The sequence below is a fragment of the Amphiprion ocellaris genome, chromosome 7, assembly GCF_022539595.1.
Source record: "Amphiprion ocellaris isolate individual 3 ecotype Okinawa chromosome 7, ASM2253959v1, whole genome shotgun sequence".
Classification (NCBI taxonomy): Eukaryota; Metazoa; Chordata; class Actinopteri; family Pomacentridae; genus Amphiprion; species Amphiprion ocellaris.
Genome location: NC_072772.1, coordinates 18,306,684 through 18,378,772, shown reverse-complemented (window position 1 = coordinate 18,378,772; position 72,089 = coordinate 18,306,684). Strand labels below are relative to the sequence as shown.

Sequence of the window (72,089 nt, the reverse complement as noted above, 5' to 3'; positions counted from 1 at the left end):
ACTTGTACAACATGCCTGACTTGACATCACTTGTGTTCTTTGAGACAGATGCGCTTGACACCACTTCTCAGGATACCAAAAGATTACTGGAGAAACAATTAGCATATTAATAGGGTATTCATCTTCATTATTCTACTCTGCTCACCTTTACTACACTGATTCAACTGTTCCCTCCCGTTGCTTGTCAGACTGTTATTGAGTTCATAGCGATTCAGAGCATTCAGGCAGCAATCGACCACACTAGTAGAAAACGCTCACAATTACGAGCAGATAATTTTAGCAGACTCTTGTCAGATGCTCATCTGGCAAGAGTGGGCTAAAATTGCTCATTGCTCATCACTGTAGCAATTTTATTTCTCTTTTGCAGCAGGAGGCAGAGCTACTTCCACAATTTTGTTTGCAGATGAAATCTGAGGTTTCCTAATGGCTGCCCCCCGTGGTTCCCCACTTTTTACTGAGTTGCAGTAAGTGATGGCCCTGTGGGAAAGCCATTAGCCACTGGTTGTCTTTCTCGTTCTGTCTCTGCCTCCACCTCTTTTCTCTGTCTCTGCCTTTATGTACTAAAGACACACATACACACATACACAAACCGCTACAGCATTTTCGAGACTGTTAGTGGCTGTCAGGGTTGTTTTGTTTTGACCAGCTCCCATAAGGCCAGCAGAGTCTGTAAATCTCTACAGTCTTGGCAGGAAAACCATTAGCGGACGGTCATACTGGGCCACATGCTTAATGCTCACACTGAGGGACAGTCACTGGCAGGGCGACTAGAGGGCAGAGAGGGCGCAAATGACTGAATCAGTGCTCAAAATTCAGATAAACAACCCTATTTTGACTTCATATTTGTGCAGATGTTCTGTACGCTGGCTTCAAATCTAATTGAACAGATAGCGTGATATCAAATTTGCATGATTTAATTGGATTAATAGGTACAGTGTTGTCACGGATGAACCAGTTTTCCTTTCCTGAAGCTTAGGTTACTCACAATATACCCTAATTGGCTAATCCACATACACACATCTTCTGTAATTAAGTGTGCCTACCATCGCTGTGCTATTAATGTGATGTATATCCTCTTATCTTTTGTACATTCACTCATCATTCAAACACCTTTGTGTACTGTGTGTATGTGTGTGCAGTTGCATTTGTGCCTGCACAACAGCCCATAATCATCCCCTTGTTATCTCCCATTTTCACACATTTATACAAATTTCCATTGACAGAATTAATTACCATGGTGACGTACAGGCGGAACCCACAGTCATACACGGCGCACAATTATGCACAGCACCATTATCTTGTCAGGAGATGTCACTCGGAATAGCACAACAGCCAAAAATAGCATAAGCTGAGCGGAGCATGTCATTGGATCGAGGCAGTGGTGACTGGAAAATGCTGATACACCTTAAATCATGGCTATTCACTCAGATCTTTGAGAGGTGTTGAGCACGCACGCACGCACGCACGCACGCACGCACGCACGCACGCACGCACGCACGCACGCACGCACGCACGCACGCACGCACACACACACACACACACGTACTTTACAGATACAAAATCGGGCCCATGCAGGCACAGATGCAAACATGAAATTCTGCAGTTTGGGGATCAGGTCTCAGTGGGGTGCACGGCCCTGAGTGAGCAGCTCCAGCGTGGATGTGAACTATTAAAAAACTGGAGCGAGGTTAGGCTTAGATTTTCCTCTGAGTATTCACACCAGAACTAAAAGTAACTACTTTCTTCTCCTAATCCTTTGAACATGCTGACTCACAGGCGAATAGAACATCCTGTGAATTGTGCTGCGTGGTAAATTTGTGGAATTAACACGGATTCATTACTACATGTTAATCCTGCACTGGTGTCATGTAAAAAGAGCCTTCTATACATTTCCCAGCATCTCTCATCTCTCTGTTAAACAGTGACTGTACATACTGTATGAGTAATCCCATTAGGTTGTAGATAGTTTTCAAAGAGTCGGCTACATAGCAGAATGTGAATAATGCAAAGAGAATAAAGGGCTTTTTTCTGCACGGCTGCTACATGAGCTGTGATACGTCAGATGTAACTAGTAAACTGGTGCTAACCTTAAAACTTCTGCTTGACTTGCCATCACTCTGTTTGACTTTTGAATGGCTTCTTGCTTCCACAAGTGTCATTTTGAATTTACTGTACATAGGTTATCTGCTGTGTGTGTTGCCTGTTGTCTCGGTGAGTCATTTTGCTTTACGGAAGCAAATATAAGTCAGTGTTTATGAGAGACAGGCCTTTGAAAATGTATACATTTCAGTGTGCTCTTCCGTACTTTCATTCACTGCATTTCTGACAATGCCATATGGGGGAATGAACAGCCTTGGCTCGTGTTTGAAATGTCTGTAAAATTGTTACTTTTGCCTAATCTGTACTGTAAATTAGAGAATGGATAACAGCCTTATGACAGTGAGTCATTGACAATGGTGTTCTAAAAATTTAAGTACATATTCTGTAAAATTTCATGCAACAGCTCATCAAATGCATTGTTCATATTAGTCGCAGTATTACTAGACAGCTTTTTTAATGAATGTACCACACTTGACAATGGTTTGCATTTTAATGACAGACAAATCCTGCTCTCTGTACAGGAACTTCCAAGGTGGAAGGGTTAACGTCTCTTACATTAAGGCTATAAATAGAGTACGGCTAAATTAGGGAGAGGGAGAATGTATATTACATTTCAGTCACTTGGGATCACACTTATAGATTCCACTTCTTCTCCCATTTTCTTTCTCTTCCCACATCTTATTTTTTTACTTGCTCTCCATTTGTTCCTCTCGCACAAAGCCATTTTTTTACTCCCTCTACTCTTTGTGAAACAGGTCATGCAAGTCAGGTTTTTTTTGAATGTATAAACTCATGCGTTATCCTTCCCGTTCCCGTTCTTCCCTTATCTTTTCTTCTCTCTTTGTCAGCAGAATATTGAGTTCAGGCCGTGAGGCGTAATAAGCACACCTACGCTACAGCTCAGCAGCAGGTACACACATACATACATATAAATACATGTCAGAGTAGAGAAAGAGAGAAAGGAGAGATGAAGATTTGAAATTACTCCAAGATTGAGCTGCAAACCATGAATAACTAATAGCATGTTCATATTCTGCCTGTTCCTTCTTGGTGTCATCAATCACAGTCCTGTCTTTTTACTCCACTATAGCTTCATTAAGCTGATAATGGACTCTGGGCTGCATGTCAACGAAGCAATATCTGTTTCTATTCAAATTATGATTAAATAACCTGCCTCAGCAGCCAAACTCACTTCGAACTGTCTGTCTCCATATAATCCAGCTGATAAATGCTTTTCATTGTTACTGGTGGGCTTACTGTGCACTACTTACAGGTTCAAAATTCTTAGGCTTCACATCAGAAGTATCCCAGATATCAATAGCTGCTATGTCACACTTCACAATTACAATTTTTATAATTAATGATTCTTTTTCTATCATTTGATATAATATTTTAATAAATGACCTACAGCTACAAAATCATTGTGTAAAGACAGCATCATATCAATCCCTGGCTGCTGATTTTACTGTGAAACATTCAAACCACAACTGTAATAGAGGCTATATAAAGTGCACTTACCCACCTCTCAAAATTCAAAATAGTGACTTTACAGCTTTTAGACACAAGGTTTGTAGTATTTTTAAGGTGAAGTGAAGTTTGAACCAACCTTTGTCTATAACCCCACTCTAAAGATTTGGAATCAAAGGTCTATCATCCTCTTAATGCACTAAACCAGGCTCTGTCTTCGACTTTCTTTTAACAATTCGAGGATCCTCTGTTACATTTGCAGCGGAAACATTGCATCCCCATGTCATCATCACTCTATCCCATTTAACACAAAGCGATCCCATATCCATCATCCACGCATGCAATGCACAACTGCAAACAAAAGCACCTTTCATTCTTTATTTTTCAGACAGGCGGCTGTTTTCTTGAGGCTCAGATCAGAGTTCAGTGATAAAAGAAAAACCTTGAATGATTTTTTAATCATATAAATCACTTTTGCTGCTGCTTTATAGCAGAAGTTAGCTTGCAGGTAACATCACATCTCATTACCTGGTTTCACACCACATAAAGCTGTTAATCCACAATGCAAGACTGAGTCCTGCTTGATGCACAGGAGTTTTTTACAGAGGCAACAGACAACTCTTCCCCCCTTGTGTTTACTGTTGCAGCCAAATCACTCTTTGTTTTGCTCAGGTCCAACCAAATACCAACAGCAGGGTGCAAACCGGTCAACATTCCTGAAGGAAAGCATCTGGTTACTCTTACAAATGCAAAACAAGAAAAGTACCCACGAGCATGGTACTCCGCCAAAGCTGCTCTGTCTATGTATCATTTCCGATGGATGAAATCTTTAATAAAAATGACTTTATGCTGAGCACAAGCGTGTGTTATGAATGTGTACGTTATGTACGGATACCGCATCGCGTGACCTAAATATGTAGCGGGCGGCAGGAACTGATGGGACTCAGAAACACCCCCACAATTTCATCAATTGTTCCTTGTATCATTTCCCTGGTGGATAATTCCCGATAGCATTCCATTTGTAGTAGGATCACAATCATGTGATCATCAGCAGGCAGCTGATGTAGTGTTCATTTGTTGTCATGGTTACAGTGACGCCGTGCCGCTATCTTGCAATGACACAGAAATCTTTAACAAATCCATGGATCCAGACTATAAGCCGCATCACAGCCAAAATCTAATCACTTGGTCCTTGTGTCATTTCAGACTTTCCCTGAACATTTCTAAAACTGCAGGATTTGGTCCTTTAGTTCATTTTTGAGTAATGTTGCTAACAGACAGACAAACAGATGGACAAATGTACGCAGATCATCACATAACTCTGACATGTTCCTTGGCGGAGTAAAAACTTGCAGCTAATGTGTGGCAAGTTTCAGGTTTATCTGCAGCGAAGAAATTAATGTTTCAGATAATGTTGCCTCAAGTTTTGCAGTGGTGGCCACTAGTGTCAAACTTATAGCAACATTCTGACATTAATAACATTTGTCACCACTAGTTTGTTATTAGTGGCACACATGTCATTTTATGTTTTCTATAGTTATTCTAAAAACCGCAGTCCGTTGTAGTTAACCTTCTGTGATGCTGCCACAAATTCGCAGCAAGGTCATGTTTTCATATATTGTTTAGATTTGTAGTGAACTTGAGGTGGACTTCTGGCTAATTTTATTGTTTACTGTTGCAGCAGGTTTGCAACAATTTCAGATTTCATGCATTATTGATACTATCACTCTTGTCACAGTGGCATTATGGTTTGTACTGTCACTAGCATTAACCAAGAGACCACTGCAGGTTTTCCACAAACCTAAGTTGTGTATGAAAATTTGATAGATTTGCAGAAAGTTAACCACAGCTGTTTGCAAAAAAAAAAAAAAGTTTTCTAGTGGCTCGTGGAAGCCTTAGCAACATTGCTACTGCTAACAGCCTGACTGTCCACAGGAAGAAACAACCCTAAGAATCTAATTTGGAGTAGAAACCCTGACCTCAGTGCTATGATATAGACAGAGTTCAACCTCCGGTGGTATTAACAAGTAGGCAGGTTTTGTTATTTTATTGATTAGGTAAAAATAATGCCAAGTAAATATTGATTTTGAACCCTTTGAAGTCTTGCAGCTCTCTCCATTGAGTCAATGCCCATCCAAGTTTCATTCCAGCTGTTCTTTGTGCCATAAAACGAGCCTTCATTTTCCCCCTAAGACTTCTTACCCGATGGAGGACAGAATTGCATCCTGATAATAAGGCTTATAGTAAACGAAACTACACATGGATGGTGTCATTATTCTATAGCTATCACATTGTGCAATTAACATTGATTTCATAATGATGAGTTAAATCAAAAAGCTGAGGCCTTTTGTATTTCCTAAAAGTGAATGGATGGGGAAAAAAAGAAGAGACTGGAGAGAAGGAGAAAGATATGTGGTTACAGTAAAGAGGGTTGAAATGATCTAATATTTTAGATGGAGGATGACGAAAAAGAAAGAGAACCAGCCCAGGAGTCTGGTGAAACATGTTCAATATTGTATTGATCCTTCTGGGCCTGCTGAGGGTTTAATGCCTATACTTTAATCTCATTTGTATTTAAAATAAAAATAAAAAATCCATCTAGTTTTTAGATTAATCACAGTACTCAATAATGTCATTCATGTTACTTTATTATTATTCATAGTGCTTACCTTAAGTGCAGGGTTTGATGTGAGGGACCACTTAATTCTTTTAGACAGAATTTCCATTCTGATTAGGCTTTCTGTTTTTCATTAAATCTAATCTTATTAAGCATGGATGAATGCTCATCTAAAAGCTATAAAATAAATTATGATGTTCCTCAAGGTCTAATTTTAGATCCTTAATTTTTTAGCATTCATTTGCTTCCGGTTGGACGTGCAAAAGGCATCGATTTCCAGAGCTATGCTGATGCAATACAGCTATACACTGGTGCTTCTCCTGATGACCCAGGACCAATCAATGTTTTTTTAAAACTGTATTTTAGATTTCAAGTCATGGATGGCAGAGAATTAGTCAGGACAAAACTGAAGTACTGGTCCTTGGTTGTGAAAATAAAAGAGAGAAACTCAACATAAAACTGCAAGTACTGGAATTTAACTGAAATCAACAAGTAAAAAACCCAGGAGGCACCTTTGATTTGGATCTCAGTCTCACATTAATAACATGTTAATACATTTGTCATTTAGAGAACATTGGCAGAGTACAAGAGTTCATCTCTGAAGAGACAATACTGTACGCTTCTATTAACTGGACAATTTGCTATTGTAATCCTCTGCCGTCTGGTCTCCCGAGAAGAATATATCTCAGCTAATTCAGCAGCATGTGTTGAGTAAGACCAGGACAGCACACATTACTCTGATTTCAAAGACTCTGCATTCGCTACCTGTCTGCCTTACAATTGATCTTAAGATCCTTTTATTGGTTTATACAACTCTTAATAGTGTTTAGCCTGCCTATTAATCGGATTTGCTTTTACCTATTAACCTTGTAAAACCTTATAGGCCTTTAAGTTACTGTCAAAGTCAGAACAAAAGGTTTTTGTGATCCAGGTCCTGGGACAGCCTCACTGAAGACCTGAGGGCAGCAAAGAGTGATGGTATTTTTTAAAAGCAAATTCAAAACCTACCTTGTTGCCTGGCATTTTGTTTTGTTTTGTTTTATTCATTTGTTTATTTATACTATACATTTTAGTCTAATTCATCTGTCTGTAACACTTCATTTTTGTATTATTGTCTTATTGTTCTATTCTGAATTTTTCACTTATCCTGCCTTTGTGTTTCCGCAGTGCAGTTATTTATAATAGAGAGGTGTAATTGGGGGCAGTAGTAATATTTTATTGTGTTTTTCCTCTTTGTGTTTTGTAAAGCAACTTGTGAGACATTCTATTTGGTGCTGTATAAATAACATTGGATTGACTGAATAACCACTTTTTATTTTACCCCTACAGCCCTGCTTCAAATATATCTTTGCTGTCAGTGCCATGCATGTAAAATATTAAAACTGCCATCGACAAACGCATCAGATCTGTCATTGGTTGACTGTGAGCTATTATATAACCTAACAATCTATCTGTCTCCTTCTGTACCTCCACCCCTCATCTAAATCAGGACCCTCTTCCAGGTGATAAGCTGATTACTGAGACGACAAGCTCCTGTCACAGACAGACACTCAGCGGGAGGTCTGATGAAGCTGAGCCAAACCCATCTAAAATACGGATTGATGCCATTGTCTACCGTACACAAGTCTGACAGTTCAGGTGAAGATTATCCTGCTAACAGCTTTCCCAAAAATCACTTAAATAATTAGATACTCTTGGACATAAAAGTAGATCTTTTTGGAAAGCACATGCTCTAACCCCAAATCTCCGGAATGATTTTCACTAAGCACTTTTTGCATGTAATAATATAAAGACCTCTATTCTCTCCAGTTGCTGCTTTTATAAAGATACAGTGAATACATTAAATGACATGACGTCACCCAGTCCATCCTGTATCAATTTACCTCATATAAACCGAAAATTGATGCACATTTGATGAAGCACATCGTTGTTGTTTGATGTCCAGAACACTTTGGCAATAACAGCTTTAATGTTTCTCATCACTAACGTCCATCACTGATACGTGACTGTCACATTGGCTCCCTTGAAAATTCCCAAAATAAACTGTAAAAAGCAGTGAGACTGCTCACTCAGTGGAAGTGACATCAGTAAAAACCCTCTGAGACAGACCTGTGATTTAGGGTTTTATAAATAACACTGACTTGGTTTGTCAGTATACTTCTGTAGTGCCGGGAGGCTTATGTGTTGTTTCCCTCGGTATACTGGGTCTGGACATTGAAATGTAATTTGAGTGTTGGCCACTTTTCAGCCTCCTAAGTGCAGGCTGTCGAAATTAAATCAATGAATGTATTTACATGAGAAAATAAATGTACTTTTACAGTAAGTCAACAGAATTCATCCATCCATCCATTATCTACAGACCACTCAATCCTCATTAGGGTCGTGGGGGGCTTGAGTCTATCGCAGTTCACTTAGGGCAAAGCCAGGGGACATTCTGGCCAGGTTGCCAGTCCATCACAGGGCTACATATACAGACAAACAATCCCACTCGCGTCCACACCTACGGACAAGTTTTAGAATTACCAATTAACCTGAGCATGTTTTTGGACAGTGGGAGGAAGTCAACACAAAACCAACACAATTCAGACATCACATAAGTATGTTAGTGGTACCAGGACAAGAGCTTAAATCAAAAATAATAAACTATTATTAACTCTTAGCAGGCAATAAAACTTGTGTAACTGTAGCAAAAAGAAAACTAACTGCATCAATGGGTCTTTCTGAAGTTTATATAGGCAGCAAGAATCACACCATTAGCATGTACAGCAAGCAAAATGTTGTCACAGTACTTGGTACTTCTATGTCTGGCAGCACAATATAAAAGTTGAGTAGGTGACAGCTTTTGTCTTGTTTTATCAAGATACTTGCAGGAGGCAACTCATGGCTGTGTATTTTCAGTGTGTTTAGAACCATCAAAAAATACCAGAAAATTTGATTTCACTTTTTGTCCGCTACATTTCGGTTTCTCCCCTGGACTGTATTTCTAAACTAGATATAGTCTCCTTCTATGAAAAATGAAGTCAATGTGGAGCCTTAAACCTGTATTCTTTCTAACAGCTAGCAGGGAGGCGAGATTCTGGTTGCAACAGAAGTCAGATTGTATAGAAATCTATGAGAAAATGACACTAATTATTCATTGATGTGTTACCTCAGAAAACATACGCCTAAAGAGTTTATGTTCTCAATCACTAGTTTCAAGACTGCTTGACAACAACACGGTGTTTATCTTGTAAATTATGGTCCTATAGAGAGTAAAACGGATGATTAAGCAGAGTAGGTTTTAGGGCGGGGTTACCTTGTGATTGACGTGTTGCAACTGTATGGGCACAGTCCTCATGTTCTCAGCCAGATCAATTCCTTGTCATAGTCTATGTGGGTGTATCACTGCAGTCAATACTTTTAACATGCCAGTTCATTCATTGTTAATAAAAAAAATAAATTTTAAAAACTAAAAAAAAAAAAAAAACAACAAAAAACTAAAGAAGCTTTACTGAGTCACCATAAAATAGTAAAAATTTTTGCGCATTTTTTTAGTGTCAGGAAGTTTGAGTGTTTTTTTCCTTTCTGATCCAGTATACCAAACAATGCAGGTTTTAATTAAAACCTGTGCTGACAGTGGTATATGTGTGTCCTCACTAGCATTTGTATGGTGTGTATGCTTCATTAAGGAAAGAGCCATACTGCCGTCCAAAAAAAAGTTGCACACACTAATATTTCATTGGACTGCCTTTAGCTCTGAGAACGACACACTGTGGCATCATTTCAATAAGCGTCTGCAATGTCACAGCATTTATTTCTGTCCAGAGTTGCATTTATTTTCTACCAAGATCTTATATTGATGATGGGAGAGTCGGACCACTGTGCAAAGTCTTCTCCAGAACATCCCAAAGATTCTCAGTGGGGTTGAGGTCTGGACTCTGTGGAGGCCAATCCATGTGTGAAAATGATGTCTCATGCTCCTTGAACCACTCATTCTCAATGTGAGCCCCATGAATCCTGGCATCGTCATCTCGGAATATGCTCATACCATCAGAGAAGAATAACTCCACTGATGGAAAGACCTGGTCATTCAGTATATTCAGGTAGTCAGCTCACCTCATTCTTTGGGAACATATCGTTGCTGAATCTGACCAACCCCAGATCATAACTCTAACCCCCACAGGCTGGTAGGAACTAGCCATGATGATTGCATCACTTCATCCACCTCTCTTCTTTCCCTGTTGATTTGGAGCAGGGTGTAAATGTCTGATAAATTGTATTATTATTCTCCTGCACAGTATTGTTTATGTATTAACCCGTTTAATCCCAAATTTTTTCCTGCAAAATAAGTGCATGTATTTTACTCCTTAGACCTCCCTAACACATATTATGTATACATTGTTTCATTTCATTTGTTTGTGAAAATGTAGGTTTTATACTCGGCAACAATTGTTGTCGATGGGAAACCGCATAGTCTAAATTTACACAAATTCTTCAGTTTGACCTATTTACACATTTTTTTTTTAAAAAGTAAGAATAACACTAATAAGTGTATTATATTATAACTAGGCATGGTTATAAGTGTGTTCACAACTTTGTAAGATACATAAAGATACCATGGCAATGCATACTGAAGAGAACTAAAATTGACAACATTGCAATTACTGCATTTCACAATCTCATAAAACAGTTAAATAACCGTAGAGCTAAGAGTGTTTGATCTTACAAAATAAGAACTGACCATAATTTACTAAAATAAAATCAATTCACATTGTGGCAGTAGCTTAAATTGACTGTTTACTGACCACTAACATCATGGCCAGAGGATGAGTGTACATAATGCGTTCATGCAATTGAAAGCTGTTTTGTGTATGGCATCATCTTGTGAGCACCCTTAGAGTTAGAGGATACATCAGCAGGAACAAATCAACAGGGTCTGCTTTTGTTTGTTTCATGCAGTCTGCTGCAGTTCCTCCATAGGCACAAAATCTGGTTTATTTGATGGACTATGTATTGACTATGTATGTATGTATTGGACTATGTATTATGCTAGTGGCAACAAATGTTGCCATGCTTACGTTTACTCTTCTTATGATCAAAAGATGTATGCAGGCATACAATTCTCATTATATATCAGTAGTAGACCCTTTTAAAAATTTATGTACAAAATATCTCAGTTATATCTGTTAATTAAGATATTTAAATAAATTCTTGTACAAGTTTGAGGCAGACGTCTCTTTCCATCGGCACAGGCAGGAAGTAAAGAGGCCTAGTCATGTGACCATTCACACTAGTTACATGACATTGATGCAATTTACAGGAGACAACCTATTCTTTGATTCTAAAACTTGCATTAGCTGTCCAAAGTCAAAACAATACTTTGAGAGAGTAAAAATTAAAAGAAAAATGAGTGGCAGCAATTGTTCCCAGTGGGATCAACACCCGTTTGAAACTCTCTGCATCTTTCTGAATGAATCCAAGGGGACGCTACACACGGTAAATCTGGACTCATCAGACCACATGACCTTTCATTGCTCCAGAGTCCAATCTTTATGCTAACTAGAAAACTGAAGCCTTTTTTTTTCAGATTAGCCTTTCTTAGGGCTACACAACTTTCAATAGTAAACATAGCCATGAGTTCTAGTATTAATTTCCTATGATCATGGAGTTTGTTCCAACCACATTTGTTCCTGGAAGATGATGGTTCACCACTATCCTTCAGGTTTTAATAATGCGTTGTACGGATCTTAACCTGATTTTAGTAGTTTCAGAAATCTCCTTAGTTGTTTTCTTTGCTTGATGCAGGCCAATAATTTGACCCTTCTGAGACAGATTAACATCCTTTCCATGACCACAGGATATGTCTTCCAAAATGGTTGTTTAACAAATGAGAAGCTCCTCACTGCATCAGCTAGAGTTAAATAAGTTGTTGCAGCTGAAACGTATCCATCACTGCAGTAATTATCCAATGCAAGGCTCTTACCTATTTGCTTAGTTAAATCCAAGTGGGTGACCACATTGCAAGACGGTGCGTCATACATTTGAGTGACAGGTGCTCAGTGGAGCATATGCTGAAAATGATAGCTAAGCTTCCACCATGAAATACCCAGATGTTCCATGCGCTTCTGCAAATTTGGGCCTATAGGGTCCCTCTCTCTGGTGAACAGGTTCCATATTAGAGTGCACTTTTCGATTTGATTGTTTCAGTCATAATGTGGTGCATTTTAATGCGCTGATTGTGTTGAATTTTACCAAGCTGAATTGCACTACTAAGACTTTCCCATGTGAAGCACTTTGCAAAGAGACTTACAAATAAAGATTATTAGTAGTAGTATTGTGCATGTTATGAATCAAAATTAAGTGTTTCTTAATTGATTCCTCAAGCCATGCTACATGTTATTTCTATGATTCACTGATTCTTGCTTGAACTCCACACAAAACATAATATATCACATTAATCTTTTAAGATCGTGTAGCCTACTTCATGCATTGTGACACCAAAAACAGCTCTGCACACAGCATTACTCATTATGATGGTTGTGGGATATGATTGGCCTCATGCAAACAGATAGCGATGTAAACAAAGTCAGTGCTCATCTACAGCACACACTCTCACACACTGTCTCCTCCAGCTTCCACTATCGCTATCTATCCATCTGTCTTTGTCCTTCAGCCCCTCTCAGTTTTATCATCGGCCTTTCCTCCTCTTCCTCTGCTCGTTTATTTCCTCTGACATACCCACAATGTCTCTTCAATTTCCTTTTTCACCCTTCACCCATCTGCGCACTCATCCATCCACGCAGCTCAACCTTACTCATCTCCCTCACCCTCGTCTTCATCACTCTTCTTTGCTTTTATATCATTGAAGTTGGATTCATTTGACATTCAGCAGTTTTATATAGCGGGACAATTTTTAGTAATAACACAAAAATTGGCCCGCGCTTTCAAATTCAGCATCACTCATCGGCTTCTCTTCCTCCCCTCTCCACAGCACGCTCTTTCTCTCTCTCTCATCATCATCATCATCCCAGCCCTGCTCTACCCAAGCATGCCATCAGTGGCTCCTTTATCATGTTGAAGCACAGAGGTTGAAAGCTAATTAATGAGGCTCATATTTAATACGTGCTCAGCCATGATTTTCATGTCATGCGAGCATCAGCCGGGAATTGGACAGCGGAATAGAAGAAGTACGTATTGCAGCAATCAGCTTTCCTGCTCATCTTTCTCATCTTCCTCTTCTGTGCCTCGTGATCTGTCACCTCCAACTGTCCTTCCTGAGTTTTCTGTCTCTTGAAGTTGTATTAGTCTTGTACTTTGTCTTTTCTTCTACTCATGCTGCTTTCCATAAATTTCAAGAAACAGCTGAACTTAGCCACTTGCTTTTTGGTGAATTTGAGAGTGGACAAAATTCTGGGGTGACATTACTTCGTACATTTGAGTATGTGATCTTTATGGACTTTCCTCTCTGGTCTTTGCTGATGATGTGGTTCTGTTGGCTTGATCAGACCAAGATCTTCAGTATGCACTGTGATAGTTTGCAATCAGCTGTGAAGCGTCAGCGCCTCTGAATCTGTGTTGTCATGGTTCTCTTCCTAAATATGTTGACTTGCTTCAAGTCTTATTCACAAGACTGTGTAAAAGGAAGCAGCAGTGGATTGATGTGGTATCAGCAATAACGCAGGCCTTGTAATGGTCAAAATGGAGCTGGGAGTGAAGGTGAGGCTTTCTCTTTACCATTCTTTCTGTGTTCCAGACCACTGATCTTGAACTTTTGAACTTAATGGAATGTAGTTCATCAATACAAGCAGTTCAAATGAGCGTCCTCTGTGGCTTCAGCCTTGATGATGCTCCCTTGCAGACATGCATGAGGACACCATAGATGCATAGTTGTTATTAGACTACTTTCAAGTGTACTACGTGGAGACTACATTCCATTCTTGTGCAACAGATCAGCATCTACATGCTGCATACATATAAACTACTGCTGTTGTTGTCCAGTCAGAGAGGGAAATTTTGGACTGCACACAGACATCCATGGAAGAGCTTGTGGAAAATCTGGGACAGAAGACAGAGTCTATGTCATGAAGATCCTAGCTGAGCCATGCCTGTTCATGGACATGGAATGTATAATAGTCGCTTTAAAAACAAGGGCAAGGGTGGTAAGGGTCTCTGTAAGGAGACATCCAGAGAGAGTTGGAACTAGAGCAGCTGCTCTTTCGATTCAAAAGGAGCAATTTGAGTTAGTTCAGGCATCTGATAAGGATAGTCCCTGGGGAGCGTCCAGTGGAGGATTCCCATTGTTGGAGGCCCTAAGGAAGACCCAGAACAAGCTGGCGAGATTGCACTAGTATATCTCATCTAAACTGGTAATGTCCTCAGGAGGAAATGGAAAATGTTTCTGGGCAGGAGGACATCAGAAGTAACATACTTAGTCTGCTGCCACTGGATATGGACGAGCAGCAGAAAATGGGTGAATGGGCATTTGAAACCAGACCCACATTTACATTGTGAATGAATAGTCATCATCTAGGTGAAAATTGAAAATGCATCTCTGACAATGTAGCTACTCCTGAGGTCATCTACCTCACAAAGGTCAGAGAGAGTCAGAATTTAAATGATTTTTTTCATAGACTTAATGGAACAAATACAGTGCGTAAGTACAACATAGCACATCAAAAGACAAATAATAAAACTTGTGTACATGTATTATTTTGCTATAGATTAAATCTATTCTTTGATATATACATTTTTTTTCAAACTTACTAAGCAAAACTGAATTACTGTCATATCAATAAATCTAACCTTGAAATATATAAGCAATAATTACTCACAGACTGTTACTTGTGAGTATCTTAGAATTAAGGTATGCATTTCCTCTTGTGTCTGTGAATAGAATGACTACAGAAGTCCTATGAAACACTGTAAAGGATATTTTCTCTCTAATGGAATGTTACGTCAGAAAGACCTTATGATGAATCAACCTTATCTCAACAAATATGATATGAAGGTGTCCTTCTGTGTCCTTCTGGTGAACTGCCTTATTTTTTTCTTTAAGATACCCAACTACAGGTCAAAGGTTTATTTAATAATCACATTTCCCCATCACTTCCTTTTAATCTTCCATTTCGGCCTCCCCCTGCAGAGTGAAACTCACAGTTTATTGGGTTGTTTGGGAGATAAGAATGAGCTGATTTATTATTTGTTCTGTGTGCAGTCTTCTTAGATGCGAAGCAAAAACTTCTACGAGCAAATCGTGTATTTCACATTTTACGGAACTGGCCCATCGTTCATCTTGCTCACCTTTCCCTGTTTCTTGATAACCTATCTCAAAGGTTCATATCTACTCTACAGCAGCTACCCACGGAGTTCCATTTTGACCTTTTAATTTTCATCTGTTATCTCTTCATCCTCAATGGTAAATTATGTCACCGGGATTCAGACTGTAAATATAATGTAAAGCAGTTAAAGCTGACTGATTTCCAGGGCTAAACTGTAAATTTTTTACGGTTGCCATTCATAAAACTATGTCATTGTACTGAAATAGTGAATGGGCAGAGAATAAAAAGAGAAAAGAGACTCTCCCACTGATTCCAATTGGTGCTTCTAAATGCATTGTGGTTTGATGTAAATTTACATAATAGAGGCTTTTTGTCAGCTCTAGCTTTTGTTATTGACTGAATTTAAATGGGTTTAAAATTACACCGCAATGAAGGACCACATAGTACGAGTCCTGTTCCCTTTCCTGTTTCTCCCTGGTGCTTTTAAACATGTTTTTACTGGTTCATTTTTACTTTTGTTGTTCTCTAACTTCCTGTTACTTTCCATAACCCTTGCTTCCACACTCATCTTGGTGGCCTACGTCACAGAAAGTATGACTATTCCTCTTAACATTTCAAACTTCACTGACAAAGTTAATCCATTACATTATTACCAGAAATGTCATTTTTCCAGATATGTTGGCCAAGTAAAATGGAGGAGATTAAAGAACGTTCGCAGGCTGAACTGCTTGAAGATTTTTTTCCTTTGCGTTTATCCAAAGGATGTTTGTTCATCTTAAGCTCAGCCTGTCATTATTAAATAGACAGTGAGTGGGAGGAAGGTGACTGACGCTGTTTTGGCTGATATGAACACAACAAGGAAGAACCGGCCAGCAGAAATTACATAATTTCACCCAGAAACACAAACCAAATACTGCTGCGAAGTAGAGCTTCCATTTGTTTAGTGTGAACTTGTTAAATGCAGGGATTGACAACATATCTGCTTGGCCCACTGTCATATTTGATATTCAGCATTTTTCAGATTTTTTTTAAAACCAGGATCCTGATAAAACAAATTATTTCAAAAATGTACTACTTGTCTCTGATGCAGTCACAGGGCTTAATAGGTAGTCAACACTCAGTGGTTAGGAGCAATTTCAACACACAGCTCATTATCAGGATTTTTATGATTGGGACAAAGTATATCGGTTCCAAACACCTGCTATTAGTCCTTGATTGCTATAAAGCAGTAAAGCTATTGGTCCTAAAATCAACATCTCTGTCAAAACCTAATTAAATGTTTAGATTGCATAGAAGAATGCAGCAGTGTTATGAATACTTAAAGTGAAATTATACATTCTCTAGTTTGGTAGATGCTGGTAAGTGGGGTTTGCAGTGGATTATGAGTTGTTTAGTGTAAAATTATTTTACCGAATAGCATGCACATTTGTGTTTATTTGCTGTGCTTGAACTTCACAGTACATTCAGACACAGCCAGCTAATGACACAGTTGTGCATTTGTTATGGGCGAATTGTATTTCTGTCCACCGTTTCTAGAGAACGTGTAATTTTATGGGCTTTGCTGCTTATTTGTCCTTTGCCAATCACACACCTGCTGACACTACAACGTGTTTCTGTTATCACAGTAGCATAAATACAGAGCTGAATATTACTGCAGGGCTTCATTTCCCCCTTATTCTTATCCTCACACATTTCATACAGTCTAAACAATCACAATAGCTTCAGCCCAGATGGTCTGTGCTGCCCACTCACCCTACAAATTATTTATTCACCCTCATCTGTTTTGTATATCTTTTGGTGTCAAATAAAACCACGCACACAAGATACAGTGACTTCAAAATGAACCTGACGGAATCCTAACAAAGTCACCTCTGTTAATAATGCATGGGGAGGGCACATTTGATGTTGAAATCTGATGTAAATGCATAAAATATTCATGATAAAACAATCATATAATGAGGAGGAGCAACGCCAGCTCACATACACACACCCAGACAGACAGCACATGTTCGTGTACGCATCCATGCATATAAACCCATATCTCCTGCGCCTTCCACACCCATACATGCACCATCTGCTGTGTGAGCAGACCCTGGCTAAAGGTGTACACCAGCACATAGTCAAACCGCACTGTCCTGTCCTTGCTGAGTGTCCGCGGTGATTCAGAGAAGGCTAGAAGGCTTGCATATGTTGGATCAGACTGCAGAGTGGAAGTCAGTCGTTTAATCCTGCTACACATTATACTGTTTACATTTATGTAATACACAGATTTAATGCAATGCAATTAACTCCCAATTAACTTGCCCAGAGGATTGACAAACATTTGGAAATGACTGTGTTTGAATGTATAATTTATGTGGAGCGTATAGAGATTGAAGATTAGCGAGATCTACGTGTACTCATCTCACCTTCACCTCAGAGTTCAGGTCAATCCCATGCAAATCGCATTAACAGTTCTCTGAGTTCTTCCTGACATTCAGCTTTTTCCTGTTGAAGAGACAGCTGACTCATCAGTCCATCTGTGTGCCTATCCAACCTCCATTGCCCTAAAGGGGAGGAATTATTGATGGCCCTTGGGCTTATAGCTACTCCCATCGTCGGATGACTAACTGCTGAAGCCGACAGACTTGCAGTGAAATGACAGAAAGGGAAAGTGACAGCTCACACTTACCTCGTTACTATTTCAGATTTTTAGCACATAACATTTGTTCTTTGAGAGACACACCATCACTACCAGCCTCTAACATTTGAATGAGTCACATCCAAACCTCTGCAAATGTTGATTAGAGTAGTTGGACTTCATAACAGTTTAGACTGGCTATAATCAAGTGCAGTCTCTGCTTTGACATTAGCAACAATGTGGCACCTGTTCATGTGAGTACACATAGCAGCCACTTGAAAATTATATTCAGGAGATAGTTCTGTGTTTGAGAAATACGTACTTTCTTAGCCAGGGTTTAAAGAGAGGACAGACACAACCTGCACATTCCGTTTGCTATCTGTTGTTTAAAAGGTTGTGAGGGCGTCTGGAGTCAGTCCCAGCTGACTCTAGCCAAGATGTCACCAGTGAGTCACAGGGAGTAGACATTCACGCCTTCGAGCAAAGTTGTCAGTTAACTAACCTGCTTGTCTTTGGACTGGGGGAGCAAGTTCAAGCACCAGGAGAAAATCTACGCAAGCATCGGGAAAACATGCAAACTCCACACAGAAACCTCCTGATGTCAGAGCCTTTATCCTAGGAGGTGACAGTAGTAACCACTGCACCACCCTACTGCCCCTGAAAAATTAAATATGTGGCAGGATATGGGGTCTGTGTGAGGTTGCCAGGCAACCAACAGAGACTTGTGGAAACCACTGTGCCTGGACAAGAAATAGTCCAATGCATAATCCCCATAAAACCACAAATTGTCATTAAACTACAGAGGTCCTCTACTTACGGCAGAGTTTCGTTCCTACGGATTGATATAAGTCAATTTTCACCACAAGTCGAAACATATTACAAGAAGACAGTAGAATATTGTAACGGACTGATATTGTTGTTGATGCTGAGGTTTCAATGTTTGTAGTTCAGTTCGTAATTTACCTAATGTCAATGAACATGTCATGTTTAGTTAGCTCACCTCTGATTGGCTGAGAGTCAGCAGTAGTGTGTGTGTCGAGCGAGAGAGAGCTGGAGCTACTTCTGGAGCTAAGTTCTAGTTTTTTTGTAGTTATGTTGGCATTGGCTATGGCTCACAGTAGCCTGTGTAAAGGTTCAGTAAACAACCAGAGAACCAGATAAAGTCTCACTCATTCATCACAGAGGGTCGCTACAGTATGTTGCACTGTTTATACAACTTGATCGATGTTTGGCGGTGTTTCGCCCTGTTCCGAGCGTTTCGTTATTTCTAATTTCACTTCCATGGAGATGGCTTTCCTTTTCTTCAAAGCTCTGCCATCAGAAGAGTCTGACTTGAGCTTAGGAGCCATAATGAAGGGCAAAAAGTTAGCGAATGTAGCACAATCTAAGGTGGTGTACAACTGGCAAATGTCCAAAAAAAAGCAAAAGTCGTCTTGTAGCGCAGTGACGACGTATTCGTTCACTCTGCTCCTCAACTAGTTCCATGTAAACAGTTCCGACGTAACGACGTAGGTCAATGACGTCGTAAACCGAGGACGCCCTGTTTTTGTTTTTTGATGATGACCCTGAGGAAGTCCACAAGCTGAAATGTGAGAGCTTTGAGAAGGGGCTAGAGTTTTGACCTCTTTAGATTGGTTTTTGTACAGATTCAAGAGAGACACAATGTGTTAACGAGGAGCCCAGCATTACTCTTGGACCTAAACACACACACAGCAGCTTTGTCAGGATATCTCGGTGTTCACATTTGAATGAAGTGGGTGTCCTTGAGTGTCAGTTTTTAACACACAGGGCAGACTATGAAGTTCCCTGAACATTAGAAACAGAATGCATGAGTCTGTAGCTAAAAGCTGGTGTCCTTGCTGTCACTCCTTCTGAGTCATCAAGATGTTTGCCTTGTAACGGGTGCTGAATGTGAAAGGATATATTTTAACCAGAACTATTATCTTTTTCTTAACTTAACCAAATAGTTTGGTGACAAAAAATAACCAAGCTGCAGATTATTATTATTTTAATTAAAATTAGTTTTTTGTTGTTGTTGTTTAGCCTCGCTGTACGGACACTTTAAATGCGGCTTTGGAGTTGCTAAAAAGTGTGACACTGCCATTGAAAAATCACCTTCGTGTCATGTCAAAGCTTTTAATTTGATGTCTCATGTGTATTATGTTGCTAAACCAGAAGGCATTTTATCGTGTTTCACATATATCTGCTATCTATGGGGCTTTAGAAATATATATTTGACAATATTTGTGAGCTTAAGGCATGAGCATGACGACAACCAAACTGCCATATTCGTGGTTTTGATTTTAACTCCACAAGTAAGGATGTTGCTGCCTAAATTAGCCGTTTTTAGATTTCTCCTGAGTGAATACACGAGCTGTAGAAAGTGTTGCTTCTACAAGATGAATTATGTGATTATTTGTCTATATTTGCCTGAATGTTAAATATTTCTTATGTTTGTGATGTAAGAACAAAATTTACACTATGCCGATTATGCCAAATTTTGCCAATGTTGAACCTTTCAACAGAGGTTAGTTGTTTACCCGTTTCCAATGTACGTGACAAGCTAAGCTAAGCAGCTGCTGGCTGAAGGTTTTAGTTTTTAACAGACATATAAAAAGACTGGTGTACCACAGTCTCATGCCTAACTCTGAAATATTTAAATAATTCACAAAATGTCAAACTACACCTTGAAAAAGCATTCAAACTGTTCAGCCATCAAACATGATAATAAAGACGTCACTGCTCTTTTGAGGCGTAACCTCAGCTGACTCACCACATGTGCTTTGAGTATAAATCTGCCATCTCTGTGCGCATTTCACACGTCCTCCTCCCCTTCAGCATGCTCAAGCTAAAAACAGCAAGTCCTGACGGAGCTTTAGATCGTAGAATAAGACAAGCCGGCATGGTTCTTGTAGAGAATTATGCATTTTAACCCTTAGATGCGTGACTGATTGGATCCTACACTCTTCCATAAGTGGGTCAAAACTGACCCATATAAGAATCAGTGTGTTTTTATGCCACTTTTGTCATTTTGGTCAAGAATAATCATTTGTATTATTTTTTGTATTATATTTTTGTCCACATAAGAATGATTTCATGTTTGAAACATGTTTATTTTCCCTTTCTAACACATTTTGAACATTTTGATAATTGAAAAAGAAGAATATTACACAGAACAGCAATAGAAGAATGTCAGCATCCATTTTGCTGACATTTTTCCACTCTTTTCCTCCAGCTGTTGCTGCTCTCTGTCCCTCCAAGTCTGTGCACTTCATCACCACTTGTATGATATTATCAGTGATAAAGAGCTTGAGGTAGTAATATAAATATCACATTTTCATCAGAAGTATAAAAGGGAACTTAAAAATTTGAATGGAAAGATATGAAAAACGTGTTTTTTGAGGAATAGCCGGAATATGAAATGAAAAAAGCTTTTCATTACAAAGATATTGCAAGAAAACAACCTCATCGGGCCATTTTTGACCCACTTATGCATCTAAGGCAGGGGTCACCAACCTTTTTCAACCTGAGAGCAACTTCAAGGGTACCGAGTAGTACGAAGGGCACCTTGTTTGATAGAAACTTCCTCAACAGCAAACTTGCGCCATCATCTTTAAACAATAATAATAATGAAAATAATATGTAAAAAGACTGTCTGATCACATTTATGTTAATTATTCCTTGTAGTAATTATTAACAACGATTTCCACAACAATGACGGTAGGAAACACACACACACACACACACATATATGGAAATCTGTTTCAATATTTAAAAGTCAGAGGTAGCCCATCTCTGATACTTTTGTAAATATCTTTCTTGGCAGTTTTGTATGAATCAGCATATTTGCAGCATTTTGTTCAAAATCACACCAGTTACATTTCTGTGCAAATTGTCACTTCTAACATTTTTAGGAAATCATTAACTGTCATCAAATCATGCTTCATTTGTGCAAACCACTACCTTTGTAACATTTTTGAACAATTCATGAACTCTGCCATGTTTGTACAAATTATCAGTTATGTAAGAAAAAAATCAACTCTCACATTTTGAAATGAATCCTATCACATTAGTACTAATCACCAGCATTTTTCACTAGCATTGCAAGATTTTTAACAGATCATAACAACAAATCATTACGTTTTCAACAAATTATTTTTCACATTTGATGTTTTGAATGACAACATATGTTAGCTCTTTCTTTGTCTGTAAATGTGTGTTAGTGAGAAGCCTGGCATTGCAGAGCTTATCATGTCTTACCTTTACCTTGCAGCTCACAGTTCAGATGGTTCAGTTTCCCAGTGATGTCCGTTAAAAATGCAACGGCAAGAATCCACTCAGTGTCCTCCAGCAGCAAGGTGTCTTCCCCTTTGGACTGCATGAACTCTTTGATTTCGGCCAACGGTGACAAAAAAACGCTGCAAAACTGGTCCCTGGTGATCCATGGGGTTTCTGTGTGTAGTAACAGGTCACCATGTTCAGCTAACAGCTCCTCCAAGCAGCACCTTCAATGTCCTGGTTGTTTGGCTTTGGAGCCATTTATGATCTTCACGACACGAGTCATCACATGATCAAATCCGGCCACTTTTGTACATACATATGGCCTGCTGGTGAATGATGCAGTGGTAATGTAGGAATGTTGGGAAGTCTGGATCACCTCTGTATCGTACAATGAAGCCTGCATGCCGATGGAGGAGCCCCTCTGTAGTCAATGAAACAAGCTTTTCTAATGGTACATTTTTCTCCACGAAGAAACTTTTAGCCGCGTAATAGATGTCAAACCTGCCTTTAAGTCCCAGGCTTTTCCTGTCCGTAGTGCGCATACAGTCTATGTGCTACCAGGTGGCTAGTTAGCATGGAAGCTTTGTAGCGGCTAAAGTCGCGTCTCTCCACATTGTGCCGCTTTGCCGTCGCAATAGTCGCCCCGCAAATAGGACACATACATTTATCTTTCACTGTCGTGAAAAAGAACTCTTACTCCCAGTCATCGTGAAAATAGTGTTTTCTCTTTCACTTCTCTGTCATGTTTCGGGGGGAAAAAAAACCACATCCAGCTTCCCAAAGTATCTGCGTCCGGACGCTTCAGCAGTGACGTGGTGGTTTGACATGCGCAGTGAACTTTGACTCGGACAAGGTCAGAGTTCATTTACACCGAAGACATTTCTGTTTTTTAAAAAAAATCTAATAAATATTGTGATTTAAAATCTGCATTAATGTAAGTATTTGTGATTTAAAAAGAACAGCAACTATAATTTTTATAAGGAATTTCATGGTGACTAGTGTTATTTTTAGAACATGTGTTGCTGGCAACTCACATGGTCTCTGCGGGCAACCAGGCGCCCGCGGGCACCGTGTTGTCTACCCCTAATCTAAGGTTTAATGACAGCGTTCACCTCCCTGCGTTCACCTCAACAAATATTTTTTGACGTTATTAGATTATTTTTCCGGAGCACCATCACTGCATTCTGATTTTAGCACTATCCAAGACTGTTGTGATTGGTTTAAAGAAATAGAAGACAAAGCATTTTTTCCTCCCTGTAACAGAATGATGATGAGGTGGAACCAGAACATTCTCCAGTGTTGACACAGTGCTGTGGAGATAACGTCCAGCTATGAAAGTTCTTATTTGCCTTCAGACACTGACCATGTGATTGAAACAACCTTGCAACAAAGGAACCTATTTTTAGCATCACACCTTCTTTTTATACATTTAATATTTTCTTTATGTACATTAATAATTGCATTACCTTTAAATACCTTTTGAGTATCTTTGCACCGGTACTTTTATTCCAGTAAAGGTTCAGTGTATTTCTTCCCCCTCTGCCCTTTCTCACTTCCTTTGTTTCTTGTCAGCTCCCTCCTGGATCTTGACTAATGAACGGAAAAAAATACCACATAAAAAAATACTAACTCTGATTGGTCTGCTGAGATGTTGTAATTAAAAGGTCTGGTGATGAGGGATTAGCCTTCAGGTTTTGGTCTCTTTGTTCTTTCTCTGGCTGGCCATGTTTTGAATTGCACCATATTAGTAATGTCATTAGAGCAACTTTCCTGGCACAGTTCGCAGCTCCAGCTTCCAAGAGTTTTTGCCGGTGCCACATCCCTCAGCTTACCCTAAACAAAGTGGCAAAGGCTCGAGATGCAGTTAAAGTGACGGATTGGAGCTTTAAAGCTTCTGTAATGATCTCTAGTGGTGCGGATTATATAAGGAGTGTGTCGTGTAGATGGATGGTGGATCCCTCTGGTTTGTGTACATGCGCAGGCGGGGACAGGGGAGTTTAAGTTCAAAGGGGATAGGGATGCACACGTGCACGTGGACTTGTATACAGACATATATACGTATGTGTGTGGACGCTAGTATATGTGTGCCTGTCGGTGTAAGTCACTCTGCTGCTGTCTCTCTGAAAGCACTCAACAGACACAGTCCAGCGGCCCTGTAAAGAGCTCCTGTCTAATGTCCACTGTCCCTCTGCTCCTGAGCATTATGTAAGAAAACACTGAGGCCTCATTTAGAAGGCATGCTCTTTGACTTTATCCTGGATTTCATGGTGCAGTCATTGCAACATTTGTACTGACACACAAAAAAATCTAAATTTCATTGCAGACGTGCACCGTGGACAAGGCGAGGATCTATTTTTAGCTTTTAAAAGATGAAAAAGTTAGATGAATCCTAAACATAGCAAAAATAGATCACAGCATGTGAGCTCTTTGGAAATATTCCTGTGGTACAAAGAAAAGAGATCAAAGGCGTTGCAAAAGTCTGTTAAAAAAGGGACTTTCTTAATTTGGCACTTACAGCTATAATTTAAGTTAGCTCTGTGCTTTAAATCTCCATCACATTAGAGGGCTTTAATGACTAATTTAATGATATAATTAAATCATAACCCTGGGACTGATTTAAATTGTAAGCATGTATTAAAACATTATATCAATGAGGCTTGAAGACAGTGAGCTGAAGAGGAGAAATAATGTAAAACCTAAGTTACAGTGACATCACAGCCAAAACAATAGGCAGACTCTTCCAGGGGTGGTCAATAATTCAGATACTTTTAAGGGTGGAGGAGTTCAGAGGCAGGAGGACAATAGACCCCAGCAAATTCATATAATCTGAACAAATAATAATATATTATAGCCAATGTTACAGACCTGTTGTTTAAAAGAAACATATAACAATTTGTTTTCTAATAAATCACTGGAACTACTTCATATTCATGACTTGAGCAGTATGTAGTCCAAGTGCCAGCCAGAGACATTTAAAAGCAGGCCGCTTTAAAGGGCATGTCAGGTTGAATATGCCATATTTGTACAACACATCACAACCTGCCATTTGAAACCCATAAAACATCATAAAGGTCACATAAGAGGATAGAATAAGCAAAATCCTTACTTTTATATACAGTGTAAATGTTTTGATACCGTATTCTTTTGAAAATTCAAGGGAATTAATGAAAGACTGACGAGGCTTCCATGTGAAGCTGCTGTGTCTCTGGTGGGGGACACGCTGTTTAAAGAGTGTTGTGGGTCCTGGCACACTGTTCTGTTTACATTGAGGTTCCTGGTCTGTGACGAACAGTCTGTGTATTGCTGACGGATCTTTACGACTATTTGTAGAAGTGGAATTTCTTGTTATTCTGTGAAAATGAACAAATTTTGTCACTTCCAGCAGCAACTTCCTTTGGTTTATTCTATGGTCTCCAACAAATTCTTTGCTATGCTCATAGATAATAAAATGTTAGTGACTGCTTTACATGTTTTCCTGTGCCTGACATGATCTCAACATTATTATGTATACACGACATAAAATACCACAGTGGGTATGCTGTAGTTAATCTATGTGATGCTGTTTTGATGGTTAAGTGCCGCTTTCTTGATTTTATTTTTTTTTCGTTTAATCTGACTGGCCCAAAGGATGTGATTAGAAATGTTTTTACAGAGGAAAATGACAGAGATGTAATAGGGAAACGAGTGGAAATAAATTGATCATGGCTAATACCCACTCTATCAGATATATCAGATATCTATCAGCCTAGTTCTGTGAATCTTGTTCAATCTCTCATTACAATGGTCTGCAGCTCTAGGGGCATGACAGCAATCACTCTGGACTGAAGTCATAGATGTTTATTATTTTATATGAGGTGCAATCAGAAAGTTTGGAGGCTGCACTTATATGAAGCAAAATGTATACAAGGGGTCCTCAGTTTACGACGTCATCGACCTACAGCGTTTTGTCGTTACGTCGGAACTGGTTACGTGGAACTAGTTGGCGAGCAGAGCGGACGAATACGTCGTCGCGGCGCTACAGGATGGCTTTGTTTTCATTTGCTTGTACGCCACCTTAGATTGTGCTACATTTGATAACTTTTTGCCCTTCATTATCGCTCCCAAGTGTAAGTCAGGCTCTTCTGATGGCAGTGCTTCGAAGAAAAGGAAAGCCATCTCCATGGAAGTGAAATTAGATATAATGAAACACTCATAACAAGACGAAACACTGATGAACATCGGTCAAGTTGTAAAAACAGTGCAACATATTGTGACGACCCTCTGTGATGAATGAGTGAGACTTTATCTGGTTCGCTGGTCGTTTATTGAGCCTTCAGACAGGCCACTATGGGCCATAGCCAGTGCCAGAATAACTACAAAAACTTATCACTTAGCTCCAGAATTAGCCACAGTTCCCAGCTCTCTCTCACTAGACACACACACACACAGCTGCTGACTCAACCAATCAGAGGTGAGCTAACTAAACATGGCACGTTCACTGACATTAGGTAAATCTGGAACTGAACAATAGTCATTGAAACGTCAACATCAACAACAATATCAGTCCATCACAATATTCTGTTATCTTCTTGTAAAATGACTCATACATGCATGATAGTAATTGGTATTCATGACTTTTCCGAAGAACTGATCGATATCGTGATGCACGTAATGGCTTTGTTTACATTTTCATCAGAGGTTCAACTTATGGTGAAATCGACTTACGTAGATCAGTAGGAACACAACTCTAACATAAATGGAGGAAACCCCTGTATCTGGTTATAATTTGGCTGCTATCCCTTTCAAAGTAGTGGAACATTCCCTGCATGCCCCGTTCTGTAAAGACATCAAGCATGATCTGTGACACGCACTCCACTGTATCAAAACAGCCTCAAACTTGAATAAAATTTTTGAGGAAGAGGCAGAAGTTGTAGGCAGCAGGGCAGGTAGGAGCTACGATTGTGTTTATGTGACCAAACAGCAAGTGGGTTTTTAATTCCCTGTGAGTAGACACAGGCACACAGGAGAATGTCACTGCTGAGAAGGTTTCCTCTGAATGTTCTCCCTCAGACGCCTCAGGACATTACAGTAGAACTCTGTATTGACAATCCAGTGCACAAATTCCCAGTCCCAACCCTGTGAATGTCAAACAAAACATTTAACATGCTGTTAGTTGCGCTGCTGAACTGCTGCAACTTCTTCAGCCTTGGATGCTGCTGGCCCTTCCTATGAGGACTATAGCCTCTGGCCTCATTTACGGTTTTAGGATGAAACGCAAAGGTTTTTCAGTGAGAATGGTCCACTTTGAGCAAATGCATTACACTTAATTGTTGTCCAGTTGCCATGTGCCACCCGGACAACAACAGTAACAATGGCGGACTACCAAGTTAGGCTTGTGCTGCTGAGTCTACTGAATTTATTGAATCTCCTTCAGCAAAGTGTGCATTTGTTGCACCATTACTGCAATCAGCGAAGACGCATTCAATATATAGGCCAGATCGTCAGCCCACCTCTACATCGGCGGCTGTACTTCTTCTGGTCTGTGGAGGGATGGGTAGTAATCACATGGGGTGTACCTCTACAAAGTTACACCGCCGACTACTGGCCTGGCATGAATACTACAGCTTCAGTTTTTTTCCACTCTTTTGTCGTATAAATCCAACAAGGGAAAGGAAACACTTTTGTCTTTTTGGGTGAAACGTTGTCGTGTAAACGGGGCCTCAGACACAACTCTCGTCACCTGTACCAATCCTCAGCAAGAAGGTTGGTCAGTTCAAAGCAGAATCTGAATGTTGCTCTCTGCGTAAGTTTGAGGTCCATGGTGAAATCACAGGCAGGAATTCATCAAAGTTGTACTCTACACAGAACATTTGAAAAGATTAATTACACTTCTTTAGGGGAACCTCCTGTTCCACCATTTATAATACAGTAGATTAAAATGCCTTACTTATTATGTTACTTTTTAAGAACTGCATGTATTTTTGCTATTTTGATTGACATCTTCCAAACAATTTTTAAACCTTTTCCACAGCAAATATTTGACTTGTCATAGCAGAAAAAGCACGATTCGAATTACTAAAATTAAAGATAACATTGTTCCATTAAGGGTCAATTCATGCTTTCCGCATCTGTGTGAGCAGACCAATGGAGACTTTGAAAGTGAACCCTGGACATATACGCAGTTCTGTTCATATTACAGTAAGTCCACACTGTTCTGCATAGATGGTCACACTGGTCCTCATATCAAACACAGAAAAACACATGGGGCAATTTTAACAGGACATAGCTGCTACTTAAAGACTGTAACACCGTGTCAGTCAATATTTCTTGGGTGTGTCATGCACGGGGTTTACCTCCTGTAAATGGAGTGCAGCTTTCCTTAATGTTCTAAAGTGCATTATCTTGGTTTGACATGTCAAAACATCTGTAGTGACTGGGCTGGTTTATGAGCTTCAGTGCATGTTTTGTCTGTAATAAAATAGTTTTTGCTAACTTGTTGGCATCCTGGTGTTTAATTTACTGCAGTTTAATTTGCCTTGGTTTACTATCAGAAAAACCTAGTAGCTTGTTTAGCTAATTTAAGCTCCTTTTGGCTTGAGAGCAGCTATTCAAGGTTTTGTAGTTTTTGTCTGAGAGTGAAAATAATGACAGAGGGCAGTGCTCCTTAACGATCAGCCACACACATTACAAAGCCATTTATTTTGATGTTCACATAAAAAATAATTCATATTGCCACCAGTGTTTATGTCATTTCAGTTGCTGTCGTCTTTTGGAGCCTCTGCTAACATCATGAATCACTGTTTCAGTAATAATAACATTTTCGTCTTAATAATCATGAAACAACTTTCAAAACAAGTGCAGCACCACTAAGTAAACATGTAACACTAAGAACAACCCTGAGGTATTCATTTGAGTGTGTATTGTCATTTACTCTGCTACATTTATCTGATAGTTAAACTCAAATATGTATTTTTATTTGAATCCATGATCAACACACCAAAATAAGGTGTACTAATAAATTACACATCTACACAAGTGTTCTCAGTCAAATGTTTAATTAGGGTTTAATTAGGGATTTAAAATTAGGTGTAAATTGTCCTGCAAGAATTTAGGAAGTCCTAATAAGTTGTGGGCATAAAATATTATCCTGTGCATGTAGAATTAAAAAGTCATCTTTCAGGACCTCCATGGATCCATAATTTAACACTCTGAAAGGGGCCATCCTGCATAATGAATACTTGGGTAGCTTGAGTTCATTTTGCTGGTAGTACTTTTAATTAAGCAGAATTTTAGAGTGGAATTTTACTTTTCTCTACCAGTCAAGGATCTGACTAATTCTACTACTCCCAGGTATCTCCTTGAAAAGCAAAATGTTCATCTTGTGTGTATCACGATCTCTGCAATTTTTGCACTGTGTTTTTAATCACATATTTATTACTTTGCTGCATTTATACTCCAGTCTTTGGAGGTGCTGTGACAGTGAACTGTGGGATCAATGAGGTTTATACACAGCTGTTCAGTCCAGTCCCTTGAGTTCCAATCCCATTGTGCGTGTGGAAATGCTCTTACTTTCACTATTAAACTGTTGATTTCCTACGATCATCCAAGAGTTTGTTCCGACCACATGTGTTCCTGGAAGATGATGGTTCACCGCTATCCTACTGGTGTTTATAATGCGCTGGACGGTTCTTAACCTGATTTTAGTAGTTCCAGAAATCTCCTTAGTTGTTTTCTTTGCATGAAGCAGGCCAATAATTTGACCCTTCTGAGACAGATTAACATCCTTTCCATGACCACAGGATATGTCTTCCAACATGGTTGTTTAAGAAATGAGAAGCTCCTCACTGCATCAGCTAGAGTTAAATAAGTTGTTGCAGCTGAAACTTATTCATCACTGCAGTAATTATCCAATGGAAGGATCTTACCTATTTGCTTAGTTAAATCCAAGTGGCGACTTTTTTTGGCCAAGCAGTGTATAAAATATATTCGTGGCTAAACTGCTTGACGTGTGAGATACATGGAAGTCTTAGCCTCTGTGGGTCATATACACTTTACATAAAGCTGCTTACTGGGTCATATCCATCTCACGTAAAGGCTATATGCTGCATAGATTGCGTGTTTGAGTGTGTAGTGTGGACAGCGACTGTGACTGCTGCTAGAGGAAATGGTCAGACATCGCTTGGATACGGTGTCATGTCACTGAGATCCTGCCAGCTGACCTGTGTGTTCATGCGTGTGTTTGTGTGTGAGACCAGTTGAGTTTGGGTCCATGAAGCTCCTGCCAGTTCTGTGTTTTGCATATGCATATTAGATGTCTGTTCAACTAAGCCAAGTGGTCCCTGGATCCCCCTCGACGCCTCGTAATATGTGTGTGTGCACGTGCTGGTATGTTTGTGCTGGCGGTCAAGGAGGGCGCCTGGGAGGACTGGTGTTTGATTGGCGCATGCCGCCGAGATCTGCTCCTCCCTGTTAGCGTACGCATCACTTCCTCTCACCCTGCCCAGAGCTACTGCCTCGCCGTCTCACAATCACTCTGACACGATTCCTTCCCTTCTCCTTATTTTTTCTTCGTCTTCTCCTCCTCTCTCTTTCGCCCTCCTCTCGTGACTTACTGTCCCTACTGGTTGTCTCACCATTCAGCCACTCTGCTCCCGTTTCACTCGTCACTCTCTCCTTCGTTTTCTACATTTCTTTCCATTTTATTCATAGCGCTCCTTTCCCCCCCCAAGTCTTTCTCCATTTGTCTCTCTTAACTCTTAACTCTCAAAAGGCCACTTTTGTTTTAACAACATGACAGCCAGTTCATCATCCTTAATGAAGCATCTCTTTGCCTCTCACACCCAAGAGCTTCTCCATCACCCTCCACCCTCCACTTTCTACATCTCCATCCCTAACCCCTTTTCTCTTTGCATATCTGCTCTGTATTCACTCCTAAAGCAACCCCCCCATCCTCCTCCTCCTCCATCCTCTCTTCCTCACCCCCTTCCTATCCTCCTCCTCAGCTGCTCTCCCTGAAGATAGAGCAGAGGCAGCCAGGCAGAACAGCCAGCATGTTCCCATGTTCTCTTACTACAGCTCTGCGGCTGCAGCAGCCCTCTTAAACCTCTCCGCTTCTCTCTCCATCACCCCCTTTTTCTCCCCCATGCGTCCTCTCCTAGGCACGCATTGAGTGTTTTGCCATTCTCTTTCTCACTTGGTGCATTTTTTTCTGTCTTCTAACTTTTCTCATTTTCCCTTCATCTTCTCTCTCTTCCTCCTTCCATATTTTCTTGCACTGTGCTTCTCTTCCTCCTTTCATTCCCCCTCCAGGCTTTATCCATGCTTCTTGCATTTCTCTTCTATCTTCTCCCACCCTCATAAACATTCCTGGAGGCCATTCTTGTCTCTTCCTTCCTCAAACCCTCTCCTCCACTCTCCTTTCCTCTTCTGTTCCTACCATCAGCAGTATGGTTTCCACCCTTCCTCTGTCCCTTCTTCCTCTGCTTCCTTTCTTTCCAGCATCAAACCGGCTCTCCACCACTCCTTCTCTTTGTGCTCTATTTTTTTGTTTACTCCTCGATTCTCATCATCCCCTCCTTCCTTTCTTGTACAGTTTTTGTCAGAGCCACATATGGCTTCATGTTTATGATAATGACTTTCCTGCCTTTTCCCATTTTGCCCACAGCCCTGTCACATCATGTACAGCAGAATTAACAGGGGCAGTGACTCAGTTAAAAAAAAATAAAAGAAAAGAAATAGGAGACTCTCATTTAAATGAAAGACACTGTGATAAAAACACTTATGGGAGTTGTAGGAACTGGCTGCTTGATATTTCAGTCATGATTCAGCCGTTGGCTCGCTGCTTATTTGATACCAGCTCCTTTCATTTGCCTGGAAGCACTTTGTCTCTCTGTGCAAACACTTTTCATTCATGTCAGCTAACTACAGTCAAGAATTAGCACATTAGGTCCCATGTATCTAATCCCATTTGATGAGATCGCTCATATTGTTTTTTATAGCTTAGACATGAAAAGTATTCTAATACACAAGGGCAGTTAAATTAAGAAGCTGTACAGCTAAATTTATTCACATGTACTTGAGAAATAATCAGTGCTGAAAGCTTTTATGGGGGAAAGTTTTTCCTTATTTGAGGTCTGAGCATGGAGGGTGTGATATGCTGTACTGATTGTAAAGCCGCTTGAGGCAAATTTGTGATACTGGGCTTCATAAATAGAATTGACTGGACATCAAGTCTGGTTAAGTTTGTGGCAAAATTCATGCAAAATGGAAATCTCACTGTTGCTTTATATATGGCAGAACAGGATGAACACAACAGAGTTTATTTCATAACTCTATTTTGGACATGCTATGCGCATTTTCTCCAGTTGGTCAGTTGCATAAGTATATTTGTCAAAACTGGCCAAAATTAAACTCTACACACATTTACTTCAACTCACCTCACAGCAGGGCGACTGTGGCTTGGAAAGCATCCGTCTCCTGGGGTGTTTCTGTTTAAAATTCCCCCTTTTCTTCTTTCGGTGTCCCTCCACTTCAAAGACATGCAGGTTATGGTGCCTTTAAATAGGGTCGTGTTTATTGTGTTCAACAGAAGACTCCATATAAAAGCCCCCCTTTTGTGGTATTCCCACTTTTATAAAGGGACATTTTAGGAACAGTTCCAATTCATGAGTTGTGATGTGTTTGTTGATGTTTTCAGAACCCTGGAAATTCATTTTTCAGTGTATGGTAAATAATATAACTTAAGTCACATAGAGTTCGTCTTAGTTATATTTCATGTCTAAAGAAAATGTTTATATCTCCAATGCCCTCATCTTGTCATTATGCTCTTGCATTTCCTGTCCATATTACCCACTCATCAGCTAGATAAATGGTCAGCCTCCGTGGCTTCTGGGTGCAGACAGGAACGTCCATATTGCTGCTGGCGAGCAGCGGTTGATAAGTTGTCTGTCTCTGGATGTCACCTCTGTGATTTACTGTCACCTTGCTCAGGGTGTACTTCACCTCTCACCCAATGCTCCCTGCAATTCTCAGAAACATAGACCGGTGGGAGGAAATCAGCTTATCTCAGTGCTGGGTGTTGAAATAAGCAGCTTGATGCCTGAGTTAACTGCTGCAATTGACCGGTGTTGGGCCGAAAACAAAATGCTGCTGTTTGAAATGCTTTTTCACATGCCCAGAAATACAGCTGGATAGGATATTCTGCACCTATACTGAGTGGAGTAAGAAGTAGCAAGTAAGAATCTAGATTGTGATACTTTGTAAAAATGGGAGAGGGCAGAAGAGCACATTCAGTGTCAACTAAACTTAAACTGCAGTACTCTCCTCAGGCATCTCACTTGTTGTTGTTGGGTTTTTTTGAAATCTTGAAAAAATTTGCAGCAGAAACGGCATTATAATGTCTATATAATGTGGCCATTTAATATAGATGAACCCACAAATAAAATGACATTGCGCTGAGCACAGGCATGTGTATGTTATGTATGGATACTGAATCATGTGAACTAAATATGTAGTGAGTGGCAGGAATTGATGGGACTCAGAAACATCCCCACAATTTAATCAATTGTTCCTTCTATCATTTATGTTGGATAAGTCCCAATAAGTCCGCAGTGGTTGATTTGCAGTAGGATCACAATCATGTGATCATCAGCAGGTAGATGACATAGTGTTCACTTGTTGTCATAGTTACTGTGACACCATGCTGCTATCTCACAATGATACAGAAATCTTTAACAAATCCGTGGATACAGACTATGAACCGCATCGCTGCCAAAATCTAATCACTTGGTCATTGTGTCATTTCTGACTTTCTCTGAAAATTTCATCCAAATCCATTAGTCCGTTTCTGAGTAATGTTGCTAACAGACAGGCAGACAGACACACAAACGTACGCCTATCGTCACGTAACTCTGTCACGTTCCTTGGTGGAGTAATAACTGAAGGCTCAGTAGCTACTATTACTTGAGAAACGCACACTTTGCTATTATACAACTTTGCACTGAAAAATACTAAATATCTGGACCATTTTGTTGATGTGTGTGTACTTGTCAGAAGTCAAAAGAATGGGGATTATAACGACATTGTGACAGACTTGTGGCTGCCGGCAGAGGAAACATAGCATTGGAAGAAGAAATAGACTATCTATTAAGCCACTAAGTTGTTTTCATTTATTGTTTGCGTTGCACATTTCTGATGGATCACAGTTTTTTTAGTATGATTGGTTTGACCACAGTTAACATGGCAGGGCTACCTAATGGTATAATTCACCACATAGTGTTGGTTTCAGTAGTTCTATGAGTAGGTTACCCATCTAGTGGTGGGTTACCAATTAGCTTTACTGTAGTATGATTATTTTATTGAATGTATTTGACTAGATGGACTAGATTAAGACAACAACTCCCATAACCCCACGCTTCGTCACAGCACCATCAAGCCACATCCATTGCTGCTTTGACTGAGAGACTCCTAGCAACAGTAATTACATAGTGTGCCTTTCACAACTGCTCAGACAATGCGGAGGTGAAGCAATTCTTTGCAATGAGCACTGACAGTAGATTGGTGAATATTTCAGCACATAATTTGGGTCAGTTGAAACCAAAATAAGCTTTAATTAAATTGGGTCCAGCATATTTGGTTTGGGCCTGACCGAGACCACTACTAGGAGTGATCAGATAAAGAGCTGCAGGAGTGCAAAAGGTGAACGGGAGATGGCATTTATACATGGCACAATAAATAGAAAATTGTTTATCCAAATATTTAAAGAAATTGACACCTAGTTTCAGGAATTTTCTAATGTTACAATGATCCCTGAAAAGATAAATACAATGAAGGAAAAACTGACTTTAATCTGATAGAAAACCTTTGGAGTATTTTATAGTTGATACTCCAGCAAAGTACGGCTGAAAACTTGTCACGTGCAGAATGGCAGAGCGCTGGCGATCAGTAGCTCTCTGCAGAAAGATAACTTTCATGCTCAGGGGGATCCAGTCCATCAGAAAAAATAGAGTCAGACATACATAATAATAAACAGAAAAAGACTGGAATCTCACTAACGAAGGATGAATCACTTTTGTCACATTGTGGCTGGAATTAAGGGCTTTATTTATCAAAGTGGCCTATTTGAATAATGTGTTTCAATTATGCATAGATCGAATAGACCTAAACAATTTAAAACAGTTCAAATCTTGTAATATGATACATTTTTGTGATATTACACGTGTGTGTACTCCTTTCTTTTGTATACATTATAACAGGTCCATCTCGTGTACTACAGTTAAATTCTTTTAGAAATAATTTGTATTTACATAGATTCTTTGGGAGAAGGAGGATTTGTAGGAAAAGTAACAAATAAACTTGTTAACCCTTTGTCGAAACTTGTATCATCAAAGTGCATCAATATTAATAAAATACAATTATTAATAATAATAATAATAATAATAATAATAATAATAATAATAATAATAATAATAATAATAATAATAATAATAATAATAATAATAATAATAATAAATGAATATTTGTTGACCAGAAAGTGTCCACATCTCAGTCTGCGCACAGGTTAAACATGGTACACTTCCAGCATTCACACTGTACTGTTCTCACCTCTACACTTCTGTAAATTCTCAAGAAGGTAAATCAAAACCTCTCTCTGTGGATGAGGTGCAGCCCTCCTCAACCATGAACTGAGGTCCTGCTTCTATGATCGGAGGCTGTGGTGACGGATGGAGAGAGACGTGGGCTGATCTACCAGATGCCTGGTGTATTGATCCCTGTGGGATGAAGGCAGTTTTAGATAATGGCTGTGGTGTTTCACATGATAGTGATGATAATGGACGTGATGATCAGGGAGAGAAGAGTGGTGGCTGTGGAGGGTCACGATGAGGAAGAAGAGCAGTAATGATGATGATAAAGGCTGCTGCAGTAATGATGATGCAGTCGAAGTGGATGGCTTTGATCTTGGTTTTGGCAGAATGAAGATGATGATGATGATTGTGTGCGTGCGTGCGTGTGTGTGTGTGCGTGTGTGTGACTTCATGCCAGCGGAAGTGAAGGTGGTGTGACAGGATAAGGGGACAATAACGATGAGGATGATGATGGTGAATATGAATCCTGTGTATGTGTGTGTTTGAGGAAGTGATGCTGAGCAGCCAGCCATCTGTCGGCAGATTAATCCTGGCTGTGCTTAGAGATATTACCGGCTGGCTTATCGCCGTGGCAACAAGCCTTCAATCCCAGTCCAGCACAGCCACCATGTGACCTTGCAGAGGAAGGTGGATGGGGGTTGGACACACAAACACAGGCACACACACACACAAAGGCTCCAAAATATGGTGCATACATGAATTTTGTGAATAACACATTGTGCTGTATGCGTGTGAACTGTACATGAACTGTACATGGGAGTGGGGTTTGGGGAAAACACACACACACACACACACACACACACACACACACACACACACACACACACACACACACACACACACAGGCACATACAGTACTTGCTTCCTCCCCTCTCATCAGTGCCATGGTCTGAAGGTTTAATCCTGCTGAAAGGAGTCACCTATTGAGTTCAGAAATGTCATTACACCAAACAGCTGCACTGCACGCAGCTCTGCTATATATAGACCCCTATCGATATAAATTGTAGGCACCTTTATTCAGTTTCCTTCACACCACAGAATGCTTTTTTATTTATTTCCTAAATCCTGTCATTCCCACGTGATCACGTATCCTCCCACTCACGTTTTCTATACACACACACAGGAAAAAATGCTATCTGAAATGCACGAACACATTCACTTATAGGTCATGAATCAACAGGCACAAGGCCAGTTCAAGCTTGATGTAACATTCAAGGTTTTATTCAGTCTTTACATACAGTACACCAGTCAGAAATATACAGTGAACCTTCAACGAAGGTCTGTTACATACATCATAAAATCTGCGGTCAGAAACCACGGATTTTCCGATGAAGGTTGCAAAGCGTGAGCGTGTTTGAGTGTGTAGTCCATCGTTCCCGTTTTCAGTCCATGATTGTACATCCGTACAGATGTCACAGATAACCGTAGAAGCTATGCTGAAGAATGGCAGGTTCCTTGGGCTAAAATCTTTGACTATTTTCTCTATCAGATTCCGTAAATATTGATCACCACTACAGGATGCCAAATATTGGCCACACTTGACATTACTCCCTCCACTCCATCGACACCGCTCAGGTTTCATCCCTCTCACTGAAACATCGGCGTTTACAGACACACGTCATGACGTAAAGGTGATCTGGTCTGAGCTCATGAGGTGCTGATGTTGGAGGAGAAGTGAGAAGGTGAGAGTGAGCCTGAGGTATGTTCTTCATCTGTCCCACTGGTTTATAACCTCCCCTCTCTTCCACTCAAAACTCAGCAGTTTGTAATTTGCTGAAATTTCAGAGAGATAAATCTGTGTGTTGTAATCTCATGCATGATCCAGCGACCATTAGGTGGAGAGAGAGAGAGAGAGAGGCAGAGGAGGAGGGATTCACGGTGGCTATTTGGTCAAATCCGGATGGCAGTTTTAAATTTCACTCTGCCTGGATCTGCCACTCAGCGTAATTAGATGAAGTAATCACAACTGATATCATGACAGATTAGTGAGAGGTCCGCTCATGAACCCACAAATGGTTATAATCTAGCTGTCAGGACAGCAGCACCAGTACGAGGCGGGACCAGAGGGAGGGAGGGAAGGAGCATGTTATTTCACAATAAAATAAAAATTGAAGCTGAACATCAGGATAAAGGAGCTTCATAACTTAAATTTCTCTCATTCCATTAAACACAGTGAAAAGCTTTCCATTTGAAACAAGATGTCTAATTTTCAATTTAAATGCAAAAACGACTTCAATGCCTCACTGACTGATTGACGTATGAATGTGATTAATCTGGGCCCGTGAGTGCACATTGTACTCCTTCGAAATACTGTGCCACGAATTCTTTTCTTTGTTTAAACTATGGCTTTTTAGTTTGTAATAAGTAAGAAGCCCTTTAATGTATAAGGGGGGCATTTTCAAAACTGGCTCAGGGGCCACCTACCAGCCCTTTGGATCGGCTACATAATGTGATTATTAAGTTAATCTTGGGTCCTTCTGGCAGCAGAATAAAGAGTAATGTAGGAGTTCATTGAGCTCTGTGTTAATGAATGAAGCAGCTCACTTACATGCTGCGTTCCTGAGAGTCAAATTGTTTGCTACTGTTCTGCGGTATGAATGAGCTGGAGAGATTATATCATGACCGGCTATAGGACCTTTACAAAACGGGCTCCTTTTGTATGTAACAGTCAAGAGCTTGATTTTTAAGGAGACCTGTGTTGCTACATGACCTGTGGTTTGTGGGCAGTAGTGTGCTGGACAGAAGGGAATGTCTGTGAACCAATGATTTCGGTCGAACCTCAGTAGCACCAGCAGCTAATTCTCTCGGGTCGGTTCTACAGTACAAATGGAAAGGATGCTGACACTATAAAAGCATTCTTGAGTGTAGAAAAGCTGTAAAACATCAGCATTGTTTTCTCTCCTGAGTCTTCTGTCTGTGCACTGTAGCCCGATATGTTGTCCACAGGGAGCTCCACTGAGGGTGTAATCATATTACATTAAAACACTGTTAATTGTAGGTTCATTGTGCTGGGCGCTAAACCCTGGAATGTTCTGGCGTCTGACATCTAGTGGTGCCAGTGTTTTACCTGTAGGCTGATATTCCCGTGTACCCTGTGTTTTACACATTTGAGAGACTGCCTTATCAATCAAAACATCTTCTACAACTAATTATAAATGTGCAAATTTCTTAAAGTAAAAGATTTACTGTATACAGCGTTTTTTAAACTCTTTTGGGAATTGAAACTAGAATGTAGTAGGTAGTTTTAACTTCACTGAGTTGGTGTTGTCTGCCTGGCTCTGTACCGTCTGCTGAAAAACTGGGTAGTTAATATACACACTTGGCATCGAGACATAATAGCTTCACTCCATAGTTTGGACTAAAAAAAAAACTCTTTCTTTAAAGATTCCGTTGAAGAAAACATAGAAACATGCTTATTCTAGCCATTACACATGCAGTTAAAAAATCTTTGAAAATGAATTAAACTTTGCATATCACTTTGGCAAGGGAGGAAATATATTTTTCTGCTAGTCTTATATTGCAACACTCTACCCTTGGTTTCACACATTTAAAAAAAAACTTTTGTTCTTCACATAGAAAAAACATCTTTCTTTTTTGACATGTCACTGCACAAAAAGAGCAACAGACAACAAAATGAATCCACAAGTCAAAAAAGATAAGCAAATAAGAAAAAAAAGTTGCATAATTCATTTCACATTGACAAATAGAAAAGCAGACTGTGGAGAGTGGTGGACTGCTGGAAGAACTGGTTCCACTGACGCTACAACTGGAGTGAGTCCCTAATGAACCTTGGATAAATGTAAACCGAAGAAAACCAGGACACATTTATGGCCTTCTACGTCCTCACGCTGTGTGTGTGTGTTTGTGTTTCTGACCTGAATGAAACCAGACACAACGACAGAATCCAAGAACACGGAGCTGAACTCAAACTGTTCCTACATTCAGATCCGACTGTACGTTGAACATGTGTGCGCACCATTCAGTAAAAATAGAGCTCACACCAGCCCTAACCTGTGCTCTGTGGAGATTAGATCAGTTCAGTCCTGCTCTCTGACTCCCAGCAGGAGCTTCATATAGTACAGGACATCGGCTTGGCTCTTAAGCTCAAGGTCAGTGTTTAAGCTTTCGCTAGAAGCACGCTCACAGCAGTATAGAGGATGGCCAAGGGTTAGCTCAACCTCTATTATTAGGCATTCTGACATGCTCTGTCAGCGTATTTGTCCTTCTGGGTGCATACAGTAAGTAGACTACACCGATCCCCCTGGACCCATTCAAGCCCTCAGGGGAGACTAAATCTGGGGATAATCACCTGTAAGAATCACAGAGATTATGGCAGTGGGAGTGAATGGAGAAACAGAGTTGCTTCTACTACATCAGCTGTTGCTGCAGCTGAAAGACCAACTGTAGCTCTGGCTACTGGTTTATGGTGTTTAGAGTTAGTGCTTAATGCCATGTAATGTCAGGGCATTTAAACAGCAGCATCAGTGGTTATGGTATGACAAGTATTTTTCTTTAGAAAAAAAAACTGTTTACATGTGCTCCAGATTTAGTTAGTATGAAATGCGACAAATAAATCTTGACAATATATATACAGTGGGGTCGTGATAATGTCACTTATTTTTCTCTAAAGAGATCAATGTTTTAAGAAATGTAAGCTGCAGTTTATTTAAACACTGGGGCTGACTTTTCATCCTTTTCACTGTGCAGCAATTAACGCTGTAGTAGCGGAGAATTAATTAATGTACCTATGATGTGGTGTAATATCTCTGCCGTTGGGTTAATGCGTTTATTAACAGTATCATTAAAGTAAATGAGAAAGTAGAACAGTGCCCCTCTTGAAACCGACCACTCAAACGTGGCAGTGAGAAGCTGCTGCAGTGCTGAGCTGTGTAAGGCCATTCAGTTTGCAGGTTCTTTGTTGTTACACTTAAATGTCAAGACTAAAGCACAGACCACTGACCTGCTGCATGATTATTTGTGGATTTTCTATTATTGGTGAGGTGATAAGTGACAGTGTAACTGTAGCTAACAGCTCCAAAATCTTGATCTCTGTAACAAGATCAAAGAGCATGGACTGTTTTAAACAGACAAAATGTGGCTTGAACTGCTTTGTGCTTGTGTCTGCTTGTCACATGAACGAAACTGCATTCTCAGTTACATGTCAGAGGAAATGTATTTTCTTACACAACGGTAGCAGTGCATGATAGTAGGTAACATTTCTATTTTCCACCAGCTGTTTGGTTGGGTTCAGGCAGCAAAACTACTTGGTCAGGTTTAAGACTTGATTATACTCCTTTAAAATGAGCCTAAAGTCTGACACCATTAGCTGTTTACAATCAATTTCTTTAAGAAATGCACTAAACTTGAAACACATCGGTGTTTTGAACGTTTTACTGTTCTTCAGGATTCAGTAGAACAACATTGTACTGAACTCTGCACAAAGCAGTTTTACTTCACGTGAATGCTCATGTGATGGTGGATCTTAAAAGTACAACACTGGCCTTTAGAAAATATCATCTTAAACAACAACTTTAAAGCTTTTATCTTTCATTTTCTGGGTTACTAGGGGGGTGATGAGTCCCACCTTATCTGTAGTTAGAAAGTTTAAAAGGCAGTTGGAAAGCCATAGAATAAATGACAAAGATATGGAGATCAGAAACGTATTCATAATAAACCACAAAATGCATAAGGGTGAAAATACATTTCCTTTAAAACATAAGTGAGAAGGCAGGTCAGTTGGGTTGGAATGTAATTCTTAGGAGGCAGAGCCACCAGGTCTATGGATTGTCTTTATGTCTGGTTTCATAGACTCAGTCTGTTAGCTCCATGTTTTACGTCATGCGCTTGTGCATGTCTGTGTCCAGAAACACCTTCATCCCAGAATGTTCCTTCAGTCTACCACTCTTTCACCAAGTCTGCATTAATCAAGGTGCAACACGCTCTGTCATCTTTTTCTGTTTCTTTCAAGTCATTCTCTTACTTTTCTCTTACATTGCATGCATGCTGAAATCCAGTCTGGAAAGAAATGCAAAATGAAAGCCACTGAGAATCAAAAACACAACTGTCCTTAGAGAGTAACTACTCCTCGGCTACGCAGCTTGATCATTCAAAAAACATGGTGTCGTGTAAACATGCCTTTATCAAATGGCTCACAGGCCTTAATTGCCTGAAGCTGTGCAGCTGATTTTGAAGAAAGCCAAGGCTCCCTGTAGAAAACACACACATGGTGTGTTTAACAGCTGCATTGCTCTGCATTTTAAATGCAGTTAAGTAACAAATGCATCTAAGTTTTCCCTACGGAGTTGCAAATAAGGAAAAAAAATCAGCTGCACATCCTCAAAAGCATTTCCTAACAAAGCTCGCAAACTTGTCCCTTCCCACCCCGTACATGACATTAATCAGTTCCATCAGTGAGAAATGCTTTAAACTAAGCAAAAATGAAAAAAAGACAGACAGTTTATACATTTGAAAAAACAGCAACATGATCTCCCAACCAACCCGCCCGCAAAGATAAATAAATCTATTTGGATATACTCTAAATGGATAAATAATATTACCATGATATACTCTATGTAACTTTTTAACAATAATTAAATATCTTAAGGATGGCACCATCGCTTTCTGAAAAAAAATTATAACTCATATTGATGTATTATATAAAATTTGTTTAAAGTTGTAATAAAGTGATCTTCCTCTTCTACAATCTCTCATTCTCTTTAGCTCGTCTCTCTGTTCCCTCCTCCTTTGTGTTTGCACATGACAAAGGAGGGAAGTTTGGTTTGTGCTTCAGCAGAGACTGACGTTAACCAACTGCGTGTCCATTTGTTCATTAGTTCCTCTCCAAAGTTTACGCAGCAGGAGAGCAGCGACGGTCATTACTGTCATTCGAAGCCCCCGGGGTCTAAATAGCTGCCAGCCACCGAGCAGAGAGCGAGAGATGGGGGAGAGGAAAGCGGAAAGTGTTTATGGTACTCGCCGTGTTTGTGTTAAAATCATCTTTTGCCAAGAGACAAAACATAAACATCGTCAGTCTTTTTCTCTCGGTTTTGGCTTGTGACGATGTTCCAGCAGAGGCAAGACACAGTCGGGAGGCAGCTCCTTCTCTCCTGGATTCTCTCTCTTGGATTCTCAGGCGAAGAGAGGAAGCGAAAGAAAAACGTTCCCTCTCAATTCCCCCTCCTCGCTTGCTTCATGTGTTTTCCCAGAGCATGTTGTCTCCCTCCTCCTCCCCCTCGCTCCCAAACTTGCCGTCACTTCTCTAGAGTCTGTCACGGCTTTGACAGTTCTTCCGTTCCTCTTTTTAATGACACTGCTGCTCATTCTCCCCGTCCCATCCCCTATCCTGTCCTCCCTTTTTCACTGAGGCTGACACAGTCCAGAAGAAAAGCACCATGGGAAGCATCAAACGCCGCTGTCGTCTTCCAATATCGCCAAAGAACACAAAACAGCCTCTTATCCGTTCTCCTCTCTCCACCCCTCTTCTTCTTCTCATCTCTAGTTTTTCCATCTCCAACCCTGTGGGGATTTAATTCTTTAAGAAGTGAAGGGCAGTGAAGAAGGTAATTAGTTAAAAAAGACAAAAGTATAAAATGGCAGTTGGAATATCTCCTCATGAGATCATAACGTCTTAATTATGTTCGAGCAAAACTTTTTGTCCTCTTTTCTGCTCTGTAATTTTCTTTATCCTCCCACCTCTCTTGACTCAAAGTCGCAGAGCTGGAGGTTTGGTCTTTTTACATTCTGTTTCACTCCTTCATTACAGAGGAGAGGTCATCTTGTTTGACCTCCACACCATCTTCATTAAATTAAAATCATAATTAATTCATTCTCTCTCTTGCACATTCATCCCACTCCTTTTTTTTCTTCTCTTCATCTTCAGACGTAGGCTGATTCGCTGGACTGAGTGCGTCCCAGGTTGGGCGGCTGGGAAAGATGCGCCATGTCCTTCTTCCTGATCTCACAGATAGACTTCCTGCGGGCCTGGACGCCCCTGATGGCCGCCTTGATCTTGCGCCAGCCCAGGTGGTTGAGCTCGGCCAGGTTGAGCACCACGCAGATGCCGCTCACCGCAAACATGAACACCAGGAAAACCGTTTTTTCCGTGGGCCGGGACACGTAGCACTCCACCTCTTTGAGACATGGGTAGCGGTCGCACTCGAAAATCCCAGGCACGCTGAAGCCATAGAGGAAGTACTGGCCTGCCAAGAAGCCGATCTCCAGTGCATTTCTGAACACCACCTGAATGATGTAGAAGCGGGAGATCCCTTCTTGCCGGCGAACTTTGGAGCTCTTTCCGTGGGTGAGGCCCCGCGGGGCGTTGGGGATCTCCTTCACCTCCAGGCAGTCAGGTTCTTCCTTCCCTCCTCCACCGTCACCGCCGTGCTGAACCAGAATTCCATTTATGTTGCGAAGCTTTCGTGCTCCGTCCCTTCCGCCGTAGTCCCTCTCCATGATGGGATAGAGGAAAGAGTAGCGCCGGTCTCTCTGCTTGGCCGACTGGTGGACAGAGTAGGTGATGAAGCAGAGGCTGGGTGTGCACACCAGTATGATCTGGAAGACCCAGTAGCGGATGTGTGAAATGGGGAAGGCTTTGTCATAGCAGGCCTGGTTGCAGCCCGGCTGCAGAGTGTTACAGATGAACATGGTCTGCTCATCCTCGTACACCGTCTCCCCCACGATGGCCACGATCAGGATGCGGAAGATCACCACTACTGTCAGCAGGATTCTGGAGGAGAAGCAGAAAGACGAATGGGGTTAATGATCACAGACTTAGAATGATCTGCTGTGTTAGAAACGGTGAGATGTCCTGAGATGTCCTTCACAGCAGAGGCTCTACAGATGTGCTGAGTGTAAGAGGAGACTAAGAGAGAGCAGGAAAGAGGATTAAAAAGATAAATGAACTGAGACAGGATGAATGCAAATGTACAGAACAGAAATTTTCTTCATCTGGAATATTGTATCATCAGCTAAAAAAAAGGGAAAATGCACAAAGCAATGATATGCAAAAGTCCTAAGCGGTGTTGTCACTAGTCGTGGCCCTGATAGCAGTCTCGGGACCACTTTTTGAAGGTCTCCGTTTGGATTCGGATGTTTCTTCAGTCTTGTCTTGGTCTCTGATAAAGAGGACATTTATTTAAATGCAGGAAAAACCCTGATGCACTGTATATTTCAGAGCACTAGTTCCCTATATGTTGACTTCATGGCTATGGGCTTGAATTGCACATCAGCCTTTGAAACATGAAAAAGAAGATAGAATTAGCAAGAAAATATAAGAAAAATCTGATAAAGGATACAAAGCATGGATGAAAAGAAGTCTGAGAGGAGGGATTTAAAACTGAAATCATAGCAGGGGGCTTAAGAAAGAGCTGTGAACTCCTTAATCAGAAAGAGAAGTGAGGGAGGAGTCCAGGAACTGTACTAATGAGAGAGAGGGACATTGTGTCACCGTGAAGTCACTGCTCCTCCCGATAAGAACCAGAGAAGAAGAGCGCTCCACGTCTCATTTATCAGCCAGAATAAACACTCTGGAAGAAGAGCAGTTATGAGTGGAGCGTTGATGTGTCTCAGCCTGTCACCTGTGATTCAACTCCAAGCGTGTGTGCCTGTGTGTGTTTGTTTTGAGAGACAAAAAGAGGTAATGACATATCTCTTTGTCTAATTTTAGTGCCTTCTGCATCATTAGGCTCAGTTAGCATGGCAACCGCACTTCAGACTGACTAAAGTTGGAGCTGTGATTGATTTCTACAATATCCACACACACACCAACACGGCATAATGTCCCAGTTTTGGGCTTTGTTATAAACAATACGCACATTCTCTCTCTAAGCTTTCAGTTCCCCCGAGCAACAGGTGAAGCTGAGGTGAGGCCTGTTTGCAGATTAGGTACTATTTCAGTGTGGGGTGTGGTGAGACACAGAGATTATTGTTCCTGAAACGGACTCACTGTGTGCGTGTGTATAATGCGTGTCTATCTGAGAATATGTTTACAGGAGCTGACCGGGCATATCTGTACACTTAGTGTGTGTACGTGTTTCCATGATGTTACACACACGCACAGGATGGACTGCAGTTTCATATTCCTCCCCTGGTTCTGTTTTACTTTCCTGCAGACATCTTTCTCTTTGTTCTTTCCTTACTTTATTCATCTCTCATTTATTTTTCAGATCACAGACCAAGCATGCACTTGAGATAGCAGGCTTTTTGCAGCCTGCGCAGCCCGGCGGCTATCTTGCGCTGTAATCTGTGACAAAACTACATCTGGAACAAGGCTGCAGACTGCAGACAGGCTGAATATTACTATTAATCTGTTGATTGATTGTTGCTTTGCAGTTCAGTCACACAAATAGGAGGTAGTTAGACTGAGTTCTGCGGAAGATCATCTCTCACTAATCACCGCTATTTATATTAATGATAATCTCATAAATAACGCTGTGATAAATTGCTGTCATTACTTCACATGAACCCAGAGGACATGCCATTACTGAAGCCCATCAAAATCTGACCTCATTACATTTATCATGGATTTATGGGTTTTGTGTGCATACAGGTCAATAGATTGTGAAATATAAAAATAGCTTTGGAGGCAGTGCTCATGGACAGTCCACTATGATGCAGGAAGACTAACTCATGCGTGAGGAAAAAGGCTTCACAAATGTTTCAGAGCTTCACTGTAAACAGTTGGTGTGTCGTAAATGTGCTTTAGACTTTAATAGGGTAGTGTTAACCCCATTAATTTTACATGTTGCTTTCATGTGTGAAAAGGTTCCCTATATAAGTCCCTGAGGCAATCTGCTTACGTACACATTTCAACACAACACTTTCTATAAAGCTCAAGTGAGAGTTAAAGAGGTCACAAGCAGTAAAAACACATAGATGATTGGAATATCCTGATGTGAGTGCATATGGAAGAAAACAGTAACAATATGCAAGGTGGTAACACTCTTAAGTGCTTCTCCTTGAACACAAGAATGTGGTACAGGAGGAGATTGACTCAAAAGTGAGTTTTCTGCGAGTTTTACAAGCCTGTAATTTTCAAGAAAAACTGATATGACATCAATTTGCAATATTAGGCATTTGCTGTCCTCATAAATAACAAGAAAACATTTTATTTTTGTGAAAAAAAGAAATTACACAAAACAAAAATACAATAGAATAGAAAAAAACATTCAAACCAAATCCATACCTTAAAATAATGTCTGAAAACGTGTAGGATTATGTTTAACTTATTCGCTCCTGTTTCCTGTTTGCATCAAACCTTATACTTTTATGCCTCTTTAGAAATTCCAAGAACACATTTACTGTTCCACATTAGTCTATATTTAAAGCCATGTTTGTTTTGTATTCTGTTTAGAATTGTTTTACAGTTGTACTCATTTTGAGATCCTCATCCACACTATTCCGAGTTTACCCCATAAATGGTGATTGAACCACCCATGGTGGAACATTGCAATATGTGCCTCATCAGCAGCGCCCAGATACCAAATGTCACAAGAGCATTACAGCTGTAGACATAACAGTCCAGTCATGTTTGAAGTGAGGATCTTCATAACAGATAGACTGTGTATGTAAAAGACTGAATTTCTTCAACAGATAAATCTAAGATCTCTAAGGGGGACAGTGTTGCCGGCCACATTGCCTCATATGGGTAGATACCGTATATCACTGAATCTTGGGGGTGCAGTCATACATATTTATATGCACACATATGGTATTGAATTCCCTTTTAAAGCGATTGCATTTAGAAGCGAACCACCATCCCGGTTATGAGACTTATCTTAGTTTTGATCATACTGAGATGTGGTGGAGCACAGAGAAATCTGGTTATTCATGTATACATTATAAATACTAGTATCCCGGGTACTGATAACCGTGTGCTATTTACAACCTGTGATGTTTACGACACAAAACAACAATTTAATCTGACTTTCCTGTAACTGTGAGCCTGGCATTAAAATAATTTGACTGTGGATGTTGAACCACATTGGCTTATAGTGAGGCTTAGCACTATTAAATGTCAGCATCATGTTGCAGGTTAGACTTATCCCCCTTAATGTCAGCAAAGATAAACAAGAGTGACTGGAAATATTGAACATGTCCTGCACTCTGACCGGTATCAGGCTGTCACCACCAACATGTATATAGCCATAGCTTGTGACTGGTGGGATATGGTCTATGAGATGGTGTTCACTGACTACAAGTGAAGAGAAAATTTCTATATGAATAAGGGAACCTTTTACTAGCTGACAAAGTTAAATCATTCATAAGACCAGAGGAAACAAGCCTACGAACACGAGTTCTGTTACCACACCAGGCCTGTGCAGTTGGTTGATGAGATCAATACATGCAACAGTCTCCCAGTTTCTTTGAAGGATAAGAGCTTATCCCGGTTTCTGAAATCGGAATATGATCCTGACCGTAACTGTGATCCTTCAGTCCATGTGAAATTGAATTCTTGTTCAAAGAGCGTTGCTGACATTTTACACTGCAGCACTGGCTCATTGTGTAGTTAGATGATGTATTTTTATGACTTCAGTGGGTAAAAGCTCAGAAAATATCGGAGAAGACAACAACAAAGGCTACTTCGGCTTTTAAAAACAATTAGATAATCGGTCTTTGTGGACGTTATTAGGATGAGGCAGGGAATCCGGCGGGGACACCCACACCACTGCACCTTAGACACGACCGGATAATCATTAGATGGCATTTGGCCGTGTGAAGGGTAATCCACCAATCGCACAGTGGCTTTGCCAGTCTTGTGCGGCACAGATGTGGAGTCGAAGGGCACAGTTAATCCTTTCCAGAGTTCGACGGCGTGCGGTTCACATGTACCTCTCATCAAAACATCAGGTCACCAGTGATGGCCTCCAAAATGAAAAGTAAAAGACTTATTTCCAATCCGCCCACCTGTGATCAGCTAACATGTTGAGGGGGAGGCAGCAGAGGAGGGAGGGAGGAATAAAAGCGAAAAAAATGAAAATGCTTCTGCCCCCTGTAGTGACTCCATTAAGGAGCTTAGCGAGCAGAGAATCCACAATGCCAGAGTGAGAGTGTATTGCACTTATCATGCACACGTGCACGTAAACACATACATTGTGCTTCCACACACAGTCGTACCTATGCAACACAACCCACACACTGAGGGAAACTATTTGAACTTAAACTGAGCGCTAAGAGAAGACGTCAAATTGCTGTTGAAGATGAGTGAGTTCCAGACAGGGATAAAAAGATTATAAAGTCACCAAAAAACGCAGTGTGGCTCCGACATCTCCTTAAATTAAAAGAGAAACCTGCCAGTGCTGGGACGTAGAGCGAGAGATAGAGGAGGGTTAGTAAGGAAAACCAGCAATGGAGGGAATCTCATCATAGAGAATGAATTATATAATAGCTTCCACACGCAAACCCAGTTCTGTAATCTGTGGCTCGGCCAAGGGAGGATTCTTGCATTAGGTTTTTTTTTTTTTTTGTTAATGCCATCGAATAGCTTTAGATTATCGTACCCCACACAGCAGCCCCCACCTGTTTTTTCTCTCCTCTCTACGGCATCATTCTTTCTTTTTCCCTGTGATTTCCCAGAGCTCCTGCTCTGACCCTTCCTCAGTCTCTGTGATCCCAACGCCCCTTCAAAGTCCATCCAATTCACTCCCTAATTGTCTCTGAATACTCACATGGAAGCTGTTTCACCAAATTGTGCAGAGCCTTTTACACACTCTACTGGTGTTTCTGCTGAATTAATTACTGAAATAGCTAAAAATAATACTGGATTTCATTAAAATCAAGCAAAGCTGCTAAAAAAAATTGCTGGATGCAGCTTCTAAAATGTGTGTTCTATGTCACTGGTAATTGAATGCTTAACTAATAAAACACATTACAGACATATTTAGCACATATCTCAGCATGCTCACACCCTCTGTTCCCAGCAGACACTGTTTGTTGTTCCCTTTGACTAATACGTTTCCTGTGTTACCACACAGAATTGGTGATTATGTGAAAACATTATGCCAATTCCAAAACGCCTCCTCTCCTCCAGCAATTGTGATTCCCTGACCCGCCATCTTTCTCTCTGCCTCTTGCTCATTATCCCACAATGGCGATCTCGCACTGAGGGGGTGTTTGTCATTTTCAAAGCTCTCATTATGGGTGTACAGTTAATTGGGAAAGATGAAACATGTACTGTAAAAAATAATCATAGTTTTGGTGTCTGATGAGAAATCCTGCCCCATCTGCCCCCTCCACATGCATGCACACATACAGGGAAGTGCAGGCACGCACTGAACGCTGTTGCTGCTGCCCTGCATTATTCAACTTCCAGAGAAATCAAAATGCAATTCACAACGCAAATCCCCTGATATTTTCAAAGATCTCCTTTTATCTGCAATGCCGGTCTCTTTTCCTGTAAAACCTTGAATGCTGTTTACATGGCGATGTAGGAAGATGAGCTGGATAACAATAGATGTGCGGCAGTAGTTTTGTGCGATGACTTATATGCATATTTTTTGTGGTACATTGTGTTTTGTTGAGAGGCATTTTGGAGTAATGTGTGAGTTGGAGGAGAGAGGGACAAAGGTTAAGACGGTCAGACTGGAAAAAACTAAATTCAGTGGATGAATCGTGGACGAATAGTAAGAAGGAGAAATTAACTCGGGAAAAGCTAAAAATGTGGGGTGATAATGAGGAAGAGGAGGCAGATAGAAGGAAATAAATGGCTCATGGGATCGATAAGGAGCTGTAGGGTTGAAGATAGGAAGATATGGCTGTGCAGATAAAAAATAAGAGCATGGAGGAAGAGCAGCCATGGTTCCTTTACCCAGAAACCCAGCAACCCTCTCTCTCTTCTCCCTGCCTTCAATCTCCCCTCCACTCAACTTCCCTCTGCTAGTTACCACGGCAACAGGCGAGGGGAAGAAAACGAAAGGAGATGAAGAGAGAAGTGTGTCGACTAGAAGCTAAGTCAACCAAAGAACAGCGTGCTTTCGCTGAGAAAGGGGAGCAGATTGGTTGCACCAGTCACAGCGAGGCTTAGGTGCCTCACAGAGCTGGATGCTACTTTACTTTATGGAAAAAAAGGCCTGAAGATAGAGTTCACTGAAACAGCAAAATATGCCAGCGAGGCAAAGCAAATTATGTAAAGTTGAAGTTGTTTCTTTGAGGACACCAGAACATATTGGCCCGCTTTTAGGGGGAAAACTCCACTCATTCTACTGTCGTTTAAAAGCAAGTCAGAAAAATGTTTTGATTTTTGAATGAGGCCCCCAAGGCATTTTAAAATACAGATACAGAGTTTCTCACTAAAAAAGCTAAAATGTGTGTATTTTGACATGTTTTGGGGGATGGAATTGTCGCTGATAATCAATAACTCAGAAAGGTTGCTCGGAGCTGGTCTCTGCAGGCTGTCAGTTAGCTGTTCTGGGTTGTGGTGTAAACAAGCTCGGCTGAGCTGCTAATCCTTTTCAGAGATTCACCTTTGCTCCCCATCAATACCTGTTCCATCACCGCACAGCTCGGCTTTTCTCCGCGCCCCCACCCTCCTCCTCGACTGCTGCTGCTGCTCTGTTTCGACATTAATTACATCTCTAACCCGCGTGCCTCTTTAATTTACTCCCTTGTTGTGTCTCTGAAATATTCACCAATCAGCCTCCCATGTTGCAGCTCCTGTTTCACCACCTGAGCTGTGTGCGCCCCTCACTTAGCTGGATAATCACACTGAAATGCTTTTTCACTTTGAGTGAAGAGGTCTGGAAGCAAGGCGGGCTTCTCGCTGTGGTTTCGCTCCAAATTGAATTTCATCAAGTGAGCAGCTCGCCTCTTTTCAGAGGTCAACAGACCATGCGAGCGCAGCACAATGGGATTGTGATGCCAATGTGAGCATAATAAGACCCGCTCTGGTGAAAATCAAGGTTTTTTACCTTGTTAGCAGGGCCACATGGTGTGCTTTTATGTGCTGGAAGATGTAATAGAGGGCAAAATAAGCAGTAAACAGCATGTCTGAACATTTCCACCTTGAAATTTGAGTGTCTCGACAACACTCAATAACATAGATTCAGACTAACCATTCCTGCTTCCTGTACGATCACTACTATTCAGAATCAGAGCTTGTGTTATGGCACCTATCCAGGTTGTTTTCTCCTTGCTTGTGTTGTATCTATCTATGGACATCTATTGTAAAATTCCGAATCGGTTTCCATTTAAAACATGCATGACTGAAAGACTCCGATATTACAACTTGTCATTGTGTAGCACAGAGTGGTTTCACAGTGTTTGAGCTCGAGCTGTAGTGAGATGGTAGGGCTGAGTAGACAAACGGAGGGAGGAAGACACTGTGGAGTTACATCTAATCCTGTGGCAACACTGAAAGCCTAACATATGCAGACGGTTCGCAGGACGACTTCTGCAGCACTACACTTCTACTGGAATGAATCAAACTTGCAACACACGGCATGTGAACAGTGTGTTAGAAGTAGCATGTTTGTGGTGCACAAAGCTTAAAAATAGACCTCCTAGTTCTATTTTTATGCATGGTGTGCATGGCCCTGTTAAATAGAAATAGATTATGCAGTGTCTATATTTTTTTTAGTATTAAACTGCAAGTTACTGCTTTCAGTGGTCTTTTAATCTGGACTACTGACACCTTGGTCAGCTTTTAATTGCCATATTAGGGCTGCTTGGTAACTTTATTCCTCACAGAGTCTATCAATGTCTGTAGAAGTTAGCCATATGATACAAACTGAAAAATGTTTACTTTCACAGCCCTGTGCTGTATTCAGAAACTGAAGACACAATGGTCGCAAAATGAAAGCTCACTGTCTTGTCTCACCACAACCCTGTATGCTGTACGTGAGCGTCAGGTGTAGCCACTAAAAGATACATTTCATGGCACTTTGATTAGTGTAGGCTTGACTTAAGACATTGTACAGCAGAAATGAATTAAGCAAATAAGCTTCTAAATATGTAACTTGGATACGGATAAGTTTTAAGTGATTTAATCAAGTGGAGAGGAAACAAAAAGTTGATGACAGTGACAGTTGTTTTTTTTCTCTTGGTTTCTTTTCTTACAAAAACTTTACAGTGTGCAGCGAAACACAATCTGCAGATGTTGTTTCACCAGTCTTAGCAGCAGTTTGGGAAAATCCCTGCTTTTTTTTTTTACTCCAACCTTTATCCCATCTCTCCTTATTTCTTTTCTTTCACTCTTAATCTTCTTCCTCTCAGTCTCTCTCGTGTGTCTTAAGGTTGCCAGTTGGTAACCCAAATACAACGAACCAGCAGCGCCGACATCTCTAATCCTGTCACATCAAATATGGACGGACACTTGTCATACTCTCCCTCTCTCTTTCACTCTGTGTGTTCCTTTGCCAAGGTGTATCAATAGCTCATAGTTCACGGTGGGTGACCTGGCACCAAGCTGGATGCAGCCTCACACACACACACACACACACACACACACACACACACACACACACACACACACACACACACACACACACACACACACACCCAGAAGGGACGTTCCGGTGCCTCAGGCCAGTGACAGAAGGAGTGAGGGGGCTGCAGTCTCTCCTGCTGGCAGACCTTTATCCTGCACAGCCACCTACCTCCAAACACACACATATATATGCACGCGAATGCTAATACCAGCATAGCAAATACATACATAGCGTGTGCATGGACACCGAACAGAGCATGGAGTCTCTCAGCTCACGCGGGATGAGGACACCTCTCCACGCACATGTGCACACATATTTTAATCAGACGCACACACTCTTCCAGCTGTTGCAGGGCACCACAAAGCCGATTGTGTCTGACATTACTGAGTCCATCATCCAGGGAGAAGATGAAGATGAATTTCTATCATTCTGACTGGTAATAATAGTTTTACCATTGTCTCGTCTGGGACCCTCTGGTCTCCAATCTGAGATCTGAGGTTCACTGAGTTCTGCTAAATCACTGACATTATGATTCTGATTTTAGAGGACACTAAATGCAAAGCACCTTAAAACAAGTAATCCCAGGAGGAAATGTATACACATGATGTAGCTAAATCCATTTACTGCAAATGCAGTTTTGATGCATTTATATGTTACATTATCCTTCTGTTTGATTTATTTAATAGAACTTGATTATAGGTGCACATACGTATACATATACAGCTGTACGTTCATCTCCTTTATGCAGCACACTGCATATTTCAGTCACAATAATAAGGTGGTTGGTGACAGTGCTCTATTTATTAAGATGAGACTACTGTAGACTACTTTGTATAATCCAGGGACTGTAAGCTCCTAAAATAAAAATCTAATAATAGTATATTCTAATACTATTCATTTATCCATCCATCTCTCTCTCACAAACGTAGACACACACACAGACAGCGGTATTTAAGTGATGTTTTGATGGCTGGAGATAAATGGATGAAGATCAGCGGCCTGCTGAGGCCGACAATAATTCAAATTAAAATCGTCCAGTGCATTTGTGTGTGTGGTTCTACTAATGAAATGGTACATATCCATTAGAAAATATATTTCCATCAGTCAGACTGATGACTTACCGTTGACTGATGAATACTTTTTGTATTTGTTTCACCACTAATAAGGATTGCTTTCCATTTCCCTACCAGTGCACATGCACATAAAGGCTCTCTACGTGAGGGTCTCCATGACAAATATAATCATGCCAGTTACCTTGGCAACAGATTAAGCGTTCAAGCAAGAGTTGAACAGAAGAACGTGATGTTTAAAAATAGGCATTCTAAAATCTGCTGTGACTGATCGTTGTCTATGCATAAACGGAAAGAATGACCAAAAAAAAGTGACACAAGTGGTCACCATGGCAACAGACCAACTGGTGGGAGCGCTGGTTTTTGGGGTAGGCTGTAAGGTCGTGATGGAGGGGTGAGGCATGAGCAGGAGAGAGAGCAGCAGGAGAGAGGAAGAGAGCGAATGCGTGGGCGGGATGGGAGGAGGGAGGGAGGGAGGGAGGGGAGGAGGGTCAATGGAGGGAAATACAGAAAGAAAGAGAGAGAAATGATGGCCGTAATCCGGATTAAATCAGTGGGTTTTGGACAATCCCGAGCTAGGACCGTCACGTCCGTGCCAACTCCCCACCCACCGTGGCTTTCCCGTGCCAAGCGCCAACCCAAATCAGCCGCTCTGGCACATGCAGGGAGCCTCCATGACATACAAGCAGACTGCACATGGCCATGCAGGGAACATCCCAAACACTCTCAATCTACAAATAATACTCTTACAGCTATGTTTATGGAGCGTTTCTAACTTGCCCTCACGGTTCCAGTGGAAAAATCACCAAGAAATATGAATGATTGAAGAAGACATGGTTTACATTTCGCACTAACACGTCTCATGTCCAGTATGAATTCGATATATTCACTGAAATCTTAATGTCTGGCTGCCGTATTTACATCAGTTAAAACTGACAGTAAACATCACAGCTCATTTTCATTCATATCAGCTTTCTTCACTCTTCTAGCATAAGCATGACAATGTAAAGTGTATCGAGGTGAATTTCATTAGTGTCTTTGGTGGATGACTGGTTCTTCAGTTCTTCAGTGGTAGATTTGCACAGAAAGGTAATGAGTTCTTGCATATGACAGGTGTAATGGGGAGGTTTTACATCAACCTGGAGCTGTGTGCAGTGTCCCAACCCATGAATGTAAGAGAGCACCAGCACCTACTCCTCAATCCTGTTTAAATACATTTCACGCTTCATTTAGTTCATATAGGAAGAACTGTCCGAACAATCTGACGATTGGAATGATCGTGTTCAGGTGTGTTTTACACGACTGATTATTTCTGCACAGTTTGGCTGCTCTTCAGTTCATCAGCTTACATCTACAACTTTTAATTTCCAGTTGTAAAGGTACTGTTGTATAGGAATGTAAAGCAAATTGCATTCATTCATGAGCTAATGAGTTGTACTGTTGTGTGGTATGTTTGATGTGCATTGTTCAGTACAGACTTTATGAATCAGATTCTGCATTTTCCTACATCTTTTCTACCTATTTGGTCATGTTTGTGCCTATTTTTATATTTTGTCTTTTATGTAAACCATGTTAAGTTTACTTAAATGGTGCTATAGATGGTAAATTAACTTGTGACTGTCATTTATTAATTGCTTTTTTGTGGCCACTATGTAAATAGAGATGTCAGATATTGGCTTTTTTGTCAATAACCAATATGCCGATATTGTCCAACTCTTGATTTCCGATTCCGATATCAACCAATGCCGATTTATGTGGGCTATTTAACTGATTTAGAATTTCAGACCACAGACATATTGTTAGTCAGGCACAGCAAACTTGTAACTGCAGCCACACTTGTTTACACGCTGGTAAATGCTGGCAAAATCCAAGCATTAGTTTTTCAGTTTTCATGATCGGCAAAAAGACCGATAACGATATTGACCGATATTATATTTTTATGCCAATATTGGGCCTATTATCCCTAGAGAGCAGTTTAACTTGAAAAAAGAGACCTTCCAGTAGTTCCTTGGTTACCTGTAACAGCCTGTAGACTCATGGGAAGAAAGATAGAGTCAAAACTGGTAAAATCGATTCATGAAGAAACAAAACATAAAAAATATAAGTAATCAAACTACAGTCTTGCATAGCTCGAGCTCAGCATTACTAAAAATCAGTTAAGGTAAGAAATAGACATCATGAGTTCATAGTCAGTTTCTCCTTTTCAGTGACCAAGATGTTTGCCTTGTAACATGTAGTTAATATCATGAAGCAATTTATTTTAACTTGAATCATAATCTTTTTTTCCATTTAACAAAGCAGTTTTGTTGACCACACTTGATCAAACAGCGAGTGAAATTAAAGTGACAAAGTAAAGCTAAACTAAGTTAGAGTTAGAGTGTAACAGACCCTCATAGGAAGGGTCCACAAAACTGGGAAAACTCCTATACACCTGTCAGTTTTGAATATTGACACGACATCTCCTGTGCATAGACTCACTTTTGATAACACATTTGAACAAACAGCAGTATTTAACACTCTGGAAATCTCCACATTCTGTTTTAGCTCTGTGCCATCGCTGGAGAGTCAAATACAGTCTATGCTCTCTTATACGCTGCCGTTCAAAAGTTTGGAGTCACCCAGGCAATTTCATGTTTTCCATGAAAACTCACACTTTCATTCATGTGCTAACATAATTGCACAAGGGTTTTCTAATCATCAATTAGCCTTTCAACACCATTAGCTAACACAATGTAGCATTAGAACACAGGAGTGATGGTTGCTGGAAATGTTCCTCTGTACCCCTATGGAGATATTCCATTAAAAATCAGCTGTTTCCAGCTAGAATAGTCATTTACCACATTAACAATGTCTAGACTGTATTTCTGATTCATTTAATGTTATATTCATTGATAAAAATTGCTTTTCTTTCAAAAATAAGCACATTTCTAAGTGACCCCAAACTTTTGAACGGTAGTGTAGTTTATAGTCAAACTGTAATGGTCGTGTAACTTTAGGTGCCTCATCTATAAACGTGATCAGTCTCCTATACATCACATCACTGTTTTGGCTGATGCCCAGGATGCTCACTTAAACCTACCTACCAGGCAAAGGGACGCTGACTGCAGTTCACTTAACGACCACCAGTGTCATTGATAAACAAAGGTTTCTAAATATTACAAAAAGGCTGCTTTTCATCATGCTAATGTGTCCTCATCTGTTTTTCCCTTGCATCTTAGCTTCTCCCAGTGAGAATTTGAGAGAGAGATAGAAGGAAAATTTGCCAGAGGAGCCAAAGCTGCCAAATGAGAAATCCTTCTTCTTTCAATAGTGTGAGTGTTAAGCGACATCAGTTACTAATGATGTGCTGCACATCTGTACAACATGTATGTAAGTGTAAAATGTTTATCCCACTTAATGAAAGACTGAAATGTAGGAGACATGTTTGCTTCTTTGCTCTAAACTTCTCCTGAAGCGTCCTCTCTCCTCATCTCCTCAAGGTGCATTAAGGTAATTGTGAGATCCTCTACGATGTCGGAGGGGGGAGAAATTCTGGGTCACGGGAGGAGAGAGGATGCGAGGAAGCATAAGTTAGCATAATGAAAAGCCCCCATGTAACCGCTCCAGTAGATGAACTCAGTTTATTGTGTGCAGGAATCATGTTGGGAAGGATTCTGTTCCTGCTGGTACTGGGTAAGAGGTAATGAACATCCTGGACAGGACACCAGCTCATCACAGGGCACCTATTGAACCTTTTAGACCATATGGACAAGAAGTCCTAAACCCTCCTGTTGTCCTCATTTACGGGCACCAAAAAACGTTTCTTTGTCAGAAAAAAAATTCCAAAAAATATCTGCAAAAAAATTCCCCAAATTTCGGAAAATTTGCAAAACCTTCAGGAAGAAAATTCCAATAATTGCTTAAAAGTTTCCCTTAAAAGTATTATTTTAAAAAAAATTCTCCAAATTTGGCAAGAAAATTCTTGTAAATGTGTTCAAAAACTGAGTAAAAATCTTCCAAAAAATATTAAAAATATCTAAAGTGATTACATATATATCAGTAAAATTTCTAATATCTTCTTTAAGAACATTCACATAAAAATCAACCAAAATCCAGCGAATTTCGCTGGATTTTGGTTGATTTTTATGTGAATGTTCTTAAAGAAACATTTTTAACATTTCTTTTTTTTCCACCAAAAAATGTTCAAAGATTTCCCAAAAATGTTGAAAATGTGGACATCAGAAGCTTCACTGTGAAAATATGTTATTTTTCCCCCCACATTTTCAAACTTTAAAACGGGTGAATTTTGACCCACAGGATGACACAAGGGTTAAAGAACTATGAAAACTGAATATCTACAACTCTACCAGAAATGGGCAGAAATCATGGGAAGTTTTGAACAGTAAATGAGGCTGTCCTGCCATCCAGTTTGAGTTCATATTCTAAATGAAGCAGAAATACATTTTGGTAGTTTTCCCATCTCTCCACCAACCCTGTCTCTCCACATTTTATTTACTATCTGAAAGCTTGAAGTGAAAAGTGTTTTTTTTTGTGAAGCTGTAGCTCTTCTATCGCCACCATCTGATATTACGTGAATGCAGCCTCCCAAAATGTCGCACAGATGCCTTTTGGGAGATGCAGCTTTCTCCAGTAAATAGCAGCCAGTCATTCTACAAGCTGTGAAGTCTAAATGTATCCGTCTTCACATCACAGCGCTTTCTAACAAGTCGTTTTTTTTGTAATTGGCCACGAGAGCGGCATGAGTGCAGCATATTGCCGAGAGTCAAGTGCGCTCCCTGCAGCTCGGCTTCACTGCTTAATTGAAGATTTTGCAAATGGGATCATGTGTGTGACGTGTGCGTGGTGAGGTGTGAATATGTTGTCGCACCCACTCCGGTTGCTCATATGATCAGCTGCAAACATGGACGACTGCGACGGTTTTGGTAACATGCGTGCGTATGTGAGAAAGTGTGTCCATGTGTATGTCTCTGCCCCGAGAAACGAGTAAATATAGAAACCACGCTCCAAGTTCGCTTGCGCACATGTTTGTATATTTGGAGGACCATCTGGTTATGAGTGTGTGGGTGTGTGTGTGTGTGAGGGTACATTTGTGTGAGGAAGCAGTGAAGCGTCGTACGGTGTGTTCGTCCTGGCGGCGTGTTTCAGCTAGGTGTGTGTCTGGTGTGTCATTTTTTATTCATGTCGAGTCAATCACACTGTGCAGAAAGTGATACTGTCTCTGAGGAGAAGTCGTCACAAACGCTCGAACTCACTTAAACCCGCTGAAAGAGACGAACGCACCGCGGTCTAAGTGACTCTTACACTCTCACCTTGTTCATTAGAAACCTCAGTAAAGTGTTCAGATGGAGGCAGTGGTGGGAGTTGGGGCGGGATAAATCAGTGGCAGAGGAGCATCCTTTTCATCTTCAAAGAGGAGATGCAGTGAGATAAAGAGTGGGGGCAGCATAATCAAGAACAAGAAAGGGATGCGCGGGCATGTGTAGGGGAGAGGTCTTATTTGAGCATCAGCAGATGAACTTAGTGATCAATGAAACAAAACAGCATCAGCTTTACGATGGCTGCATGGAAACGCAGTTAGTCATGTGTAATAAAGGCAGATAGCAGAAATAAGACAATGCTCTCACAGCCACAAGCTCACAAAAATAGGCCCAGCTGAGAAAACTTCAAAAGCCGCAGCATTGCTTTGTACCAAACAAAGATCAAAGTTGGCTATTTGTTTTAATTTTATCCCTCATATTTTATGCAACTTGGTTCATTTAGATTTCTTACATTTTTCATACCAGTGAACACGGTCAGTTCAGCAGGAGTCTTAATAACATTTCCTTAGCACAGCTTCAGTGTTGTGTAACCTTGTGGATATTCTGCCACGGCCCTACTGGGATCTTTGCTCCACTGCTAAATGATGTTTAAATATTTCAAAGATGATGATAAACACAACTGTAATACTCAAGGAGTGCATTGCATTTATGTGGAAGAGCAGCTGGAGGAGGCCACTCTGAGTAAAGAGTACATGACAGCCCACTTGGAGTTGCCAAACAGCATTTAAAAGGCCCAGAGCACAAGGAAAAAGATTCTCTGAATTGATGATGCAAAAACGGAACTATTTAGACTGAACACCAACTGTTCATCATTTGGCGAGTGCCATCACCACGGTGACGCATGGTGGTGGCAGCATCAAATACAGAGATATTGAGAAGAAAACATTCTCTAGAGTGCACACAAGCTGCTGCTGGGGAAACAGTTCAACTTTTAGCAATGAGCTGAAGCAAACAGTCAAGCCAATGCTGGAGTGTTTTCAGGACAAGTCTCATACTGTCCTTGAGTGGCCCAGTCCATGCTCAGACTTAAACCCCAGAGAACATCTGTGGACAGACATTCCCATCCAATCAAACAAAGTTTGAAAGGATCAGCCTGGAAGAATAGGATAAACTACCCAAATCTGGGTTTGCAAAGTCTATAGAGACACAAGGCAGTCATGGCTGCCAAGGGGGCTTCTACAGAGTATTTAATCAAGAGTCAGAGTATGTCTGTGTACATCCTCAAACATTGTGGTAATGTGACATGGTAATCCTAAGAGCTTCGACACAACACACCTAGGGAAGCATCTTGGGTGAGAGATGAAACGTTTGTAAGAACTAAAAAGAGAAGGTAAGTTGTCTTCTCCTGAAGCACTTATGGTGAGAATATTTTAGTTTTCTTTTAAATAATTTTGCAAAAAATATACAGAAACATATTTTCACCTGATTTTATGCCTTCTTGAGTGCAGACTGATGTAGAAAATGACTGATTTTATTCATTTAAAATCACTACAAAGTGTGGAAAAAGTAAAAGAGTGAATTCAATTCAATTTTATTTATACAGCACCAATTACAGGTCAAATTGTCTCAAGATGCTTTACAGAACCCATATGCCTGAACCCCCAGAGCAGCCCTAAGGCGACAGTGGTAAGAAAAACACTGTTTTAACAGGAAGAAACCTTAAGCAGAACCCAGCTCTTCTTGAATGCTTTCTGAAGTGACTGTATAATGATGCAGTGTAAAAATTACATTGCTGTTTACCTACTTTGCATTCTCAGTTACATTTAATGAAACACTATGACGTAGTTTGAAACGTTTCCATTTTCAAAGTGAAACAAAGGTGGCGACTGTCACAAGACTTTCAGCCGGGAAGTTGGGGTCTGCATCACAAATTATAATGATTTGAGTTCAAATATAACCATTTCGCAACATGTTTGAAGCATCTTCTCTATTTTCTGGGTTACCGGGGTCCTGCCTTGTCTAATATGTAATTAATTGGCTGAAAAGGTTGGAAAGCAATACAATAAATGGCAAAAATACATTAGCGTTCAAAAGTTTGGAGTCACCCAGGCAGTTTCATGTTTTCCATGAAAACTCACACTTTTATTCATGTGCTAACATAACTGCACAAGGGTTTTCTAATCATCAGTTAGCCTTTCAACACCATTAGTTAACACAATGTAGCATTAGAACACAGGAGTGATGGTTGCTGGAAATGTTGTGTTGGAGGGATTTTTTGGTAGACAGGGCTCAGTATTGTCAACGAGGCTTTTCTCAGCTTGAGTTCCAAGCTTTAAATTTACATCAGCATGTGTTACAAACTAATGGCGCATGGTTTGAAAGATGTGGCCATTTGGATGTCATGTTGCTTATGTGCATTCCTACAGTTTGCATTATTTATTCATGCCCCATTGCTTCAGACTAATTTTGGTTCCTGCTTCCGTTGTTCTGTGGGGGAGAATTGCAAGTGTATCAGGTGTAAATTAGTTTCACTATTTCTAGATGTGTTACCGTGTGTTACCCCACATTTCCTCTGACTGGAGCTGGTTTTCATACTTTTATCACTGAGGAAAAAGTCATCCTTTTTTAATTATTCAAAATCATCTTAAAGTGACACGTCCGCCTACTTTGAATACACCTCATGCCGATTAAGTGTGAAAATTAACATGCAGGGAAGCAAAAAGTGTCTGAGCTAAATAATTCATCACATCACTGTTAGTATCATGTGGTAATGCAGATGAACGCGGGGACTGCTTTTCACGTCGGGGTGTTCAGGTATCGATTTTCTGACAGCGCACAGTGGATCCCAGATGCAAAATGTGATCACGAGAGTGTGAAAGCAGCAGCAGGGGACACCTTTTCAAACTGCCTTTTGCTTTCAGCTGCATTTTGTTAAAAAAGAAAAAAAAAGTAGAGCAAACAGTATGAGCAAGCCAGATTTAGCATGATGACTTTCATCGCGCTCTTCTCAAGTGAAATGAAACTAATGGCTGCCTGGGAGGCTGGAAAATGTATCAGTCGAGAAAGCTATGAACTAACGAGCACTCATGGTATGACTGGAGTACGATTAAAGCCTTCTAGTTATTTCAGCTGTAATTTCAACTTTTTTACGGCGATCATTGTAGCATATCCCAGTTAATGTAGCAATGCTGTAACCAGAAAAGGTACTTTCTAAATGAGACTGCGACTACGTGACTGTTTCGGGGGCTATTTTTTGCAGGGTGCCTCTCCTGTGTTTTTTGTGTGTGAGGCAAAGTCCAGGTTAAACTTACCCCCCAGTATCATTCTAACTCTGACCTGCTCCGTCCTCCAGCGAGGTGCTAACACTAAACCTATAAGCCTTGCTGAGTCACCCTGCCAGAGACAGCTTCTCGCTGAGGCCCTGCAAGGTGAAATGTGTCTGAACTCTGACCCTTTCGCCTGCTCTAATCTCTCTATCTTTATCCATCCACCCCTCGCCCTCAAGCTTCTCTATGACCACCCATGAATTATCTTTGGGACTCACGCGGGTTTTTGCTTTCGCCACTGATACTCCCTATTTTGCACGACACAAATGCTCAAAGTGATGCAAGGCTAAGATTGAAGACAGATGTTTATCCTCTAACATAATGTCTCATGAACACACACACTTACCATAGGAGCTTTATCAACTAATCCACCAACATTTAACCCTTGTGTCATCCTGCGGGTCAAATTGACCTGTTTTAAAGTTTAAAAATGTGGGAAAAAATATATATAATAATAATAATAATAATTTATAATATGTCCACATTTTCAACATTTTTGGGACATTTTTGAACAGTTTTTTAGTGGAAAAAAAGAAATGTTTAAAAAAATGTTTTCTTTAAGAACATTTACAAAAAAAATGTGAATGTTCTTAAAGAAAATATTAGAAGTTTTACTGATATATATGTAATCACTTTAGATATTTTTGGGATTTTTTTTTTGAAGATTTTTACTCTTTTTTGAAAATATTTGCAAGAATTTTCTTGCCAAATTTGGGGGATTTTTTTAAATAAAACTTTTAAGGAATTATTGGAATTTTCTTCCTGAAAGTATTGCAAATTTTCAGAAATTTGGGGAATTAGTTTTGTTGAATTTTTGGATTTTTTTGAGACAAGGAAACGAGAGTTTTTGGTGCCTGTAAATGAAGACAACAGGAGGGTTAAACCTGAAATCAACCCTGACCTGAGCGTATGTGGACTGTGAGGGTAAAGAGAGCAAGAATAAGTGGCTGAAACAGACAAGGAAAAAGCAGAAATGAGATGTAAGCAGAAAGAAATGAGCACACACGCTGCATAATTATGCGCAGTTGCTCTCTCTTTCTCCCCCAGCTACTACTCTGCTTCCCCAGCAGTCCCAGTGGAGGCTGGTTGTAGTATTCCAGTCATGAAAGGCTGCGAGCAGCTACAGAGCAGCTCTTTGCTGCACCCGGGGATCATTTCCAGGATCTGTGTATCTCCTGTAGCACAGCCACAGTAGATCAATCCCACTCAGCAGTGACACAAACGCTAGCGCACACTTGTGAGGCATCTTTAATAATAAACTTCTCTTCGAGGTTACAGATGCTGTACATAATTCAAGCATTATCTTCAGGTGGCTGTAGTATACTGGATGTAAAAGGCGGCAGGAATGCGTGTGCATCCAGTCTCTGATTCATAATCTCCCTGTGGAAAATGTGAGGTCATTTTAATAACCGGCTTCTTATGGCTGCACTGAGAAGACACTGACATTACAGCTGGCAGCATCTCAGGGGTCATTACGTATGGACGGAGGAAGTGTGAAAGCAGCGACAGCGAGGGATGAAGGGAATAGATGCTGGAGGTCTCACATGGCCCACTGTAAGAGCGTCTTTATAACAACGTCACTGGGGAATCTGCTGCATGCGAGGCGATATCATAGCCTCGTTCCTTTTTTCTGCAATATAGCACACATTTGTGAGATAAGCCTAATTCTGTACAAACAACATCATCCGTCACCTCTGTGGGGGTAGTGAGTGCTCCACAGGGATTTGCTAAATAAAAGCATGATGATCTAAAGGTCATGTGATGACAGAGCTGTAACCTGTCACCAGACGCAGGCATGCCGAGTCGCGTGTAAACACAGCTCGCAAATAAATATTGGGTTTGGCTCATTGTATGCATCGCTCTGCGCTGAAAGAGTCCATATGGCGAACGCAGATACAGGCACTTACTAGACAGATGAGCTGTCGACTCCTGAGTGACGACGCTCGTTTCATTCAGGAGAACCACGCTGAGGAGTCACGCTGAGCAAGCTAACCTATGTCAAGAACCAGTTGAAGAGCCTCAGCAGAAACTCTCGATCACCGCCTGAAAAGCCGACGTGTGCAGAGGCCTGCTGAGATGCAAGCAAAGCTCCCACCGTCTTTTCTATTTTAGGGATTCTACGAACTGCTCTAAATGAGCTGCAAGGACTACTTAACATGCACATCAAGTGCTGCAAAGCAGTTTCACGGCCTCAGTATACTTCAAACAAAGTGCTTTGTCAGATCATGTAGCAGCATCCCAAACCTCTTTCTGAAGGTGCAGTTGGACAGACCTGCTTCAGTCATTTTGAGAATTTGAACTTCCACAAATGCTTTAAAGCTTCGAAAGCATGAATTGAAAAGTGAACTCCCACTTATAAACACCCTAGGACATTCAAAAGACTTTTTACCAGTCTTCAGATGTGGTAATTCTGAACAGGAATAAATGGGAATGTAAAGAGGAACTTTTTCTACACTGAGAATTTGCTATCCTTGAGCTGAGAAGCACCTGTTTCAGTTGCATTTTGGACGTGCAGAGAACTGTTTCTATTAGGAATATATAGTAGTGGTTTTAGATAGGGCTGCACAAAACACTGTGTTTCCTACACTGAGGCCAGTTTATACAGTAGATAGAACTGTATTGGGCCAAATCTTAGATGTTAATTGTTTGAAATCATGTTTGAAGACTCAAATTAGTCTCAAAATTTAACAGCTTTCTCCCTAAAATGCTGTCAACTCTGCAACAAAACTGAGATCAAATGACATACACTTTTAGCATCTTTCACAACAAAGGTTAGAGCTGGCAAAAAACAAGCCAAAATTATTGTCATCTTCATCTGATTGTAGTTTTTTTTTTCCTTGTGCGTCCAACTAGGACCAAGTCTGGATAATTAGCAACAGCTATAAACTCTTTGCAGCACATCAGTTACATGCTCTATATCAGAGCTGCATTAAACCACATTATCCCTCTCAACAAAATTCAAGTTTGTGCATTGTGCATTTGAGTGGCAACAGTGCTGCACACTGTGTTCCTTTCTGCCTAATTTGCAGCCCCGTTTATTGCTAAGTTAAAGAATTTCTTCACATCTGTTTTTGCGGGACAAAGTAAATTTCTGCTGATTGAAAACAAGTCCAAAGCTTCTCTTTCTGTCTCTACTGCAGAAATAACAAAATCATGCAGCCAAAAATAAGTGGTGTCACAAGACATGCAGACAGCCTGAAAAACAGCCGGAGAAACTTATTCTGATGGCTCTCCAGAGTCTGACAGGAGAGTGTGTGATTGATAGACAGGCAACAAAAATGTGGCATGGAGTTTTTTTTAGGTTTCTTTGACTGTATCATATGGACAGCTGAAGAGAGTTGCTATTATTTTTCAGATGAAAAATAGGATTGAAAAACACTGACTATCCTCCTTGAAGTGACAGTATCAGCCGTAACTTTACCAGCTGGACTTGTTTACAAGTGTTTTGCATCTTCAGAAAGTCTTTCCTCTAAAAGCAGGTTTTGAAAAAGGCTGCTGATATAGTGGGAGTGAAAAGAATCCATTTCATGTTTGCCAATGGTAAATAGCAACAGACTGTAAGGAGTCACCATGACTCTAATCTCATTGTGCTTTGGGGTGTTTAACCACTGTTTGTCTCATTGAGAAAGCCGCTGTGAGAGTAAATATTTGGTCTTCTAATTACTAGGCAAGTTTAACAGGCAAAAAAGTCAATGAGGTACTTAGAGCTTTAATCACTCACTTAACATCCCCGTCAGTGTGACCCATGAGCCCATTTGTATTGCAAATGGACAGGCCTAAACACTGTTTCATTAACTGTCCTGTCTCCTATCAGGCTCCAGTTCCTATTCCAGTATTGGAGATCAATATCACAGTGGGAGGAGGGACCTGCATGTTAAGCAGTCCAGCTCTGACCAATGGCTGCTCACTGTGTGGGACTGTCGCCTCGGAGGGGAGGAGCACGGAGACAGCATGACGGATGTGTTGACAGTAGTTAGGTGGAGGGTGCTTCATCATGGTTCATCCTCAGAGGCTGTGTACCAACAGGCTGAGCAAAGGCACAGTCCACGAGACGGACCTGGGGAAGTCGATTCACACCTGGCCTACTGCTCGTAATGGCACGAATAAATCACTGGTAGCAGGTGAACACACACAGACACACACACAGAGAGGCAGACAGGACCGAAGCCCATCCAAGCGCATGTGATATGCCCACAAAGTACACCAGAGCTCACGTTTTACACACAGTCTGAGCGTCTCTGCACATGCATACACACACACTCTGACTGTAGAAGGGAATCTCTGGAGCCGCCTGTAATCTTACACAAACGAGTGTTACGTTCCCATTAATGTGTGTGTGACTCATGTATGAAGAATCGACTCAGGCACGCAGGCTGTTGACATGGTGGGCTCATGAGAGCACACGCTGGCATCGCCTCAGGGACGGCAACCTGCCCACCGCTTCCTCCGGCTAGACGGCACCTTCGCTGACCACTGAGACGAGTGAAAACCACAGTGGACGGACCAATGGGTTTCAGGACTGAGGGAGTATTAGCGTGCGGGTATAAAAATTCATGTCAGCGGTGATGGCCCAGATTAGATGGTTTTGAGCTGTGGAAAAGCCAAATGCCGGGAAGCCACATCAATGTGGGAATGTACAGACTATCAAAATAAGGCTAAAATGGTTGTCTGGCTAGTTTGATATTCTCAGTAATGGTTCTGATTCATAAGAAGAGCCTTAAAATACTGATTATTTGGGAAATAAATCAGTGCGAGAATGTCAGAATGTATTTAGCAGATGGATTAGTTGGTAAAATGTTCTGAATGAAATAAAAAGCAATTTCAAATATCTTGAAATTTCAAATAAACAGACCAGTGGATATGTGGAGGACGAGCTAAACATCTAAAAATAACTTGTTCACCATTTAAAGCACAAAAATATCAAGAAAAGCACTCAGAGAGCACAGTACTCTGAAAAGGCTGCTCATTCATTGTATTTTTTCTGATGTATAAGTCTCAATAAATCTACAGCGGTGGATTTGTAGTAGGATCCCAATCATGTGATCGTCAGTAGGCAGCTGACGTGGCGTTCACTTGTCATAGTTACAGTCACGCCATGCCGCTATCTAGCAATAATACAGAAATCTTTAACAAATCCGTGGATCCAGACTATAAGCTGCATCACTGCCAGAATCTAATCACTTGGTCTTTGTGTCAATTCTGTCCTTCCCTGAAAATTTTATCCAAATCCGTTAGTCCGTTTTTGAGTAATGTTGCTAACAGTCAGACAGACAGACGTACGACGATCGTCACGTAACTCCACCACGTTCCTTGGCGGACTAATTAGTTTGGTAAAGGAAGTAAGACTCTCACAAGGAAAGAAAAACCTGCACTCTACTGACTGATGAAATAGACTATCAGTTAAGTTTTATACTACTTTTTAATCTGCTTGGAGTCCACTTGAAGGACGCGTTCCCCACAATCACAGTAGATCGGCAAGTACTATTCCAGCACATGCGTGGACAAAAACTTGGAGGACATGTGGACATCTGCCCTTAGAGTCGCATATGTCTTCTGATGACAAAATCTACAAAACATTAAGTCACTCGTACCCTTGTGTACCGCAGAAGTATAACACTAGCCTTGTGCCTAAAGCTTCAAAAACTGAAGCTAATATCATCGCGCTGACCAGCTCACAAAGACTTTTTTCAACTCATCCTGTGGAGAACATGAATGTTTACACCAAATTTAGTCAATAGTCACTGATACATTTCACTCAAACCACAAGTGTCAACCTCAAGGTGGCGCTCAAGAAAAAAAGTTCAATAAAATCAGCAAAATGTTTGTACAAAAGTTTATGTCAGTGCATGCAATAGTTGTGGAGATATTTCAGCTTGGACCACAGTAGCAGACCAACAGATGAACACGCATATCCAGGAAGAACTATGACGCTGTTGCATTCAGTGTCATCCAGCTGCTGATACAAGCCTGTCCTTCAGGAAAGGTATCCATGAACAAACCTTTAGCATAAAAACTTATACATATGCACAACCTCAGTTCTCTAAGGAGGAGAGTGTATCTGTTCTACAACTTACAGACAACTGTAAGCAATAAGAGGTTCTGGATAAAGTGCACGCAACATATTGAGGCTAAACAAATGCAAGTGAAACCGAGCTACGGGAAAGCCTGTGTGCAAATTTTGCTCTTTTGTAAAAGTTCTGGCCGGCTCCTCCCATCATCTGAACATTTCAACTGTCTGGACAAGAGATATAGTCTATGCAAAGATGATCCAAGGCTTTTTGCCTGCGGGTGTCCTGGTTGCTCTGCTTAGGTCATGACATGTAGCACCATCTCGTGACGAGACAGTCCTCTTGGCTTCCCCCCAACGCCCTGCAGATTGAGGCCATGTGTCTGCTCGCCTGTCTGTGAATAACCACTCCTCACTGCCTTCACCTTCACTCACACTTTTTACTCTTTCTCTTCTTGTGTCTCTGACATATCGCACTCTGATTGTTGAATCTGCTCAACTTTGTAACCAAACTCTTTGCATCTTTCGTTTCCTCGACTGCCTCTGTTCGTCTTGTATTTCTTTGGTGATTTTCTCCTCCGCAATCCTCTCCTCTGTCTCTTCTCTTTCTCGCTCTCGCTGAGACCCTGCAGCCAGTATGACTAGCACATCTGATGAGCCAAAGTGCGCTTGTAGTGTCTAATGAATGAGTAGAAGCAAATGCTGACCAATCATTTACCATAAAAACCAAGGAAACAACTCTAACTAAGCGTTCAGCTGCTCTCAGAATCACTTCAATTTCAGAACTCAACACAGCTAAATTCCCTCTCTGGGTTTTGTCAGCTTTGTCTGCCAAAAATAAAGAACATTTCCACACATCATTTCCTTCACAAACTGCCCGACATTTATTCACTCAATAATTCAGGAGTACCAGGGAGTTGGTAGCTTGAGGGAATTGGTTTAAACTGCAAATTCAGACAGCTTCTGGTGAACTCATGCTGAACCTGTGGTCCCAAAAGTGTCCTAAGAAAACCCCCAAACTCAGGAAGATGTCCTTTACTAGATGTAAAATCATGTTTAATAATGTTTACAGCGCTGATGTGCCTCTGTGGCTAAAACTCTCATGAATAATTGCTCATTCTGTGGCTGACGAGTATGAGTTATTCAAACTAAAATACAAGACATCGCAGCATGTAGGAGAATGCATAAATCATGACTCTCGTGACCCTGCGCTGGTGACTTGTTTTTTTTTAGGTTGTGAAAATGACTTCATACTTGACGGACAAAGATGAGAAGGGGGGGGGTGGAGACGGTGGTGAAGCTTAAATGAGGCATGTTTACGCGATGTGGTGGTTTCTGAAGCAACGGCGGGAAAAGAGAGCACGGAGAGAAACAGCAGGAAACTATGAATGAAAGCACTTTTCAGGTGAGGAGTCCTCGCACTGCTGTGGACGCTCGGACGATCAAAGCCTCTGTGTGGACTAACAGTGTGCGTCTGCCTACCCCTCCCATCATGTCAAGTCAGAAGGATTAAAGAAGCTAAAGCCCCCCTCACCCTGCAATCAGCCACTTTGGACCAGGAATCACTGACTGGAAGCAGCGAAGGATTCATATTCATTACGTTTTAAATCCTCTGTATGTCCACAGACACACAGCAAGAACACGCACTGATGAAGACACATAATAAAAGCGAGAGCAGCTTAATCTTTTGTCTTGAATTCACACCCTGCACCCCGCCACCAAAGCTCACCTGCCGATCATAGTGGAGTGCTGCTGGACTGCGGCCTCCAGGAGGCGCTCTAGGATGGTCCATTCTCCCATGGCTGGAGTTAGGGGGCATCCACCGGGCACGAGAAATCAGGATTGACCCCACTCAGCCGCTGTCAAAGCCGTTCACTGCGAGTCGTCAAGTCCACTTGTTGAGATGAGGTAGGGAGTGGCTTCAGGTGGCTGGTTTGGTGTAAAAGAGGCGCTAAAAGGAGCTCAGTGACACCTCAGCTCTTCTGTTAAAAACCACACTCACACCTCTATGCCTCTGAGATAGCTGGACTCGTCTGTGTTCAGGCTGTGGCCGCCGCTAAACGTCCGTGTGAGTAATTCTGTCCATGCACTTCCACACGTGAGCGCCTCTTCCCGCTTCCTGCTCCTCTGGGTGCCCCCTGACCCCGTCTACCTCTTAAAACAGCTGGTCTGTCATATGTTCTCACACCTGGCCTGACACAGACACTGGCTCTCGTCTACTTCTGCTGAGTTTCAAGGAGCAGCTTGTGCAAACAGACATCCATCACCTGCACACTAACACTCCGCCCTCACGCGCTCCTTCTCTGACAGCATCTCGTAGTAACTCTGGCCAGGCTCGGGTCCACACTCATGTGAGCCTCAGTAACCAGGAGTCTCTGCTCGTCCTCTTCTCCTCCATCCTCTTCATTTCTCTCTAGTCGTCTTCTCTTCCAGCTGTTTTTCCAAAGGGATTCCTCCTCTTCCTCTTCCTCTCCGTTGCTCCTTCCTTCTCTCCTGGTTTGTCTCAGGCAGAGCAGGACTGAAGCATCGCACTCCTCCGTCTCCTTCCCTCTTCTGGAAACCGTGAGAGAGGAGTTGCTGGTTTCTCCAGAGCTCCTTCGTGCTCGCTGCCTCTCTCCTTATATATTTCTCTCAGCGTGCTATACAACAGGCAGCTCTCCTTTCTTCTCTTCCCTTCATCTTGTTTTTTTTCCCCCCTCTTCCCACTTGGTTTCTCTCTGTTTTCGCTCTCCACCTGCGTCCGTCTCTCTCTCTCTGTCTCTCTCTGAGCCAGTAGGCAGCCAGACCGAGCGTGTGTCTAGAGGATTAGAGAGGAATCATCTCTCTGCTCCTCCCCCCTCTCGCCTCCCTCTCACTCACTCTCCATCACCGTGTTTACCCTCCTCCTCCTCCCTCTCCCCTTCATCTCTCGCTGCTCCACCACCAACAGCACCACACTGTCCATTTTCCCACTCTCCTCTCGCGCAAAACCACGATTTTCTCTTCTGTTGCATGTTTTTGTCAGGTACTGTGTTCTTGCTTTTGTGCTGTGATGCCTACTGTAA

The 72,089-nt window shown here is 41.0% G+C and overlaps 1 protein-coding gene across 1 annotated transcript; it reads right to left on the bottom strand.

The window, feature by feature from the left end:
* Positions 1-37,156: 37,156 nt before the first annotated feature.
* LOC111566028 (gap junction delta-2 protein) lies at positions 37,157-71,838 on the bottom strand. The gene is made up of 2 exons (XM_023266390.3): positions 70,775-71,838; positions 37,157-44,689 (listed from the first exon to the last, which is right to left on the bottom strand). Exons 1-2 carry the CDS (start codon positions 70,843-70,845, stop codon positions 43,840-43,842), a joined length of 921 nt encoding a protein of 306 aa, XP_023122158.1. The 5' UTR covers positions 70,846-71,838; the 3' UTR covers positions 37,157-43,839.
* Between the last annotated feature and the right edge of the window lie 251 nt (positions 71,839-72,089).

Coding starts and splice junctions, on each gene's coding strand:
- LOC111566028 (XM_023266390.3), bottom strand. CDS start 70,845: ATGGGAGAATGGACCATCCTAGAGCGCCTCCTGGAGGCCGCAGTCCAG. Junction 44,690..70,774: donor CACTCCACTATGATCGGCAG/GTGAGCTTTGGT, acceptor CTTCTCCTCCAG/AATCCTGCTGACAGTAGTGG.